Source organism: Lynx rufus, unplaced genomic scaffold, assembly GCF_022079265.1.
Source record: "Lynx rufus isolate CCGP_SWC_20201006 ecotype Redwood Valley unplaced genomic scaffold, mLynRuf1.p SCAF_5, whole genome shotgun sequence".
NCBI lineage: Eukaryota > Metazoa > Chordata > Mammalia > Carnivora > Felidae > Lynx > Lynx rufus.
The window spans coordinates 44,875,540-44,947,628 of NW_025814867.1; the positions used below are offsets into that span (position 1 = coordinate 44,875,540).

The following is a 72,089-nucleotide window of genomic DNA, read 5'->3' on the forward strand; positions in this document are numbered from 1 at the left end:
GGAGACACAGAATCGGAAACAGGCTCCAGGCTCTGAGCCATCAGCCCAGAGCCCGACGCGGGACTCGAACTCACGGACCGCGAGATCGTGACCTGGCTGAAGTCGGACGCTTAACCGACTGCGCCACCCAGGCGCCCCAACAGATTTTAATTTAAGTTTTAATTCATCTGAAATGGTTGGGTTTTCTCAATGCATAAGTTTTCCAAACATATTCTGGCCTGGTATGAGCACTATAATCCTTCATAATTACAGGCAGTGCCTGACTCGAGGCTTCTGACTTATGCATGGTCCTTGCATCACTGCTCCTCTGGACTTGGTGTGACCCCACCCTTCCTCACCACCCCTGCACCTGTCACTTCTTTCCTCCATCTGCTAGTGGTGGGAATGTACCTCCCTTCCTCCCTCACACTCCCCTTCCCTGAAGCTGACCCAATCCTTCTACCCCCTAACCACAGCAATATGGAGCTAGCCTGAACCCCTGCACCCCATCCCACTTCAACTGTAGATTCTGTCCCCATCCTTCCACTTTGGTCTTTGGACCGCACCCACTCACCCTTTCACTAACCCTGTTGATGTCCCACATATGGCCCCATCCTGCTATCCCAAAGGCCCTGCCCCTCCAACAATGTGCCCTTCGCCCTGACTATCCACAAGATAGTCCCTGACACAGGAACAAACAATCCCAACTATTAAAATCCCACCCCCATACATTGACCTTGTGAAGGTCCTGGCATCTGTCCCTCTTGCCCTTTAACTACTCCCCACTAATCTTCACTTCTTTTGTCAAGTCTCCCATCCATCAATTGTGACTCCTAACCTACCCTTTCATAGGTGTAGACACAGACTTACTAGAATGTTAATAAAGCTTAAACTTCAGAGGTTCTCTCACAGGTCTCTTCAAAGGTCCCATGTTTAATTTTGCATTCATAATGGTGCATTCTTCCTGAAGAAGGCCCCACACGTGTTAAGGTCTGAAGTTCAGGCCACAAAACCTGGATCTGCTCCTACTTAGGTGATAACCCCCTTATTATCTTGGAATCAGGGGAATGTTCCCCCTCCCATCTCCATGCTGCTTCTAGGAAATAATGTGCTTCTAGAACCACAAAATGAACTTTGAATGCCCTCAACCTTAGACACATTGTTAAACTTAGTGGTTAGTTTTAATTATAAGACTGGTGTTTTGTTTCAGCTCTTTTTTAGGTTAAATAAGTTTTTGCTGATTGGCTTTGGAAACCAACCACTGAACAAGTGACTTGTAAACAAACTTCTGGAATGTAAGCCATTGCTAAATTGTAGGCTTTAGGGACTTAAAATTAACAAAAGGCCATAAACTACGACATACGTGCACTATTTTATATGTGTGGAAACCCATGTATAAATACAGACATTTTGTCACATGAAAAAAATTAACCAGTGAAGTCCATCAAAAACATGTAGCAAAATTTGTAATATCAAGTGAGTCATGATGTATAATTACAACCAGTCATCTATATTTTCTGAGGCAGTTTCAATTTTAAATGTTTTGCTGTATGATCACCCTGTATGACTCTCTAGTTTGTCATTTTATACCCAGAAACTGGTATAGTACCTGGCACACAGTAGGTATTCAGGCAATGCATGAGAAATGAATGATTGTATAATACTGTTTCATAGGCTATGTGCCCTGCTTTGGTTTTAAAATTATGGTTACTGACTATAATGAACATATACAAACAATTTAACTTTTCTTTTTTTTTTTTTTACTATTTTCAAGTATACATTGGCAGTTCCATAAGTTTATTTAATATTCCCCATTTCAGGGGCACCTGGGTGGCTCAGTTGGTTAGGCGACCGACTTCGGCTCAGGTCATGATCTCGCAGTTTGTGGGTTCAAGTCCTGCATCGGGGTCTGTGCTGACAGCTCGGAGCCTGGAGCCTGCTTCGGATTCTGTGTCTCCCCCTCTCTCTGCCCCTCCCCTGCTCACGCTCTGTGTCTCTCTGTGTCTCAATAATAAATAAACATTAAAAAAACATTTTTTTTAATTCCAAATTTCACTTGCAAAATAAGATGGCTTGTATTTGAATGGAAGAAACAATATATACATTACTGTTTCTCTTCTCAGTGAATCTTTACCAAATGATTACACAACCTCTTGCAGAATATTGTGTTTATTTTCTTATTAATGTGGAGGAATGCTTTTATATCAATTTTGGCATGTAAATGGTTTTATTTTTAAAAAATCAGTATACTTACAGCATTCTAACCTCCCACATAGTCCTGCTAAATGCTACAAATATGTTACACACACTCCAATTTTTAGTCTAAGAACTCATTAACTTTCAGTGAGACTGTGGAGTCCCTCCAGCAAATAGATTAACAAGGTGAGTTTGATGAAGAAAAATTTTCATGTAAATTATCTTAATCCTTCTAAGAATTCAAAAGGATTAATTATAATTGAATGATGACCAGGAATGCCTTTTATTTCTGGATTCCTGGACCACACCAGTATTACAAATTGGTTGCAGCTTCTCCACGGCCTCTTTCCCCTCCCCTTCTATCCTTTTATCCCCACAAGAGAAGTTAATTGTCAACTGTTGGTATTTGAAGGACACATATGAGTGTAAAATGACAGGAAGATGTAAAAATTGTAGATTGAAAATAAATTCTTGGTTCTAGGAAAGTGTATAACTTTAGAGCTAGTTTTGGGATTGAACCATTTGTGTCTCCATCAGAATATCAGTCATTAAAGGGTCACCTGGGTGGCTCAGTCAGTTGAGCATCCGACTTCGGCTCAGGTCATGATCTCACAGTTCATGGGTTCGAGCCCCGCATTGGGCTCTGTGCCGACAGCTCAGAGCCTGGAGCCTTCTTCGGGTTCTGTGTCTCCCTCTCTCTCTGGTCCTCCCCCACTCATGGTCTGTCTCTCTCTCAAAAATAAATAAACATCAAAAAAAGAGAAAATATCAGTCATTAGAATAAAGATATGTTCTGATACCATTTGTCCTTTTTCTTCACTCCGCCTCCCATTAATCCAAGAGCACTCCAGAAGAAACAATTTTTTCCTGTTCTCTCTCTCTTTTTTTTTCTGCCACAAACATTTTTCATCCCAAATCATACAAGAGCACATCAAGAAATCTCTTGGTCCTGAACTGCAACATATACATGTGTCCACTTCCTACCCTGACTTTTAAGGTAATCCCTGCCACTTTATTCCTCATCTTTGACCAACAAGTGAGAAATACAGCCAACTCCCTTTACCACAGAGCATGACTCATGCCCTTCATGGCTGGGAATTTACCCAGAGCAGACATAGAATGTGATAAATCTTACAGATTTTTATTTTTATAAGTACATGAGTGGTCTCCACATAAGCAATGAAAGTTGCTCAGAGTCTGGAGTTTTCAGAATACCTGAAAGCCAGATTCCACTTAGTAGTTCTTTGAAGAAGAAAATTCCAGACATTTCAAAGGAGCAGATCATTCAGACAACTGGTGCTCCCTTTGCAAGCCAGCTTCCATCCTCCCCACCCACTCTTTCTAAAATCTCCCCATCAGAGGGTCATTAGAATGCTGTTTGAAATGGTGGTGGTTTTTCAAAAAATACCAGCTTCTCCCACTTCAAAGAACAAACAGCAGAGCCACGAGTTATTGTTTCTTCCTCAGGAGTTCTCCTGGACAGAAGTCTAAGGAGGTGCCTTCATTTTCCCCTACTCTGTCCAGGCAGAGAGGGGAGGATTTTTTCTCCTTCCTAGTTCTCTGAACTAGCCTGAAGATAATTCCTTGTGAGGAGCACTTAAGGCAGAATGTCAGAAGATCTCCTACCTCATTTTATGTTTGTAGAGGAGGAAAAGTGGGAATTCTGGGGGAGGAGAGAGCAGTGAATTTAGTGCTTAAAAAACACACAGCACAGGTAGTAAAATAGCTCATTTTCTTTCTCCCCCCAGGGGCCTGAGGCAGCCTCTTCAGGACCTTGGTGCCTAGGTACTGGAGGAGGGAGCGGTTCCATCTAGTTCCATGGAGATAGCCATGAAATGTTGCTCACTTACTTCCAGCAGTTTGGGGTCTTTAATTACCAGTCCATGCTCCTAGAATAGAACTCAGCAAGAGGCTGGGAACCAGAGCTCTAAATGCTAAATTCTTTCTGCCTAAGGCTTGCTAGGGTACCTGATGAATTCTTGACCTTGTTCATAAACCTTGTTTTTATCAAAGTCAAATGGAGCAGACTTAATACTATTGAATATTTGACTATATTAACTACCTTGCCTTTTAAAGCAACTTTCCACTTAGAGCAGGAGACTCCATTCTTTTTTTTTAAGTTTTTTAATTTATTTTGAGAGAGAGGTAGAGGGTGAGTGGGGGAGGGGCAGAGAGAGAGAGGGATAGAAAATCCCAAACAGGCTCTGTGCTGTCAGCACAGATCCCCACACGGGGCTGGAACTCATGAACCACAAGATCATGACCTGAGCTGAAATCAAGAGTCAGACGCTTAACTGACTGAGCCACCTAGGTGCCCCACCGTTCTTCATCCCTGCAAGAGACAACAACAATCTCTATAACCCAATCTAGGAAACCAGAAGCAAATGGTCAGTGGACTCAGAAAAGGTAGAGAGGGGCAAATGTTCACAGCAATGCTGTTTCATAATAGCAAAAAGGTGGAAAAAGCCTAACTGTCCATCAACTGATAAATGGATAAGTAAAATGTGGTATATCTATTCACAGGGAAATTATTCAACCATAAAGAGGGAATGAGATACTGATACATGTACAACACAAGTGAAACTTGAAAACATGCTAAGTGAAAGAAGCCAGTCACAAAAGTCTACATATTGTATAATTCCATTTATGTAAGATGTCCAGAGTAAGCAAATCCATTGAGATAGAAAGTAGATTAATGGTTTCTAGAGGCCGAAGGGGAGGGGATTGGAGAATGACTGCTGACAGGTACAGGTTTTCTTTTTGTAGTGATGAGAATGTTCTGGAATTAGATAGTAATGATTACATGCACAACTCTGCAAATATATTAAAAACCATTGAATTCACCCACTTCTATGGGTGAATCTTATGGTACAGAGATCATAGGTCAATAAAGAACAAAGGAAGAAAGGAAAGGAAAGGAAGAAGGAAAGGAAAAAGGAAAGAATGGGCTAGGGAAGGGGCGCCTGGGTGGCGCAGTCGGTTAAGCGTCTGACTTCAGCCAGGTCACGATCTCGCGGTCCGTGAGTTCGAGCCCCGCATCAGGCTCTGGGCTGATGGCTCAGAGCCTGGAGCCTGTTTCCGATTCTGTGTCTCCCTCTCTCTCTGCCCCTCCCCCGTTCATGCTCTGTCTCTCTCTGTCCCAAAATAAATAAACGTTGAAAAAAAAAAAATTAAAAAAAAAAAAAAAAAAAGAATGGGCTAGGGAAGAAGAAAGGAAGGGAAGCAGACTGGTTTGGGTAAATACTGAACTAAGTTTAATCTTACTCTCTCAACATCTCTTGCCTCAACAAGCCCCTCCCAGGAATCTTCTTCCTCTTCCTACTTTGTCAAATTTGCCCCCAGAAAATGAAGCTTTTACAGCCAGTCATGACCTCCAGCCTCCTTGTAATTCATGAAGCTGACCTCGGCCACATCCACTTGGCACATCCTCCTGTCCTAACACGAATGCTTGGCCTCCCTGCCTTGGGCCCTTTGCTTGCAAGATTCTGTCAAGTTGCCTCTGTATTGGTGGTTTTGCTCCTCTGCTCATCATGGTTACACAGCCCAAACCCTCTGCGAGTGTGCTGGGGGAAGCTAGCTCAGCAATGTGCACCCAACATCTCCAGCTATGTCCTCCTCAGCCTGGGGAAATTCAGAGTGGCTCCTGCTTAAACTTTGAAAGAATTCCTCCCCAAAACCAAGTGCTTAGTATCCATAATTCCACTTAATCTTCACAGCAACCCTATAAAGAAGTAATTATTAGCTCCACTTTTCAAGAAGAATAAACAGATTCAAAGTAGGTAAACGACCCAATCAAAGTCTTGTAGATTGGAGTTAGATTCAAACCCGAACTGTCGAGGCCAGCACTCTTTCTACTGTCTCAGATAAAAGTTCCCTCCCTTTGTTGAGCATCTATCATATGTCAAACGGTGTTCTAAACATATTAACAGTATTATTTCATTGAATCTCACAACCCCACAAAATAGGTACTAGCATCCCATATAATGGATGGAGAAACTGAGGTTCAGAGATTAATTCTTTGTTAGATAATATGTATTTGTCACTCACTGAATGCCTGGGAGATTAGGAAGATTTTTGCTTTCTCTGCGAAAAGTGAAAGATGCAAATAGTGCTGTCCTCTTTCTCCTTCCTCTTGCCTTTGAGCAGCTGTTATGAGACCATAAATGAAAGGCAAAAAAGGAAAAATCAGAAATATTTTCCCAGACATCATCAACCTGACAAATAATAAAGTACCTTTAAATCTCTTATTACGTAAGAATATTGAAATCCTATTTGTGTAATCCACTGTAGGTAGATTTTCTGTTACTCATAGCTAAGCACATTTCTAACTCATACAGGAAGGTCCTATTACTACCTTCTTACAGATAAAGAAACCGATGAAGGGGCACAGAGATGAAGTATTTTTCCAAAGCTCACAAATAGTAAATGACTGTGGCCTACTGATCATTTTCTCCCCTATGCTTCTCTTAATAACTTAATTTCCCCGGTTATAGCTGGGCACATGGATGTCCAGATGGTCCGGAAAATGGTCATTTCCCAGACTTCCTTATGGCCTTGTGGGTCATATGACTATGTTTTGGTTAATGGAATGTGAGTGGAAGGTAGGAATATGATTAACTTCCTGGTTGTGCCCTCCAATTCTTCTTTGCTTCTTCCCATTGGTGGTGATGGTGAGCCATTTTCAATCACATGGTCCAGGTTAACACCTTGAGATGGCAGAAGAAAAAGATAGAAGGAGCCTAGGTTCCTGAATGACCTCATGGATTAAAGTTGCCCTATACCCTGGGATTACTTATCAACTTGGGCTTTTAAGTGAGAGAGTAATACATTTCTATCTCATTTAAGCCATTGTGCTTTGGTGTCTCTTAAAGCACCATTATTAACCAATATCGTGGCCAACCAATTTGCAAATATTGATCCAATTCCAGATTTGGGTAATTTCCCCTACAGCTCCAAATATCTAAATCAGAGTTTGTGAACTCAAATGCCTACAGATGCTGGGTGGATAGCAAATTAATGAAGAAGGCTAGGCAGAAACTAGGGTGAACTGGAGAGCATATATGTGGTTACCAAGTTCTAGGTCCTTTTTTCCCTGCTAGACTATGTTTCTCAGCTTTTCTTATAATTATTTAGGGCCATGCAACTGAGGTCTGGCCAGCGTAATGTGGACAGCAGGAATGAATGCTGCATCCAGGCCTGGCCCACAAAAAAATTTCTCACTCAACAACGTACTCTTTCTTTTCCCTCACTTGAAGTGGAAAAGATGCCCTGGGAAGTCTTAGAAGCCAAGCAGTGAATATGGCAAGGCCACAGGATAGAAAAAGACTGGATTTCTGGGCTACCACTTGGAGAAGAGCAGCCTAAATTACATTAACATGTGAATTTTGACATGAGTAAGAAACAAAGTTTTCCCAAGTTGATTCATTATATGCTTGGGCCTACTGTTAGCACCGCATAGAATAGCTTATCCTCACTAATACACAAAGGCAGCCCCAGTAGGAAGGCAGGCCCAGTATTGTCAGATCCTTTATTTATTTTTTTTTTTAAGAAGACAGAATGTTAAAAAAAAAAAAAAAAACAACACAGAAGTATTTTTGTTTTGTTTTTCTTTTTTAAAGAAGACAGAAAGTTAAAACATCTCGTTTTCAGTGGTAACCAATACCGTGAAGGTCAGACATGACCAAGATCCAGATGGATCCCGAGGACTACAAGTTTCCCACCTCTGCCTCAGTGATATAATGTACCCTGACCCTGAGACTTCAGTCAGCTTCCTCTGTCGGTCCCAGGCTCCTGAGGTACAGATTCAATGGCCCAGCAAAATCCAGTTAATGTTCCAAGACTTGCCCCAATTTGTTACGCAGGCTTATTAAACTTTAAGCCAATGGTTTTTGGAGTATGGCTGGAAAAGCAGGAAATCACCTATTCTCTCATTTGATACAAGTAATATTTCCAAGCATTTGTCTGGAGCTCCAGTGTTTCTCTTTCATTCATATATTCTTAAAGTTGGACCTAATAATGGCTACATGTCCAACTACATTCATCAAAATGAAACTGCAATGAAACCTTGGTTTGCAAGCATAATTCATTCTGGAAACATGCTTGTAATCTAAAACACTTGTATATCAAAGTGAATTTCTTTCTTTTCTTTCTTTTTTTTTAACATTTATTAATTTTTGAGAGACAGAGAGAGACAGAGCATGATCAGGGGAGGGGCAGAGTGAGAAGGAGACACAGAATCCCAAGCAGGCTCCAGGCTTTGAGCTGTCAGCACAGACCCCGACGTGGGGCTCGAACCCACAAACTGCGAGATCATGACCTGAGCCAAAGTAGGATGCTTAATAGACTGAGTCACCCAGGTGCCCCATCAAAGCGAATTTCAAGAACCATTGACCCAGTTGTGATCAATCATGTGATGTTCAGCGTCACATAGTACTCATATAGCAAGACATCACTTGTTTGTCGAGTTAAAATTTATTAGAAATTTTTGCTCATCTTGCGGCACACTCGCAGAACAAGCTACTCACAATCCAAGGTTTTACTGAATTTATAAACTTTTCTCTTTCTGGCCACCTGCCAAAATTCTTTCCAACTCAAGGCCCAACTCAAAGATTATATCCTCTATGGGGTCTTTTCCATCCAGCTGGAGGAGGATGTTCCCCTTCTAAGTAGTGATCTCCTAAGGAGAACAGAAAATTTTCCTCTTCATAGGATCCGTTCCTGGGATGACTTCTAGCTCATAATATGTGCTCAATACAAGGACTCGTTGTATGTACTGGTGTTTTGTGATTGTTGTTGCATATATTATTATTGTTTTGTTTCACTTGGTGTGTGCCTAAATCCATGGTTCATCATAATTGTGCCTTCCATTCTGTGGCAAGATGTTGTCAGGAAGCAGTGCAACTGAGGGCATTGTCTGCAATAATTGAATGCAGAAATGTCAAGTATCTTAGCTATTTAGAGGAGTAGACTCTGGAGCCAGACTCTGGAGACTGGGTTCCTATCCCATTTACTACCCATACAACTTTGGGCAAATTACTTAACTTCTCTGCTTCTTGGTTTCCTCAACTGTAAAATGGGGGTAATAACAATAGTACTATTGTTATTGGTCTGCTAGGGCTGCTATAATAAAGTACCACAAATTGGGTGGCTTATGTGATCTCACAGCTCTGGAGGCTGGAAGTCTCAGATCAAGGTGTCAGCAGGGTGGGTTTCTCCTAAGGGTTGCGAGGGAGAGGTCTATTCTAAGCATCTCTCCTTAGGTGATGACTGTCTTCTCCCTGTGCCTTCTCTCTATACATGTATGTCTCTGTGTCCAAATTTCCCCTTTTTCAAAGGACATCAGTCATTTGAGATTGGGACTCACCCTGATGACTTTAGTTTAACTTGATCACCTTTGTAAAGACTCTATCTCCAAATAAGGTCACATTTGCAAGATTGGGGCTCAGGACTCCCACATGTCTTTTTGGGAGAGAACACAATTCAACCCATAACTGTATTACACAATCAGACTGTTGTGAACATGAAATGAATTCGTATGTGTAAAACATTGAAGAACAGTGTCTGTTACACTGCAAGCTTTTAAAAATATTGGATGGTATTATTATACTTCTTAAAATCTTGTTACACCAAGGTGACCCTTAAACATAAGTCATTGGAAATTATACTGTTTTGGTAGAGTTGTTTGGGGCAATGGTTGGAGAAAAGTGATGGCGGTTTCAGTCCTTGCTCTCAGCATATAGCAAAATAAAGGAAGTGTCAGTTCCTGACCCTGATAATACAGTAGAAGGTCTGGCAAGAAACAGCAAGTTATTGCACTCACCACAAGCTTGAAAATGACTCAGTTTGAGGGGTATGTCATACACTAAGAGGCACACCACAATGAGAATTTGTCCTCTGATTTATTATTAGGAATTGTTAATTCATGGTTAACAATAATCACTAAATCAAGAGTACAACAAAAGATTACAGCTTGAATTTTGCAATTCTGGAATTTGACCTCTTTTAAATACAGAGATTGGTTTCAAAGTCTTAGATATTTTAGAGTTAAGATGTTTAAGTCGCTGAGGCCAGTTGATGGTTGTGTGACTCAAACCCTAAAATAGAGCCCAACAAGCCATTCGAGTCACAAAAATTTATAAACATAAGTATTTCCTAATAATGCCCAGGGATGCAAATCCCTGATTTGTAAGAATCCCTACAAAAAGCAAAGATTCTCTCTAGTGGATATTATTTATCCTTGCTTAACAAAAGGGGAATACAAAATGCCAGTTCTCAATGTTTTGCTCTCATTCTCTTGAGAATATTTCAAAATTTTTAGTCCAACTCCTGAATCATTCATGAATGCAATTCTGTGGTGATATGGTTTATGCATTCCTTTCAGTCCTGACAGCATTTTAAATTCTGGCCTCTCAGTAAAAGCTTCAGCACAGGTCCCATTGCATTTGTTGGTGTCACAAATGAATGGGTCATCAGTAGGAAGAAGTCAGTGTCCTCTCAAAAGCCCCCTTCAAAGCAGAGGCTGCTTGGGTAGCATGTGTGATCTGAATATTACCTGCTTACATGGCAGTCAGTGATGCAAGGACCACCCAATCACGTGCGTAGCTGATTTCTGAATTATTACACCAGGTCAGGAAACCTAGCTCATAAGTATGTACCATGGCAACCCTCAAAGTTCAGATACACCATTTCAATTATATTAATCTGCAAATCCAGACTATTTCCCCAAAGTCATGCTTCCATCATTTGTGAGCTTTGAGAAGGGTGGGAGGGTATACCTGAGGCATCTTTTCTCTGCTCCCATCTCCTTCTCTATATATTCCCAACATTGTCCTCCCCCCCACCCTCCCCCACTCCCCCCACCCTCCCCCACTCCCCCCCCACACACACCCCATCTCTCTCTTCTTTAGCACCTATTTGGTTAAGGTACATTGAACTAAGTCAGTTGCAAGATTCAGTCTTTTCAGCTGAAGTATAGCCATCAGCCCTGGGGTAAAAATAGCTTTTTTATTTTATTTTGTTTTATTTGGATTTTTTTCTGCTACGTTTAAGCGGGTAAATGAAGATTCAGAAGAAAGCCTTATGCATACTTTAAAAATAAATTATTTTCTTATTATGGAAGTAATCGTGTTCGTTGTAAAAACTTTAGAAATATTGATATGTATTTTTTTAATTTTGTGTGTGTGTACACATTTAGTTTTATTTCAAGGAAGCAACTTGTAAACATTTAACATTTAAAACTGAGCATCATCTTTCCTTGCCCGTGAAACAAAAAGAAAACTTTAAAGTAAGCAGAAACAAAATTATGATAGAAAATCTCAATTCCAAATAAGATTCTACAGGTTCTGCTGATTCTCCCATTGACTGGCAGGGCTCAAGTCCTCATAAGGAGAGAATTTTATTTTAAAAGTGTCATCTTGAACTGCAAGGATCGCCATTAAACATCACAATTAAATGCGTCAAAGAAGAAGCCTTGTTGTCAAAGTGCCCACTTAATCCATCCAAACATCTGAAACCCACCCTTGGCTGACCTTCTATAACCTCAGTTTCTAAAGTTGTTGTTTTTTTTTTAACAAGAGAAAGTAGACAGATACATGTTGGTAAATGCTAACTGTCCATATTTCCACAAAGACACAGTGTAATCTCTGAGCCAGTATAAGAGAAAGGAGGGAAAAAACTAGAATTCTATGCACTACTACACAAGAGTGTAGCACTCTCCAGCTTCCAGCAGAGCTGAGGGAGCAAAGAGTTTTTCTTTTTTCCCCAAAGAGCACAGCAGTATTGAGCTCATAAAGTTTTTGCTAAGACAGGAAGGGATAAAAATGAATTTGGAACAGAAATGGGTAGAGATTTTTTTTTTCCCACTGTATTCTGTGCTAGGTATTTCACTGCTCCACCCTGTCACCAAGTAAGTTGAGCACCACGTATAAAGGGAAACAAAAGAGACTTCAACAAACAGGGTGAATGAGCACAAGAGGAGGGAAAAAAGACTGCAACTTGCTCCCAGGGACTGGAGAAAATAAAAAAAGAAAGGTTCGAATCTATCAGTGTTCCATTAGTCATGTTCTCCTTCTTCCCCCTCATCATCATCATCATCTTCTTCTTCTTCTTCCCCTTCTTCATCATCCATGTTGGGAACCAAGTAGTACTGTGATGGATTTGGCCAAATATCATCTTTGATGACCTCTCCTAACTCATCTTCACCTGCATCAGAATGGTCAGGAAACCAGGTGAAGAAACTCTCTGGTTCCTCATGCTGTCTCTTCCTGCTGGCTTCATTCTGCACTTGACTTGAACGTGTGGTCACATCCTTTCCAGATTTCCATTTGATTTCAGTGGACTTTGAAGATGAATTACCACTCTCATTCAGACAAAATTCTTTGGATGGAACTTTCTTTTCAAAGTAAGGGTTTTCCTCAAAATAAAAATCTATTTTGTAACCTGATTTAATACCCTCAAATTCTGTCACTTCAACTCTTGTCGAAAAATGCAGCACCTCTTCATCCTCCTCCCCAAACAGTGCAGACACTTGCGCGTGGTTGACAAATATTTTAACTAAAACTTTGGGATTTGGGGCATCAACTGGACCTCTGCTTAAAGGACGGTTGATGGAGTTTGTTGTATTTCTGTCCTACTTTCAAAATCTCCTCACTGGCTTGTTCGTTAAGTCTATTTCATTTTGTACTTCATCAATATGTTCAGTTGCTTCTTGCTGTTCTTTTTCTCCCTTCAGAAAGTGCTGAGGAGTTGACGCCTCAAAAAAGTTTTTTTTGTTTGAGGTGGGAGCGAAGACTGGTGTCGGGGGGCCTACTGTGACAAAAGTCCAGGAAACAAGAGCAGACGCGCATCTGGAAGAAGCTTTGATTACTCCAGATACAAATTTATTGTATTGTATTGTATTTTTTAAGTTTTATCTACTTAAGTAATCTCTACACCTAACATGGGGCTCAAACTCATGACCCCAAGATCAAGAGTTGCATGCTCTTCTAACTGACCCAGCGAGGTGCCCCAGATACGTATTTTTTTTAGCAAGGAAAGATAACATCCCACATCCTGAAGCCCAGAAATAAGCATGGCTGACTAACATTTTGATGCAGTTTGTCAACTTGCATATACTTTTAAATCTCTGAATTACCGTAGTCAGATCACCCAGCTAGTCTGTCTAGAAGAAAGGCAGATTCTGAGAGGAATAAATAGCAGGTTGATGACCTCCCCCATCCTCCCACACACACACATACACACACACACACACACACACACACACACACACACACACTCCCCACTCCATGTCTAGGAGCACTCTGAGGGACCATATCAATCAGTTTTCAAACTCTTGCAAAAGTTTCTGTCCTGGTTGCTAAGTCTCCCCATTTGTCTCCAGTCAAACATTATTCCAATGTTGACCACTTGGCCTCAGATCATCAACTGACAGGTAGAATATAAATATACAGTAAAAAGGAAAAGACCTCCCAAATTTTTGAAAGGAGAAAAACAACTTTCACTAAGGCTAACTGGCTGGGCTAGTTCAGTGAGGAAGCACATACTCTGAACATGTGGACTCCATATTTTGAAAACTCAGCTCATGCTGAAGAAATTTACATCTACCAGGAGGAAAAATAATGTCTCTTGGTAGATTTTACAAATGCCTGCAGTTGAAAATGTATGTCCATGGACATGTCCAGACTCATTTTACATATAAAATATATACAAACTTGCACATCTTAAGAACATTTGCTAGAAAAGAATATTTTAACTATAAGTAGTATCCTCAAGAGAATATTAAAAAAAAATAATTAAGGTTGTAATTCAAGAAATAAATACAATAAAAAAGGTAGGGCCCAAGAATAAAAAAGAGTTCTTAGAAATTAAAAATATGGTAGGTTAAGCAGAAATTTTAAAAACAGATTGAAAAATAAAAATCAAAGAAATCTCAAAGAAAGTAGAAAATACAGGTAGATTGAAAATGTGAAAGAAAGGCTAAATTGTAAAGTATAAATCCAAGTGGTGAATGTTCAATGACTAGAAGCTCCAGAGAGAACAGATGAGATGACAGGAAACTATAAACAAAAAAATAATAAAAAAGAATTTCTCAGCTGAAAGACACGAGTCTCTAGACTGAAGACAGAAGGAAAAAAAAATGCTATAATGCCAGACACAGTGAATGAAAAATGAACCCCGCTCAGTCACAAAATGGTGAAATTTCAGAATATCAAAGATTTTTTAAAAGGTGTTATTTAAATTCCAGTTAGTTAGGGGCTCCTGGGTGGCTCAGTCGGTTGAGCATCCGACTTCAGCTCAGGTCATGATCTCGCGGTCCATGAGTTCGAGCCCCGCGTCGGGCTCTGTGCTGACAGCTCAGAGCCTGGAACATGCTTCGGATTCTGTGTCTCCCTCTCTCTCTGCCCCTCCCCTGCTCATGCTCTGTCTCTCTCTCTGTCAAAAATAAATAAACATTAAAAAAGAATTTAAAAAATAATAAAAATAAAAAAATAATAAATTCCAGTTAGTTAACATACAGTGTAACATTAGTTTCAGGTGTGCAATAGTGACTCCACACTTACGTGCAATAACTAGTGCTCACTGCAGCAAGTGCACTCCTTAATCCCCATTACCTATTTAACCATCCCCCACCCAACTCCCCTCTGGTAACCATCATTTTGTTCTCTATAGTTAAGAGTCTGCTTCTTGGGATTGCCATTCTCCCTCTCTCTCTTTCCCTATGCTGGTTTGTTTTGTTTCTTAAATTCCACATATGAGTGAAATCATATGGTATTTGTTTTTCTCTGACTTATTTCATTTAGCATAATACTCTGTAGCTCCATCCGCATCATTGCAAATGGCAAGATTTCATTCTTTTTTATGGCTGAGTAATATTCCATTCTGTGTGTGTGTGTGTGTGTGTGTGTGTGTGTGGACACTTGGGTTGTTTCCATAGTTTGGTTATTGTAGATAATGCTGCTATAAACATAGGGGTGCATGTATCCCTTTGAATTAGTATTTTTGTATCCTTTGGTAAATACCTCCTAGTGTAATTGCTGGGTCATAGGGTAGTTCTATTTTTAGCTTTTTAAGGAACCTCCATACTGCTTTCCAGAGTGGCTGCACCAATTTGCATTTTCACCAAGACAGTCCATGCTCATGAATCAGAAGAACAAATACTGTTAAAACAGCTCTACTACCCAAAGCAATGTACACATGTAATGCAATCCCTATCATAATATCAAAGGTCTCTTAAAATCCAAAAATTTTCAGAGAGGAAAAGTAAATTGTCTTCCTTTCTAAAAAATCAGATTGGCATTAAACTTCTCTTTAGCAATACCAAATGCTACAAGACAATGGAACTCTGCCTTCAAAGTTCTGAGAGAAAATTATTTTATTCAATACTCAAATTATTAATTAAATTTGAGAGTAGAATAAAGACATTGTAAGTCAAGGAAGTACTCAGTAAGTTTACCTCCAATATTCCCATTCTATGGAAATGACTCAAGGATGTGTTCCAGAAAAATAGGGGAGTAAACTAAAAATTTGTGGAGCTCAAGAAACAATTAAGCCAGTCAGGAGAAAATGGAAGGAAGACCTAGGGTGACAACTTTTCACCAAATGTAGAACCCAAAAATCCAGTTTAGAGCTGGTAGAACAAGGTCTCCAAAAGGTAGGTGTCTGGAAAGAAAATGTATATGAGAAAGAATTCAGATTTGATAGTATCGTGAAGAAGTTGGAATATCAAGTTGTAAAAAATGCAGCAATGCAGGATATGGGTGAGGCAAAAGAGACAATTAGAAATCCCAAGAAACACACAAGACTATGTAAAAAAGATATGTAACTATAGTACAGTACGTGGCTGATCTGTTAACAATCTTCATATAGAAAAAGGTTGTAAATCCTGTTGACCAATTTGCAGCTCTTGGAATCAACGCACACACCAGGAAAAAGGAACACTTAGGTCTGGTGGTAGAACAAGATGCATGTTCCCTTTCTTGACAATAGAAGTTAAAACTAAGCATTTGGGGGGCACCTGGGTGGCTCAGTGGGTAAAGTGTCTGACTGTTGGTTTCGGCTCAGGTCATGATCTCACAGTTTGTGAGTTCAAGCTCCACATTGGGCTCTGCACTGACAGCGCAGAGCCTGCTTGGGATTCTCTCCTTCTGCCCCCCCCCTCCACTTGTGCTCTCTCTAAATAAATAAATATTTTTAAAATGTTTCCAAAAGAATTAAGCATTTAAATGTGGTAGAAAGGAATACAGAGATGAAGGAAAGGATAAAGACGTTCATATGTTCACCTCACAAAGTGAAGCATCAAGAAATATTGTCAGTAGTTGATGGAATTAAAAATAAGGATGTCACTATATAAAACTATATTTTTATACAGTTACAAAGGCAACTAACAAAGGATCTAAAAATGGTGACGTAATCGTACTGAAGTGGAGGAGAGGAAGGCCGAGTTTGGAAGATGGAAGATAAGTGAACTCAATCCATGTCTATCATCAAAGAAATCAACAGAGATTGTCTAAAATTGTTAAAGAGGAAAAGAAAAACAATCCGCTGAAGAGTGTGTAATAGTCTGACAACCATAGCACAAAGGCCAGGACAGGAGAAACAGAGCTGTGGTGAAGATTCTTATACCATACGTGTAATGGCATATCATCACCTAAAGGAAGATTATGATAAATGAAAGAGGTACAAAATATTTCTGCTTCCAGCCAAATGGAGTAAGACGGATGAGATTTACCATCCTGCTTGAAACAACTAAATCATCAGACAAAATATATGAAAAAATGGCACCCAATGTACTGGACTTTAGGCAATAAAGGACAACGATCATTGAAAGAGAAAAGAGAGAATATAATGTATGTCTACGCAAACACTTGTGCACAAATATTCATAGCAACTCTATTGGTAATAGCCCCAAAGTGGAAACAGCCCCACTGTCCACCAAAAGATGAATGGAAAAAGAAATTGTGTTACATTCATACAATGGGATGTGCCACATAGCAGTAAAAAAGAATAAACGACAGATACACATAACTACACGGACGAGTCTCTAATTATGCTGAGTAAAGGAAACCGCCCCTCCAGTTGTACTTACCGTAAGATCGCGTTTATGTAAGATTATAGAAAGAGGAAACTAATCCATGTGACAGACAGCAGATCAAGGACTGTAGAGAGAGATAGGAGGGATGATTTGAAAGAGGCATGAAGCAAGTTTCAGGGGTGATAGGTATGTTCACTCTCTTGATTGTGGTGATAGTTTCATGGTGTACACAAATGTCAAAAATTTTCAAATTGTTCACTTTGAATATAAGTGGTTTATTTTATGTCAATTATACCTCCATGGTCGGGCTCTGTGCTGACAGCTCAGAGCCTGGAGCCTGTTTCGGATTCTGTGTCTCCCTCTTTCTCTGACCCTCCCCTGTTCATGCTCTCTCTCTGTCTCAAAAATAAATAAATGCTAAAAAAAATTTTTAAAAAATTATACCTCCATGGTTAAAAAAGAAAAGATATTGCATAAACATATTACAGCAATAAACAATAATACATGACATATATTTATACATATAACATATAACACATAACAAGTACATAAAAATATATAACAAATAATAGCAAAATAAATAATATACAGTATGTCATAAACATACTCTTTTTAAATATTTAGTTATTTTGAGAGAGAGAGAGGGAGAGAGAGATCCCAAGCAGGCTCCACGCTGTCAGTGCCGAGCCCGACGTGGGGCTCGATCTCATGAACTGTGAGCCAAAATTGAGTCAGATGCTTAACTGACTGAGCCACCCAGGTGCCCCTGTCATAAATATATTCTTTTACAGATATGCTAACTACCAAAAGAGCTAAAAAGAAAAACTGTTAAAAGTGGTTCCCCATGTGAGCGATTAGGGAAAGGCGTTATTCAAGAGGAGGATGGGGAACTGTTGCTTCTTAGTATAAGCCCTTCCAGATTAGTTCATTTTTAACAATGTACATATGTGTCATTTCAGATGCACAGAGAAGCAGATGCTAGGACGGGATTTGACATGCCAGAGGTTTACTGAGGGGAAGCCTATGAAGGACAGAGGGAGACAGACAGAGTAGGAATAGACAAAGAGAGGGTCAGACCATGATCAGGTCCGCTGCCTGTGAAGGGAGAGGGGGAAGTAAAGATTGGATAGGAAGAGCCTCAGAACCTGGCACAGTTCTGAGAAAGCCTCAACAGGCTGATGGGGGAAGGTCTGCACAAAAGTTGCCCATGAGAGGAATCCTGTATCAGGCAGGGTGGACCGGCACTGGTACCCAGGTACCTCAGCAGTGTTCCATCAATGGCCCAGAAGGGTGGGGCTCCGTGTGAGTGCTATAGGCTCCAAAGATGTGGCACCTGGGTTTGCCATTCTGCCAGGCACCCACAGCAGGTTTTCTTAAGGGGACATCTGAACAATGTATCTCTGTGGCTGCCACAGCAGGCATTGAATTGATTTTTATGTTGTTCAAAAAGTTTTTTTAAGAGAAGAATAAGTTGGGGCGCCCCGGTGGCTCAGTCGGTTGGGCCTCTGACTTCGGTTCAGGTCATGATCTCACAGTTCTTGAGTCCGAGCCCCACATCAGGCTCTGTGCTGACAGCTCAGAGCCTGGAGCTTGCTTCGGATTCTGTGTCTCCCTCTAATCAACAGGTGAAATGAATAAACATCCAAGTAGCACAGTCTTTTTCTTTTTTTTTTTTTCCAGCAATTCTATACATTATTCGGTGCTCATCGTAATAAGGGTACTCTTTTTTTTTTTTTTTTAATTTATTTTGAGAGAGGGAGAAGAGCAGAGAGAGAATTCTAAGCGGGCTCTGTAGCACAAAGCTCGAGGCGGGACCCCAACTCACAAACCGTGAGGTCAAGATCTGAGTGGAAATCAAGAGTTGTACCCTTAACCAACTGAGCCACCTGGGTACTCTTACTGTCCGTCACCTATTTCACTTAGCCTCCTACACCACCCCTTCTGGTAACCACCCATCTATTCTCTATAGTTAAGAGTTTGGGTTTTTGTTTGTCCCTTTTTTCTTTGTGTTGTTTGTTTCTTTGTTTGTTTGTTGCACAGTATTTTATAAAGTGCATCACCCACCTGGTTGGTACTGTGTATTTTGCATTCCTTTTTTGTTTAAAGGCATTGCATGGAGTAAGTTAAATTTATTTGTTTTTTTCTTAATTGAAGGGTTACAGTGAAAAACTGGAGAGGCAGCCATTTTCTTCAAAAAATATGCATAGAGTCAAGGAATAGGAGTCAACAAAGGAAGAGAGTCAAAGAATGGAGTCAACAAAGAGGAGGGTTGCTTGAGGACCTATAGATTCTGATGAAACAATCTTGGAATTACATACAGCCATTTAGAACAGACTGGGCTCATCAGAAGCCCTCTAATTCTGTAACTCTCAAAGCTCAAAAATTCCCAATGACTTCACAAATAAGACTAACAAATAATAAATTCTGCTTACAGTACAAGTAATTGGAAAAAAAAAAACAAAGCTGCCATTTAGAGACCAAGTCGTATCTCCAATATTCTAGGTCCTGAATCATGATTTTTCCATGCCTAGTCAAAAAAAAAAAAAAAAAAGAAGAAGAAGAAGAAGAAGAAGACAAAACATTTATAAAAACAAAATGCTCCCAAACACTTAATCCCACCCTGCATAAAGGCAAGTGTATACGTTCTGCAGGGCAGGGGCACAGAGGAAAGAGACGGCCGTCTTCACAATTGTGACTGAAGTTTCTCACTTTTGTTAACTTTGTGTAAATACATAACCACGTGAGGGGCACTTGGGTGGCTCAGTCGGTTGGGTGGCTGATTAGAGCTCAGATCATGATCTCGAAGTTTGTGAGTTCGAGACCCACGTCAGGCTCTGTCCTGAGCGCTCAGAGCCTGGAGCCTGCTTCCGATTCTGTGTCTCCTTCTCTCTCTGCCCCTTCGCTGCTTGCTCTCAGTCTCTCTCTCTCTCTCTCTCTCTCTCTCTCTCAAAAATAATAAACAATAAAAAAAATTTTTTTTTATAATACACGACCATGTGAACACATTGCTAGCACCCCTCCCAGGGCCTTGGAAAGGGCCCTGCTGCTGATGCTTTCATCAGCATTTAGTAAATTCACATTTCTACACAGCCCTATTTGAAGAGGAACAGAAAAATAAAGGAGTGTAGATTCTCTTAACAAGTTTGTGGATATAAATACGGGTTGCTGGGCAGGGAGTGGCCCTTTACACACATGTTAGTACTGAAAATAAAAAGAATGTGTGCAGAGGCGACTGGTCGTTGGTATAAATCATTTCCCATGTGTCTGGCACCCCCAGACACTGATCACTCCCTGCCAGGCCCTGGCTCCAAACCCACGACACCCTCACGGGGCCTTCTGCACACTTAGGGCACAGTCACATCTGATTTCCCTGGGAACCTGTCACTCAGAGCAGGGAGCTGAATGACAAGAATGAGCAAGGCACATTATTGGGTTTTGTTATTAAAGAAAATGAACTTGGCTTGTTGAAAGCATGGTATACAGCGTATGGTCACAACTTCTTTTTAAACGAGAAAGAAAATGAAAGGAAGTACGTGCAAATATTAATAATAGTTCTCTTTGGGTGTCAAAAGTATGGGTAATTTTTATTAACTTTCCCTCCACATTTTCTTTAATAAGCATGTATTGTCTTATTTAGGAAAAATAAACTTTAAAAAGCATTTACAAAGAAAGGTATTAACTTTAGACATGTATGCATATACAATATGTGTATTAATACATGAGATATGCAAGGAACTAAGGAGATTTATTCATTTATTTTAAAAGATAAAACCTTTATTTTATGTTGATCTATTTTTGAGAGAGAAAGAGGCAGAGCATGAGTGGGGGAGAGACAGAGAAAGAGGGAGACACAGAATCCGAAGCAGGCTGCAGGCTCTGAGTTGTCAGCACAGAGCCCGACGCAGGGCTCAAACTCACGAACCCCAAGATCATGACCTGAACGAGTCAAAAGCTTAACCCAATGAGCCAGGAACCCCGGGAACTGAGGAGATTTAAAGCTTCCGAGGACTCCTGGTAAGAATATTTCACGTGGTAGATATTCCGAGTGTGATCGGAGGATCAGAAAAGCAACGAATCCCCGGTTTGAAATGACCCTTGTATTCATTATCTCTGGCTGCATAACAAATTACTCCAAAACTTAGCAGCTTAACCCGGGAAACATTCATTATTTCACACAGTTCCTATGGGTTAGGAATCTGGGTATGACTTAACCGAATGGTTCTGGCTCAGGGTCCCTGTCGAGGTTGCAGTCAAGCTGTCTGGCAGGGGCTGCAGTCATCTGAAGGCTTATGCAGCACTGGAGGATCTGCTTCCAAGATGGCTCATTCATATGGCTGCTGGCAGGAGGCCTCAGTACCTTGCCACATGATGATTCACAGGGCTGCCTGACTGTCCTCACAACCCAACAGCTGGTGCCTCCCAGAGGGAATGATCAAAGAGACAAAGAGAAAGATTGGGAGGCAGGAGCTAGAATGTCTTCTACGATTTAGCCCAGGAAAGGACATACCATCACTTCTGCCACAATCTTTTGTTGCACGGACCAGTCGTGATGCCGCGGATTGTAGGAAGTGACTACAGCGGGGCATAAATTTCTGGAGGCAGGGATCAGGAGGGGCCTTCAATGTTCCATCCCCATGGCATCCTTGAGAAACTAAAATTTGCCACACAAAAGAGTGGCAAAATAGAGAAATTTTTCTAGAGCAATATTGAGCTTGTTAGTCAAAATAATTTAAGCCTATAAAGGAAATAGGTATTTGAATTCTATTTTATATTCTGACTGATCAGAAATGGCTCTTCTGAAAACTTACTATATTACTGGTTATGAGTATAATGTGGCTTTTTAAAATGTCAATTGGTTTCACTTCTTGGAAAGTTACAGAAGTTTCTTCCTCCTGTCTTCAGAGAAGATTGGGTAGGACAAAGTAGGGATTTTTCTTTCCTTTTACAAACTTTACATTTTGGTTGCGTGGCTGTCAATATTTTTGTAGGCAAAAACAAACAAATACCCTTCAGTGGTTGTTTTCAGACCAGCTAGATGTCTAACTGATAAAAATTAATTCATCTCCCCCCTGCAGGTCAAATCTGTAATACTGTCCCCAGATTCCAACATAAGGAAAAAGCGGTTCATGAAATCAACTTAGAAGCCATATTGTTAAAAACAGTAGCCAGAATGGAAGGTCTCTCTGACTTGGGATTTTGTTTTCAAATGAGTTTATTAAGGTGAAAAAGCATAATTAATAACATCAAAATTTAACCTACTTTAAATTTTTTTTTCAACGTTTATTTATTTTTTGGAGACAGAGAGAGACAGAGCATGAACGGGGGAGGGGCAGAGAGAGAGGGAGACACAGAATCGGAAACAGGCTCCAGGCTCCGAGCCATCAGCCCAGAGCCTGACGCGGGGCTCGAACTCACGGACCGCGAGATCGTGACCTGGCTGAAGTCGGACGCTTAACCGACTGCGCCACCCAGGCGCCCCTAACCTACTTTAATACATTTAACCAATGGCTTTAATAATAAGAGTAAACTTAGGTGAAATGAGAAATGTCTTCAAATTTGCGATGTAAGATAATAGAAATATGGGACAGTGCGTCACGTCCTCAGAGCTATTCCTAACCAGAAAGAGAATAGGAGTTAGTATTTGCCATTACTGCAGACTCTTCAAGACCAGGAATTCTCCTGTCTTCAAATCCCAAGTGCCCAGTAGAATGCTAGGCATAAGGAGAAGGTCAGGAAGTATTTGCTGAATGAAGAAGGAAGGGAAAAGCAATAAATGTTTGAGGGAAATGATACACTACAAAAGTCATTCTCATCCTAATTTCCACTCTTCCCTTTGCCCACTCTGTTCCCAACTTGCCCTGACTTCAAAGAGAGTAGTTCCCAGGAAGAGAGCTGAACTCAGCCTCAGCATCTATAAAATCACCAGATCCCCAATGGCTCCTGATTTGTCATTCCACCAAGTCCAGTTAATTCCCTCTTCACGCTGATATTTTACATTCTAGTCCATAAAACTAAAAGAAATGAACACCCCCCCCCCAACTTCTTGTTTGGGGCATCTATTTTCAACACCATCCCACAAATTTCTCTGAATCTACTCTCTCCCCCCAGTATAATGATGGAAATGGAACATAGGACTCTATAGCCGATGGATTCTAACTCCTGTCTTTTTATCCAGCTGGAAAGCTACTTACTAGTTCTTTGTCTTCTTTTAGTAACAGCTTTTCTCCTAGGAATCTGCACTCTTGCTGTTAAAATTCCCAGCAAGTTCAAAGGCACTCTCATCCCCTCAAGATCTGCCAGTTAACTCACTGTTGCTACTCGGTACTGCCTTTGATAATTTAGCCCTTCCCAGAGTCAGGTTTTTCTCTATCTCAGGATAATATAAGGCTTTATCAAGCTGTCAAAACCCTGGATTTTGGCATAGCTTCCAAAAGGGTGTTGAAATATTCCCGAAGGATGAACCCTCTTGAACTAAGGAATCACTGAGGGGAAAGGAATGCAGGCAGGTCTGACAGGATCTGCAGCTTTCCCCTGATTTATTGTACCTTGCTTTATAGGAACTAAAGGCTCCTTCTGGTGAGTTCAGTACAGATGAGACACTCTCCGTGGATGGCGGATTTCACCACATGCTATTGGGTCATGCTTATCAAAACTCAGGTGTGCTCATCACTGACTCAGTAACCTCATTATTCACTTGGTTTCAAACTGTTTATTCCAGCACGCACTGTACCCCTCAAATATTTTTTCTTTGAGGGCTGAGATTTTATCAGGCACCATTATGGTTTCTGATAAGCTATTCAAAGTTTAAAGTACATATATATATTTTTTTTAAGTCAGAGGCCTGCATCTCCAAGTACAGGGTGGTCCAGGATAAATCAGACCCATGAAAAATATAAGGACTATGGTTGGTCTTTTTGTAATTGTTGTTCGAAAAGTAATTGTCCCAAATTACAAAAAGGAGAAAAAAGAAAGAAGAAGAATATAAGGAATAATTCTAGGATAGTCTTTTGGTATGTTTCCTTTTAGTCTTTTTTAAAAAAACATAACAGGTTAAGTGAAAAAAGTTAAGAATTTTATCACAAGATTTTGTCCCCATTATGCTACGGAGTCTGCTGCTTCATAACTATGGCTTTTAAAGGTGGCTTTGGGGGCGCCTGGGTGGCTCAATCAGTTAAGTGTCTGACTTCAACTGGGGTCATGATCTCACAGCTCGTGGGTCCGGGTCCCGCGTTGGGCTCTGTGCTGATGACTCAGAGCGTGGAGCCTACTTCAGATTCTGTGTCTTCCACTGTCTCTGTACCTCCCCTGCTCACACACTCTCTCTCTCTTCTTCAAAAGTAAATAAACATTAAAAAAATTTTTTGTTAAGATGGCTTTGACAGAGACAGGTTTTAGTGAACAAAATTAGGCTGGGAATTAAAAAAAAAAAAAAGGGAAAACAGAAGTCATCATATATTTTTCATTATATTATTTTTCATCATTATATTTCATCTTTGAATTATTTCTTATATGTATTTTAGAGTTTTGCCGTTCCAAACATTATCAATAATACATTATATATGTTTAAGGGAAACCTTGAACTTGTTTTAAGGTTTATTTACTCTACCAGGGATCAGTGACACTTTTCATCTCTGTTTCTTAAAAATTAAAGAATCCAGTCACATCAAAGAAGAGGAATTTCCAGAATTGAGTTCCATAAGAAACCAGTTGATATGAATGTGTTCCCCGAGGTATAAAAATGTTTTGCCAGTCCCAATACAGAGTGAGAAGATCTTAGGAGAATCTAACAAATGACACAATGCAGATTGCCTATCCCAAGTCCTCAGTCCTCAAAATTTAAATGCAGCATTCCACTTGCTCCTTTTTAAAGTTTAATAAGAAGAATAAGGTAATGTGTTGGAGGATTTTGGAAACTGAGTGAAGATGAAAGGAGCAGTGTCTTATGTTTGTGTTTCTTTTACATTTGATATCTTCCCATATTAGACAGGGAAAGAAAATATGCAAGAATACAAAGGGCAGTGTTTTTAATAAAACCTTGGCTGCTTTTCTCTAAGAACTAATGCAAACAATTTTATCTCTTTAGGGGTCATTTTCAAAGCAAAGGGAAGAAATAAATTGTCAGGATCCCATAAGGTACTTGGAAAATACACTCTTTTTGTGCTTTAACTCAGCTAGGGAAAAGAAACTGAGCAAAAAGCAAGATTTCACTCAGGTCTACTTCGGCCTCATGTGGAAGGAAGGAAGGAAGAAGGAAGGAATAGAGGTGTGTGTGTGGGGGAGGGGAACCCTCTCATACTCCATACCCTGTATCATAGCACTTATTAAAAAGAGAATTTAATATCTGTTCTTTAACTATACAAATTTGAGGGGCGCCTGGGTGGCTCAGTCGGTTATGAGTCGGACTTCAGCTCAGGTCACAATCTCGCGGTCCGTGAGTTCGAGCCCCGCGTCGGGTTCTGGGCTGATGGCTCAGAGCCTGGAGCCTGCTTCCGATTCTGTGTCTCCCTCTCTCTCTGCCCCTCCCTCATTCGTGCTCTCTCTCTCTCTGTCTCAAAAATAAATAAACATTAAAAAAAATAAAAAAAATATACAAATTTGAGTTTTCTAGCAAGGGAAGAGAATTATATTTCTATTTTTCTGACATGATATGAAAACCTAAGTTAGCACAGAGACCCTGCTGTCAAGCTGGGGCCACCTGGGCTCCCCAGGAAGGAAATCCTTGGGAAGGATTGTATTCTATGGACCTACCTTTGACAATTCAGCTGTGCTTCATTCCTAGATGCATTTCTGCCTCATGTGTTAAAACAACCAGCAAAATGTGTCGTTCCTCAGGTGGGCACATTTGGAAGGACTAGAGGAGAACGAATGTACTTGGGCCACTTTCTATCTTAGAACAGCTACGAGGTGAGCTGCCACAGAAACAGAAACAGGGCACATCTGACAGGTTCTGGGTTTCCTTTTGAAAACAGGATATAGACCAGGCTTTCTGAAAGAGCCACTGAAGTTTGCAAAATGCTCTCTGCCCCTGGCTGATTGAGTGAAACAGAGCCAACTCTTAGTTTGGATTGGAAATCATGTGAAACTTATTTATGCCCTTTTTTATTTTCTCTCTTTAACTCTCTGTCCATCATCGAGCAGAGTCTGAGCATCTGAGCCGAGAATCTGTGTCTGGAGCTGGTTTACATTCATACTGGAAATAAAACTCAATATGGGGTGAGAATCCAGGCTAACTAAAGTCAACTCTTTTTGAACAAAATAACCACTCTATGTCCCTCCTCAAAGCCTACAAGCTCCTGAGTAGTTCCCATAAATCCAGGTCCATTCAAAGGGTCTGCTCCTGGCTTTCCACCAGTAGCTTGCATCCACATGCATCAGATTCGACTGTCTCTTAAATCTGCAAAACGTTATCTGCCTCACGGTGCACAGACTACTGTCCCGAACTGTATTCAATCCAGATGGGCGGCTTTGCCACTTCCTGACTTCCATCCTATTACAAGTATGAATGTTTTGAAACCAGGCAACCAAGAGACTGATATCCCAACTGAATGCGAAGCATATAATATTTGGGGAAAGCTTTCTGGTGGTATCCCAGAAAATGAGGCTATTATGGCCCCCATTAACCACTGGATGTCTGAAATTTTCAACCTCCCAACATGTGGATCAGATCACATTTGTGGGAGGACATACCATGGGCATGCCCAGGGTCACACACAGTTCTCAGGGAACCAGCTTGACCTCCACATCTTTCCGTATCACTCACAAAAGAAAGTCAGAATATTAATTTGATATTAATATTAGTTTGAATAAATGATTATCACAGGAATAAGCCATAACCTTTTAAAAAAATAATTTGCAAGCACTGGTGACAACAATTTATTGCAACAGCTGATCGGATCCATTAGCATTTCAGCCGTAGTCTACTCAGATCGCTACCATTCCCATAAACATCAGAGCACTTCTCAATCATATGGTGGCAATTGGTTTATGTATCCACCTCTTCCTCGGGGGGCAGGGCCGAGTCTTGGCCATCACTTTATATAAACCAGTGCTCAGGCTATCGCAAGGATTCAATAACAGTTAGGAAAAGCAAGGGAGGGGCGCCTGGGTGGCTCAGTCAATTAAGTGTCTGACGTCAGCTCAGGTCAGGATCTTACGGTTCGTGAACTCGAGCCCCACGTTGGGCTCTGTGCATACAGCTTAGAGTCTGGAGCCTGCTTCAGATTCTGTGTCTCCCCCTCTCTCTGCCCCTCCCGTGCTCACGCTCTGTCTCTCTGTCTCTCAAAAATGAATAAACCTTTAAAAAAATTAAAAAAAAAAAAGAAAGAAAAGCAAGGGAAAGTTACATTTATGCCTTGAATATCTCTAGAAGGATCCCCAGGAAACTGGTGTCGGGAGTTGTCCTTAAGCAGAAAATCTGGAGGACTGTGGTGTGAACTTGCTTTTCACTATATTATTTTGTATTCATTAGACTTTTTACTCTGTGTTTTATATGTGAGTGTGTTAGGATAGATATTTACTGGCTGAATAAACAAATAGATGAATGAACAAGCTACATCCAGGAGCACAAGGTTGACGCCCGAATATTTTTGGCTATACTGACTTAATGGCAGTGTTTTCCTGACCCTGAGTTTCGAATCCTTTTAGTGACTCATATTCAGTTGTGTGCCAGGTCAAGAGAGTGCTGACACTCCAACTGACTCAGTGTGTCCAGACATTTTTAGCCTCGGAAGAGACAAAGAACTGTCACAAAGGCTAGACTTTATTGGTTTGGTTTTGATGCATTCAGCAGAAATGGAAATGCTCACTGCTTTTCTCAAGATTAGACGTTGCGTCTTATCTGGAAAGAGCGACTATGATTACTTCTTTAAGATAAAGCTCTAATCCAAGCTCAAGGAAAACTGGAATTCTTTAGGAAAGAAACAAACAAACAAACAAACCACATTTGGTTCATGTCCTCAGCTTTGTGTCTCCTTTGAGCCCCAGAGAGGCATATTAATACTGTGAATCTGAGAACAGTGGCTTTGGGGTCAGGCAGAACTTTCCTAACTGCCCCAGGCCTCACAATGCTCGGTTGTATATAAATTGGGAACAATGGTATCTATCTCACAAGGCTGCCATTAGGCCTACATTAGCTAATGTATTTAAAATCCCTGAAACATAGGGCTCAAAAGTAGTAGTTATTATTTTTATCCTAAAATAGTCTCATGGCCCCGTTCATCCTTTAAGTTGGCTGGGGATCGACACCAGTCTTTGCTTTGAGACAAGCTTTGAGGCTTACCTCTGATGTGCAACCACACTTTGAGTTTACGAATGTGTTGCTCCCTCCTGTAATGAGTATATTCTGGGTGTGCTGTTTTTGGCGTGTCACTTCTTTTGCCTACAGTGTAAAGATTAGCAATAAGTTTGCTACTTCCAACATTCACCACGTCCTCTGCTTATCATAATCCCTGATCAGTCTTCTTCGATAACATCACTTTTTATCCAACCGGGTCCAGATTATATAGTTTGAGGGCCACCCCGGTGCTGTTGGAGATTTGTCAGCCCTGTCCTTTAAAGGGTGTTGGAAGGACATCGGTGCTGCAATCAAACATTGTGACAGTCTTGCCATGCCAAAAGAATTTGAGATGAGTTTGGGTTTTTGTCCTTGTTGTTGTGGTGGTTGTTGTTGTTTGGAGTTGGGGGATGAGGGAGGCAGAGGCCAGAATTTTCTGAAACCACAATCCTCAAATTCCTGAATGTTCAGCGAGTTCGCCATGAGGTTTAAGGGCCCTGCTAACTCATCTGGCTACTGCTGTTGTCTGGGCCTTAGATGACTGGCTGGGGTCGCCGGTGGGGGGGCGGGCGTGGGGGGCCTGCCTTTCCCAGCATGGAAGTGTGCAGCTCTCCCCGCACTCCCTGCCCCAACAATGCCAAGAGCCAGAAACAAGGGGCGGGAGTGTTAGCAGGCCCCGCTTGAGTGGCAGCTGAGAGAGCCTTCATTGTGCCTGGCGCACCGAGAGCAGATTGTTATTCTGCAGGCATGCGTTAGAGCCTGGGCAGAAGGCGCCATGCTCTTGCCCCAGTGGTGTCTTGCTGCTGCTGGGAAGGAGAGGGGGCTGCCGTCGTGCAGAACTTCTGTGGGCCACGTTCCAAGAATTGTCCCTAGAGAGCCCATCACAAGGGGAAAACATTTGTTTCCTGAATTTATAACTCTCTTCCATTCCATGAGTTTATTATTTCCCTCCACCTTTCCCACCTCCTCTGCTGCAAAATGACATCATTCCGTTAACCCCACTCAATTACGATTATATTCTCACTACTTCAGGGTATCGTCACTTGAACACGTATACTTTGCATAAAGCTTTATCATATAAAGAGCCAAGTTAGAAATGATTCTCGTCTTCTGTTTCATTGTCATTGAAGTAACACCCTCTGGGAGGTTAGCTGCTGTCGATTTAGCCCAGTTACCAAAAGAATGAGGAGTCTGTTTCTACAAAGATTTTTCTGGGCTAGAGGGTTCTGAGGCATCGATCTATGAAATGACTCCCTCTTTGCTCCAGGTATTGAAGACTCAGCTCTCTGCGCTTACTCATTGGCGTGAACTCATAAAGGACCACTGCTAAAAAGTCTCCCAGATTCATCAGCCAAAGAGATGTGCTAGAATTAGTGTCTTACGATTCTGGCGGTGGGATGTTTTGCAGCAATCAGAGACAGCACGGTATGACTACATCCGGGCAAATTGAATGCAGGAAGTGGTGACCAAACATATGCAGAGATCATCTGGGGAAAATTTTGTAAAGGACCCAGTAAACACATATCATCTCTTCTGCTTCACCCTTCCTCCTCCCCCCAACCCTCACCTTCCAGAAGTAGAATTCATCAGCTTTGAAAGAATGAGAAATGTCAAATGCAGAAGGATTGTCTAGGGTGGAGTCTGCTGTGTTTTCCATTCCGCTTCTCCTCCCCCTCACCCCGCTACCATTCTGAGCCTGGAATATCAAAGGCACCAAAGATATTGAAACTCTTCCCCCACTGACTCAGCCTCACCACTATGGGTGGGGATGGCAGGGAAGTGTGCATGAATTTCTCTAAGCCATTTTTCTGGTTCAAGCAAAAGGCAGAGGAAATGAAGGAATCTGTCTGATGCATGAAGCAGACTCTGATTCTCTTCTAAGACATGTGCCCACAAGTAGGCTATCATTATTTGAGTGTGTGTATAATTAAAAACCTCTTAGCACTCTAGGCATATTTCCTGTCACAAGGACTGAGAACTGATCAGGCTTACCACTGTTGGCAGTGAAGGTAAAGAGGGCACCATGTGAACATACTTCCTTGTATGTGTAGGTATACATTGGCAAAAATGAACATCCTTCAGCCATTCTTTTTTTTTTTAATGTTTATTTATTTATTTATTTTCAGAGAGAGAGAGAAAGAGGGAGTGGGGAGGACAGAAAGAGAGGGAAAGAGAGAGAATCCCAAGCAGTCTCCACATTCTCAGTGCAGGACCTGACGTGGGGCTCAGTCTCATGAACCATGAGATCATGACCTGAGCCAAAATCAAGAGTCAACTAACTGAGCTCAACCAACTGAGCTATCCAGATGCCCTATCCCTCAACCATCTTCAACTATCTTGAAAGAGAGTACATTTTATTCATGTAATTTTTAGAAGAAGCAAAATCCAGGCATGTAGTAAACCTTTCACTCATGCATTCACAATAAATATTTTTGGAATACATAAAAGCAGATATGCATTGTCAAGAGAATGGATGAGTGGGTGGATAGTTTCTAGAACTCCCTAAATCTACTTCTATACACATTTTAAAAATAAATTTATTTATTTATTTATTTATTTATTTATTTATTTATTTATTTTTCTTAGAGAGCATGAGGGTGGGAGAGGGACAGAAGGAGGAGAGAGAGAATCTCAAGCAGTCTCCATGCTCAGCACGGAACCCAACGTGGGACTCAATTCCATGACTCTGGGATCATGACGTGAGCCGAAATCAAGAGTCAGAAGTTCGATAGACCGAGCTACCCAGGCACTCCCACATTTTATTTATTTTTATTTTTATTTTTATTTAAAAAAAAATTTCTTTTAACGTTTATTTATTTTTGAGACAGAGAGAGACAGAGCATGAACGGGGGAGGGTCAGAGACAGGGAGACACAGAATCTGAAACAGGCTCCACGCTCTGAGCTGTCAGCACAGAGCCCGACACAGGGCTCGAACTCACGGACCATGAGATCATGACCCGAGCCGAAGTCGGCCGCTCAACCGACTGAGCCACCCAGGCGCCCCTATTTTTATTTTTTTAAATAAGCTCTACACCCAATAGGTGACTTGAACTCACGCCCCCGAGATCAAGTGTTGTGTGCTCTACTGACTGAGCCAGCCAGGTGCCCCTCTAAATCTACTCCTAAAGTCATGTACTGTATTTAAAAAACAAAACAAAACTCATGTGTATGTACTTTAGTGGCCCAATATTTTAGAGTAACACTGAAAGTTAGTCTCAATCAAAGGGAATGTAATCACGAGTCTGTAGTAAATTTTTCTTTTTTTCCCTATTATTCAATATAAGGAAATTTAACATGAAGACTGGGGAAAACTATTTGCTTCATGTAGCTTTTGCTTAGGAAGCCTGATGTCTGTTCTTCATGGCCTTCCCTCCAAAATAAGTTGGATAAAGGTGTACTCTTTTGAGAGGAGGCACTCACCAGAGCTGTGATGCCTGAGCTTGTAAAAAGGAAGCTATATCGCAGGTAGAAGTGATGGAACAATGTTGGTAGAGGCACAACACAGATCCAAAGGCATTTCCTTCTTCTGCCAGACTACAATCCAAATCTAGACCAACATGCTTTTGGTTTGGAAAGTCTTTTCAAAATATCAAAAATACTTCCAAGAAATCTGGTTTTAAAAACAAGTGAACTTAATCAAAGCTAAGATTTGCTTATATGCTTCCAAAGTAAGGCATAATAACAATTCCTTCCCTGGAAGGAAATAGACCATTTATGTTACCTAGTTGTTAATGTCAAACTATGTTAATCTGAAAGCAATGACACTTACGGTCGTGTAATGTTCACTGAGCATTCAGTATCTTACCAGTTGGCAACAGCATTTTAAAATCATGGTCCCTAGGGGCGCCTGGGTGGCTCAGTCAGTTGAGTGTCCAAATTTGGCTTAGGTCATGATCTTGTGGTTCATGGGTTTGAACCCCGCGTTGGGCTCTGTGCTGACAGCTTGGATCCTGGAACCTGTTTCAGATTCTGTGTCTCCCTCTCTCTCTGCCCCTCCCCTGCTCGCGCTCTGTCTCTCTCTCTGTCTCTCTCTCTCTCTCTCAAAAATAAACATTAGGAAAAAATTTAAAATCATGGTCCCTAACTTGATGGAGTTCACCTCATCAGGAAGAAAAAATTTGTTTGCTGGCTAAATGTGTGATTAATTATAATGATTCACAGTTTCTATTCTGAGCCCTGCCATTCTACCCTGGGTAGCCCCGGGCAAATTGTTTAAATTTCCCCATCCTTCAGTTTTCTCATCGGTAAAATAGAACTAAGAATACCCATCTTCCTCAGCTATTCAGTGAGAATTAATTACTGTTTGAGATCCTCAGATGAAAGACTCTCTGAGCTATTACACAAACAATAAAACTGCTTTTATACACAGCTGGGCATGACTCACATGAGAAGAGACAAATTCTTGTAAGATCTACATCCTGTCAAGACCAGAATATATATCTGCCCTTCAATGGTATAAGTCTTAGACTGTGTCCAACAGAAATATAACGTTAGCCACATATATAATTTTAAGTTTTCTAGTTGCCAAATTAAAAAAAAAAATAGGGGCGCCTGGGTGGCTCAGTTGGTTAAGCATCTGACTCTTGATTTCAGCTCAGGTCATGATCTCACGGTTTGTGAGACTGAGCTCTGTGTTGGGCTTGGGCTTTATCCTGACAGCATGAACCTGCTTGAGATTCTCTCTCTCCCTGTCTCTGCCCCTCCTCCACTTTCTCTCTTTCTCTCAAAATAAATAAACAAATTATAAAAAGTAAAAAGAAACAGGTAAAAATAATTTTAATAATATACTTGATTTAGCCCAGTATACCCCAAATATCATTTTAACCTGTAATAAGCAAGTATTAATGAGTTCTCTTATGTTCTTTTTTTTACAAGGAAGAAATTAAAATCTGGTATATGTTTTACACTCACAGAATATTCCAATTTGGACTAGCCAGGTGTCCAGTGCTCCTTACCCACAAAAGGGCTAGTGGTGCCTGTATCAAGAGTTCAAGGCTAAGAATTCCCTCAACTCCAGGCTACAAATGTCATCCATTGATCTATGTGCCTCTGGTTTCTCTTAGGTGGATAGGTCGGCACAAATATACTCTACTCTCATCTTCTATACTGTTTGGCTTCAGAGAGGACACTGCTAGAAAGTCCCTGCTTCCAGGAGCACTCAAGAGATTAGCAAGATGGTAATGGAAGATGCTCCAGGAAAAAAAAAAAAAAAAAAAAATATATATATATATATATATATATATATATATATACACATATATATATTCCCACTTCTCTCTTCCTCACAGAGGAGCAGAGGAGTGTCTTGACACATTTGGGGCAAGTTCCCTGTATTTCCTACCATGATTGCCAGCACACATTTGGCATCCCACACAGAATACACAGAATCACAGCATCACCCCCAAGACTTGGCTTAAGAACATTCAGTCAACTTTAAATGATTCCCAGTAAAGTTGATGAGAGTTTGAAATGCAGTAAACAAAATCTATTTTGTTTTGTTTTGTTTTGTTTTTTTCATTTCTTTGGAGGGAAACTGTCGTTGGATTGTTTGTTCGGTTGGTTGGTTGTTCTTCTTGAAACAGAAAAACATGAAACTATTAGAGGCGTGAACCATTGTTGATTTTAACCCTTAAATTCATTTGCTTTAGAAAAATCCTAACTCAAAAACTATAATGATTTTTCAAATCAATTTGAAATAGATAAGCCACAGTGTAATCTTATACAATGGTTTGCATAGTGCAAAATGCTCATGAAAAATATGCCTCATGTTGGACACATTGGCCATTTCATTCTTCCCATTGATCTTTGGGAAACTGTCTTTTCTTGGTAATCTCTTAATTTCATGCTGAGACCATCCTGTTTCCACCTAAACTCCAGTCTTGATTTACCCCAGGTTTCTGCCTCATACCCTGCACTAAGCACCTTCTCTGTGACCCTCTTCACATAAAGTGTGGCATGATCTTGAGTCTTTCCAAGCTGACCTCAGGGTCATCAAATGTTTACCAAACATCTACCTGGGTGAAACACTGCCCTGCAGGAAATGCTACCATAAGTACGATGAAGGGCCTGCCCTCCAGCTGCCTCTATCTGGAAGATGTACATTATTAATGTGAAAGAAGGGCCAACCCACAGGAGAAAACAGCAAACGCTGCATACAAGCGTATTTTAGGTAGTTGAGGGGTTAGGACTTCAATATGTGAATTGGGAGGGGGGCATAAATATTCAGTCCTTAACAAAGGGTCTCAGGGTAAAGACACCCTACCCAATTGGGTTGATGAGCAAAGATGAAAGTTGAACCTGAGATAGCCATTAAGGTGCCCTCCCTTCTGGATACTAGCAGAAGCCATGCATCAAGGACCAAATCGATGAACAATCATTTATATGTCAGTGCAGCTCTTTCTTGATAAGTCTATTATGTTGCACTTGGCTCCTGTAGCCTTTACTTCTTCCTGAGCTCCAGCCTGCATATCTATCTGCCTTCTGGACATCTCCACCTTTATGACCCACAAGTATCTAAAACTCAACATCTCCAAAACAGAATTCATGATATTCTGATATTCTACCACCCAGCTTGTCCTTGCACCTGCCTTCCCAAACCTTTTTGGTACCAACATCTTCCACTCAGTCATTCAAGCTACAGATCTCCTCTTTCCTCACCCCTGAATTTAATGGACTAAAAGCCCTGTCAAATACAACTCCTTGTCTTTCTTATCCCCATCCCTCCTCACAATCTCCACTTCATATACCCCAGTTCAGACCATCATTATCTTTCTTTTGAACTACTGAAAGATAATAATAACAATTTTTTACATCTACTGCTACTACTACAACAACTACAACTACTAGTGGGAGTAGTAGTTAGCATGTATTGAGAGCTCTCTATATGGCAGTCCCTGCCCTAAGCACTTTATAGGTATCGTTCCCTTTAATCTTCACAGCTATTATAATTTGCATTTTACAGATGAGAAAACCAGGTCAACAGAGGGGCTAAGGAACATGCCCAAAGACACAGGTGCTAAGTGGTAGAAACAGGTGCTGAATCCTGGCAGTGTGAATCCAGAACTTGCCTTCATCATGACCCTGAAGTATTCTGCCTTCTCAGCAGTGTAGTCCCTCCTTCTGGACTCCTCCCTTCCAATTCTCCCTCTACTTTTGCCATAATGATCTGTCTAAAATGCAGTCTGATGTTCTCATTTCCTGGCTTCGAATTCTTCAACTTTAGCCTTCATTTCCTACAGGGTAAAACTCCATGGGGCCCAAGACCACAAAACCCTCCAGACCATGGCTCTGCCTTTCTCTCTAGTTTTGAATACTTTACTTACCCTCTTACTCTTTTTACTCTAGTGCTTCTAAATACTGTTCTCAGAACATGCCATTCCTTTCCATGCCTCCAACGTGACACATGTGTTCTTCCTTCTTCACAGAACATTTTTCTTCAGTAAGGCACCACATTCCTTCCCATTCAAACTTCTGTGAATTCTTTATATCCCAGCTTGAATGGAGCTCCCCTCAAGGAAGCAAACCAATTAGTGAAAAGTCGTTTGCTGAACGTGAATTCCTGAATGCTTACTTTGTCAAGGGACCAATTTATCAAAACTTTAAAAACTTTAAACTACTTAGAAAGTTTATAACACTTATCTTGGATGAGAGGGTTTCTACAGCCTTTTTAAGAGTTCTGTGAGGTTACAAGTTGACCATGTTAATTAACTGATCCCAGAATCCTGACCTACAGATTTTTCCTCTTTTCCTTCTGTGGCTTCTGTACCCATGTCTACACTTGAATGATGTACTTATCACCACATGGAGTAATCATTTCACATGTCTGAGATCTCTAGGATATTGTGAGCTCCGTAACAGTCTGGCTGTGTATTTTTACCTCTTGTCCCTATGTTAAGTGGAGTGTGAAGTATGGTAAAGTTTGAATAAATATATTAAGCTGAATTTTAACTTGTCAATAAATGAGCACTTTTATGTTCTACTCCATTTCATCCATAAGGAAAATTTAAATTAAATTAAATTAAACAGACAAAACAAAATATGCATTCTAGAAAGTAGAAGTCATAGAATATATATATTCAGGCCTGCTCCTAACATTTTGGGGGCCCACCTAGGAATACAAATGGAGTATCACATACCTACCATAAACAAAATATTTTGAAGTTACAAAAGTAATCTAAGAAACTATTCAATTAAATATATTCTATCTTTTTACCTTGAAAAATATCTTCATAATTATCTGGAAACTAGAATGAAATTTAGAATTTTCAATGGTAGTATGGAGATATCCAATCCCAGACCTTGGCCCTTAGTCCGTGGCCCCTGGCCTATAGTCTACCCCTCTTTCTAACCCAGCTTAGTTCCACACTGTGAAATGCCACGCACACAACACACACACTCACTCACACTTACATGGACATCTAGCCACCTAAGATAGCTGCCCCTTGGCTGCCTTTTGATTGCACAATGGTGCAGCCCACTCTCTTAGGAGGCAAGGCCCTGGAGGAGGCTGAGTGCTTTGGGGCAAGGAATTCCCAGTACCATGTTAACTAGAATCCCTTTGGCTTACAGCCATTAAATATTATATTGGAAATGAAAAAGTATGGATGGTATATTAAATTTTAGAAGCAGGTTTTGAACTTTTTAAGACATCTATATGATAATCTATTCTTATGAAAAATTATATGCATGCATAAAGGTGCATAGAAAAAATCCTACATCAAATTATATGTAAAAAATTATACATCAAATTTATTATGACTGTTACTATCTCCAGGTGGTGGGAGCAGGTGTGATTTTTTTTTTTTTACTTACCTGTATTTTATATGTTTCCACTATGAACATTAATCACTTATGTTATTTTTAAATAAAATTTAAAATCAAAAACATTTTTTAAAGTACTTATACTAGGATAATTTCTACATGGCTAAGTGAAACATGATATTTGTTAAAACCTCAGAAACTTAGTACTTCCTATCCAGGAATAGTAGAGGATTTATAAAATATACCAAAAAACTCACTGGCTAGTGAAGAAAATGCATGAAGCTATTGAGACCTCCATATTTACAGACATGTGCTCATGAGGCTATGAATGTATACATTTATACTGAGTCATATAAAAATACTCAAAAGTATACAGTGCATATGTATTCATCCTGATGCCTGGAATTCTGTGGACAGAGAAGTGCTCTGTTCTCCATAGAGCCTGTCACTAGCTCACTGTCTGAATGTGGGCAAGCCACTGTGGGCCCAGAATGGTGTAGTCAGGGTATGAAACTAATCATTAGCAAGATACTCACTGAGTCTTACAAATGACCGTCTCTCTGACTGATGTTACTGACTAACATGGAATGGAGGGATATTATTTATTCACATTCCAGGTAATTCTAAGGACTGTGTGTGGGGTGGGGAGCAGGGTGATGTGGGTACACACACCATACCCCACATGCATATGCAAATTGCAAATGGAGCTTGGATGCTTATATGCATGGCGTTTCAATAACCTTAGATGTTGTTGGGGTTTTTTTCCATGGAGAGTAACCTTCTGCCTCGAGATGGAATCAGAATAATCATCATATAAGTTTTCAACAATCTCGGTGAATAACAAAACTGACCCAAATATTCCCTCAGTGTTCAAGCTATAAATTAATTCTAAACTAAGCTTCTCTGAACTCATTTTTAAGAGTTAGTTTTAAATTAGCATTTCATGCCATTTGTAATAAATAAGTGTTACATATAAACAAAAATATGACAACATTTCTATTTTGGGGGGATTCTATCTATTCCATAAATATTCACTCCAGGATAAGTGTCTGGGGGTGAAAAAAGTCCATTCCCAAAGAACTGCTTATTTTCTCCATATTCTGAAAAATTAATGTTTGAAAACAAGAAAGTATTATACATTCTGAAGGTTTATGCATTCCATTATCAATTTTGTTTCTCACGATACTAAAATAGAAATATAATTGCCTTCATAAGCTACACAAATAGCAAGTGAGAAATCAAAGAAACATTCCATGGTGAAAGACAATTAAAAATATTGAATGCATTGCCATAACATGCCGCATTCACACTCAAACTCTTGTATTTATCCGTTGTATTTACTTGTCTAGTCAATTGTCTAATAATTATAAGGATACATTTGAAAATCTGAGCATCTTAGCAATAGAACACATACATCCTTGGAATCAATCTTAAATTTGGTCGTTAAATTGACAAGATAGCCTCAGAAGCTTATACCTAATCTGTGGCAGAATGGGCTAGCCTTGCAAATTCACCACAATTTATAACATTGTCACCCTGGGGAAAAGCATTCCAAAACATGGCTCAGAAATCATTTAACCATACTTTCCTGCACTTTTGGACACAAGAAGAAGACAATGCAGTGCCTAGGGGAATGCTCTGACACTCCAGGGTTAGAGATGATCTGTCTCTGTAGATTGTTTTTGTTTGTTTGTTTGTTTAATTAACTGTGCTTTGTTTTTCTAATTATAAAAGGAATGTATGCCTGTTGCTATTAAAATTAACAATGCAGAAGGTAAAATTTAAGAAGTCAACATCACCCATGATTCTATTATTCAACAATACCCACTGTCGACAGTTTGGTACATTGTCTTTTTATGCCTTTTTATAAGGGTTGGTAACTTGCATTTAAAAAAATTTATCATAGGGGCACCTGGGTGGCTCAGCCGGTTGAGCGTCCGACTTCAGCTCAGGTCATGATCTCACGGTTCGTGGGTTCAAGCCCCGTGTCAGGCTCTGTGCTGACTGCTTGCTCAGAGCCTGGAGGCTGCTTCAGATTCTGTGTCTCCTTCTCTCTCTGCCCCTCCTCTCCTCGTGCTCTGTCTCACTCTGCCTCTCAAAAATAAATAAATGTAAAAAAAAAATTAAAAAAATTTATCATAGGGGCGCCCGGTGGCTCAGCTCAGTAAGGTAAGCATCCAACTCTTGATCTTGGCTCAGGTCATGATCCCAGGGTCATGGGATCAAACCCCACATCGGGCTCGGTACTGAGTGTGGAGCCCACTTAAGATTCTCTCTCTCTCTCTCTCTCTCTCCCTCTTCCCCTTCTCCCCTGCTCACGTTGTCTCTAAAATAGAAAAAATAAAATTAAAATTAAACAATAATTTTTTTTTAGCTTATCATACATAGTATTCTGCCAATAAACACACAAAAAGATGTTCAACACCATTAGCCCTTAGGGAAATGCAAACCAAACTCCCGGTGAAATATCATTTCACACCTACTAGAATGGTTATCATCAGAAAGACAGATAATAACAAGTACGAATGAGGGTGCGGAGAAGTTAGGACCCTTACACATTGCTGGTGGGAATGGAAAGTGGTAGCCTGGCAATTCCTCAAAAGGTTGAAATACAGTTGCCATGTGACCCAGAAATTCCATTCCTAAATTATACCCAGGAAAAAGGAAAAACAGATGTCCACACAAAACTTGTATACAAATGTTCATAGCAGCATTATTCATAATAGCCAAAAGGTGGAAACAACCCGAATGTCCATCAACTGATAAATGGATAAGGAAATGTGATATACCAGGTAGTGGAATATTATTTGGTAATATAAAGAGATGAAGTACTGGGGGGCCCAGGTGGCTCAGTCGGTTAAGCGTCCGACTTCGGCTCAGGTCATGATCTCACAACTCGTGAGTTCAGGCCCCGCATGGGGCTCTGTGCTGACAGCTCAGAGCCTGCAGCCTGGTTTGGGTTCTGTGTCTCCCCTCTCTCTGCTCCTCCCCCACTAGCACTCTGTCTCTCTCTCTCAAAAATAAATAAAAGTTAAAAAAAGAGAGAGAGATGAAGTACTGATATATGCTATAACATGAATAGCTATTTAAAAATCACCCTAGTGGGAGGTGTCTGGGTGGCTCAGTGGGTTAAGCTTTGAACTTCTGCTGAGGTCATGATCTTGTGGTTTGTGGGCTCAAGCCCCACATCAGACTCTGTGCTGACAGCTCAGAGCCTGGAGCCTACTTTGGATTCTGTGTGTGTGTCTCTCTCTCTGTCCCTCCCCCACTCACACTCTGTCTCTGTCTTTCTCTTTCTCTCAAAAATAAATAAACATTAAAAAAAAAAATCATGCTAGGGGCACCTGGCTGCCTCAGTTGAAAGAGCATGCAACTCTTGATCTCGGGGTTGTGGGTTCAAGCCCCACGTTGGGTGTAGAGATAACTTAAAAATAAAATCTTAAAAAAAAAAATCACCCTAAGAAGCCAGACACAAAAGACTCATATTGTGATTACATTATTACAGAACATCCAGAATAAGCAAAGCTATAGAGAAAGAACATCCAGAGATTAGTGATTATTAGGGCTGGGGGGGAGGAAGAATGAGGAATGAAACTTAGGTGCAGAGGGTTTCTTTTCGGGGTGATGATGATAATCTAAAAATTAGCAGCAATTTACAACTCTGTGTACTAAAAACCATTGAATTGTGCATTTTGAAAGGGTGAATTTTATGCTATGTGAATTATGTATCAATAAAGTGTTATTAAAATACATATATTAGCTGTGCAACCTTAGGTTATTTAAGCTGACTCTTAATTTCTTTTTTCTATAGGGTACTGTGAGGTTCTATTAACATATATATCTAACATATGTTTAATATAGAAATATAATCACTATTAGATATACAATCACTGATATATAGGTACATACATGTACACAATCATGAATATATAATATATAATAAATATATATTTCATATTTTTATTGTATATGTAGATACATATGTATATACTTATATATATATTTAAATCCATCACTTAACATCGCACCTGGCACAGAACAAACTTTCTGATAATGAGAGCTATTAAATCCTTTATGCTACAGCAAACCTCCTGTAGGTTTTTTTGGACATTAAACAATATTTATTTTACAGCCTAATATTTTTCAAGGTAGTTTGAGAGAACTACTAGAGCAGTTAAACAGGATTCTTAAATATCAGTAATAATAATCTTTGTCAGTTTTAGTTGTTACAGAGCAAACCTCCTTTTTAATGTCTTTTTTATGTCTTTTCTCGGTATAAAATAACTAGCCATTCTCCTCCATATAATTTCCTCATCTTATATTTGAAAATCCTAATTATTAATCTACTCTTCTGGTCAGCTCTCTTCTTGATAAATAAACTCAGATTCATAACACTTATCTGACTGGTGATTTTACATTTATCTGCTTGGTTTTATTAATTTGTGTACTAAACCATTCTAAGAAGGCAAGAACCATGCCTGTTTTTGTTCAACCCTGAATCACCAGTGCTAGTGAAGGCCAGACACATAGTTAGAGCTCAAGATATAATTGTTTAATGAATGAATGAATGAATGAATGAATAGATATGATATCTGCTCAGTGCCTTCCTGTAAACAGGTGGTTCGCAATGAGGGATGGGGTGTGGAGAGAAGGCGGGTTGTCATACAGGATACAGGTTGTCATGCCTGAATCACCTGCGGTGATTTTTTTTAAGTTCCCTGACACCTCCTCTCCCCAGGGCGTATCAGACCAGAGCTAAGAGCGTGCTACGTCTGAGGCAGGAAGGCCTACTTCACCCAAAATACACCTCATACAACTAGTCACTGGTGACAGAAATATCACCAAAGGACACAAAACCTTCCATTCATAATCAGAGATAAAGGTTAAGGTTCAAATACCTTCCACCAGTGTGATACCCTGACTAGACCAAGAGTCAACAAAGCTGGCCTGTAGACCTGCTTTGGCTTCGGATGTGAGTATATGACAGGAAGGAAGGAGCATGAGTATGCAGGCAGCTGAGAGTCCGACGAAGGTGTGGAGAAGTGAGGCACAAGCAGGAACACAAAGGCTTCATCTTCTTCATAACTTTGGCGGCATCAAGCCTGCTTTCTCTTGGGCCCATCTGTTTTCTGCTCTCAAGGTAAAAAGCTCTTAAGTCCCACTGCCCAGGATGAAGCCCTGCCTCGGCAGTCAGGATCTGACCACTGGCCCACACAGTGATGCTTCCACATATGAGATGGGAAGATAGCTTCTTGCCTACCGCGTGCTACCTTCATTCTTATTTCCCAACAAGTGTTCTTTTTTTTTTTTTTTTTTAACAGAGCCCTAATGGCTAGTTCACACGAACTGGATCACCTTTGATCCAGTCTGATTCCCAGGATCCTCGACTGTATTCCAACTCTATTTTTAACTTTTTAAACTGTAAAATATGACCCATATAGTGCATAGAATACAAATGAATAGTTTCACGGGTTATTATACAGTCAACCTCTACGTGACTAATACACAGTTTACATTATACATATATCCAATATTACAATAATTTTATTGCATGTAAGTGAAGCCACCATAGGAATAATTTTTAGGAAAAACAAAAAGAAATGATATGTTGTAAACACTTCCGAAAGACCCTACCCACGGTCCCTTTCCAGTCACAACCCCTACATTCCTCTCTAAAGGAACCATTCTTCTGACTTTCATGACATTCACTTTTCTTGCTTTGCTTAATGGACTTAACACCTAAGTACGCATCTCTAAAAAAATTGTTTGATTTTGTCTGCTTTTGAACTTTCCATAAATGCAGTATATAATTCTTTCCCCTGGATCCCATCCACTCAACATTGTTCTTAAGATTCATCCACATTATTGCTTGTAGCTGCAGTTGGTTAATTTTTATTTAGACACAGTATTCTAGTGAATGAATGTCCCACAATTTGTTTACACATTCTACTGTTGATGGATACTTGGATTGTTTCCAGTTTCAGGATATTATGAGTAAAACTGCTCTGAGCATTCATGTACGTGTCTCTTGATGTACATGTGTGCCTATTTCTGCTGCGTGTATATCTAGGAGTAGGATTCTGATAACTTATCTGGAAACATGCGTATCTTCACCTTCATTAGATAATGTCAAACTATTTTCTGAAATGACCACCAATTTACAACCTGACCAGCAGTGTTTGAGAATTCTCTATACGTTGTATTATCAGACTTTTTAACCTTAGCTTATCAAGTGAGAAGTAGGATCTCATCATCATTTTGATTTTTTTAATTTTTTGATTTTTAATTTTATTTTATTAAAAAAAATTTTTTTAACGTGTATTTATTATTGAGAGACAGAGAGACACAGAGCATGAGCAGGGGAGGGGCCGAGAGATGGAGAGACACAGAATCTGAAGCAGGCTCCAGGCTCTGAGCTGTCAGCACAGAGCCCGACACGGGGCTCAGACTCACTAACTGCGAGAACATGACGTGAGCTGAAGTTGGACGCTTAACCGACTGAGCCACCCAGGCGCCCCTAATTTTTTATTTTAAGTGACCTCCATGCCCAATGTGGGGCTTGAACTTATGACCCAGAGCTCAAGAGTCACATGCTCAACCTGCTCTACCAACTGAGCCAACCAGGCACCCCCTCCTCATCATTTTAGTATGCCTTCCTACCCCCCTCCCTCTTTGGGGAACACTTTCTTTCCTAGCATTTGCTCTTCCTTAACATTTTGCTCACGAGTTCTTTTCTACCTGCCAGCATGAATTCATTATTTATTCCAGTGGAGCAAACTATACCAAAAATTAGTGGCTTAAAACAATAAATATTTATTATCTTGCACTCTCATTAGTGTAGGTCAGGAATCTAGGAGTGCCTTAGCTGGGTGGTTGTGGCTCAGGGTTTCTCATGAAGTTACAGTCAAGGTGTTCACCAGGGCTGCAGTCTGAAAGCTTCCCTGGGGGCAGAGGATTCACTTCTAGGGTGGCTCACTCCTGTGCCTTGCAAGTTCATGCTGGCCTCCACAGGGCTGCTTCCATGTCTTCACGCATGGCAGCCGACTCCTCCCAAAGTGAGGGATCTTAGAGAGGGGCAAAGAGGAAATCACAGTGCCCTTTCTGACCTGGTCTTTGAAGTCACTTCTGACATATTCTATTCATTAGGAGAGAGGCACTAAATATAGCCTGAAAAAAAAGGAGAGAAGAATTAGGCTTCCTTTCTTGAAAAATGGGGTATCAAATAACTTGTGTACATGTTTTAAAACGATCGCACAACACAATTCGAAATCTCTTGAGTGTCACCATCTGGCAAGCACCAAATATAATCGTGATTACGGGCATTAATGGATGTCAAAATTCCTGGGCAAAAGTTTGATTTAAAAAAACAAAACAGAAAATGTGCATAACCACAAAGTATCTTCTCACAAGATACTCGCTAATTACAAAGAGAATCATAACTTTACAGTGGAAAAACTTAGCAACGCGACCTTGACCAAGTTATCAAAATTAACATCACAATAATGAGACATATCATGTGACTTCCAATATGATGCACTGAGGACACATAACATCATTTCTGTGGTATTCTTGCCAAAAATGCATAACTTGAATTTAATCACGGGGAAATATCAGATAAGCTAAACCCAAGTTTACGAACATTCTACAAAATAACTGGGTAGTACTCTTCAGTAATATCAAGGTCATGCAAGACAAAGACAGGTCGAGAAATTGTTCCAGATTAAAGGAGATTAAGGAGACTAGAGAGATATAAAAACGAAATGTGATCTTGGACCAGAAAAAAGCACATTAATCAGACAACTGGTGAAATTTGAGTAAGTTTAGTAGACTGGTTTAAAGTGTTATAGTAATGTCCTGGTTTTAATAATTGTACTGTGGTTATTTACATAAGCTGTTAACATTTGAGGAAGTGGGGGAACAGTATATTGGAATTCCTTGTCCTAGTTTTATAACCTTTTGGTAAATCTGAAATTTCAAAATGAAAACAAAAAACTAAAAAATTATTGTAAAAACATAATTATCTTAATTAAAGGATCAATAAAAAAATATATGAGTGATATAGTCACATCAGAAGCTCACTAGTCTCTAACAGAGGTAGCTGCTGAGAAGAATTGCAACCGTTTTCTATATGGCCTCCATTTCTCCCCTCTCCTAGTCCTACCTGGCCTTTCTGGTGAAACCCACACTAGCTGTCTGTCTAAAACATATATCTGATCATGTCATTCTGCTGAAACCCTGTCAAGGGCTTCTCACATCTAAGGAGAAATCCATTTTTCCTAGCAAGGAATCCCCACATGAATCCTTGGCCATAACTATATAGAACACATTCCCTAAGACATGCAATGGATCTTTGCATTTGCTATTCCCTCTTCTTTGCTGGAAAAATCCTGGTGTTTTCTTGTAGATTAATCTCCAAATGTCTGTTTTTCTGTCTTTTGGGGGACCCTTTTCTCTCCAAATAGAGTTCATTGTTGTCTCCTGCCTCCTATGGCATTTTGTAAGGGATCTCCCTTGTCGCATCTGTTGTACTATGTTGTACGTAAGTGCTGAGACATCTGTTGTTGTTCTTGGTACTCTGAGTACCCTTAGCTTCTAGAGGGTCAAATCAACCTCTATTCATTCCCAGCATCTAACACAGTAACGAACAAATGGTAGACATATTAGTCATTTATCGCAATGTGAAAAAAACAAATCAAAATTAAATAAATACAAACTTAAAGCAATAAATAAAATAAATAAATAAAAGCCACTTAAAGCAATAAATATGTATTATCTAGCATAGTTTCTGAAGGTCAGAAGCCCAAGAGCAGCTTAGAAGGAAGTATTCTGTCTCAGGGTCTTATAAGATTCAAATCAAGGTGTCAGGCAGGGCTGCAGTCATCCAATGGCTTGATTGGGGCTGGTGAATCTGTTTCCAAGAGGGCTTGCTCACATAGCTATTGACAAAAGGCCTCAGTTCTGGTCCAGCTGTTTGCAGAGGGCCTCAGTGCTTCACCACAAGGGCCTCTTCATAGGTCACGGACTCTCCTCATGATGTGGCAGCTGGCTTTCTCCAGAGCAAGTGGTCCAAGAGAGAAAGCATGGCAGAAGCTACAATTTTTTTTTTCAATACACTATCTCAGAAGTGACATACCAACACTTTTGCTGTGGTCTATTGGTCACACAGAGAGCTACCCTGGTAAATGTGGAACAGCATCAGACAGACCACGCATACCAGGAGGCAGGGATCATTGGGAGCCATTTTAGAGGCTGATAGACACAGTAGGCACAAGTATTCAATGTCTAAAAGGAAAGAAGGAAGGAAGGAAGGAAGGAAGGAAGGAAGGAAGGAAGGAAGGAAGGAAGGGATTTACCTCTTCTGGACCATATCCCAAAGCACTTAGTGATTAAAGAACCAAAATGAACTTATTTATCTTAAGGCAGTCTTTGCTATAATAAAGTCACCTCCAGACACTGATTAGGAACATGAAAAGTACTTGAGAGAGGTTCCCGATGCATTAGTCACCCTTCTCTAATTGAAGGACCTTATAATTTTTCAGGAATATGGACTTAGATCAGGGGAGACAGGATACTTGACCTGAGGTCACTAATAAGGTCAGGTGACCCAGCAGTAGGCTCCCTGTCCACTGAGAATTATCAGGGTGAGTTTTAGATGAACACACCTTCTGGGTTCAGAACACTGAGTCTTCTCCTATCTTCATTAAAGGGAGATTCATTTGTTCAGGGGATGGCCAGCTCATAGCACATCAAAATGTTGAGCTTTTCCCTTTTCTAATTTTGGGATGAGACATGCTTTTCCATTACATCCTGCTCTCTGGTGGAAAAGCAGAACAAATATCTGGCCATCCCTGTAGATTTTTATTGAAAAGTCTCATATTACTTAATAGCCATGTACCTTAGAGAAGGATTTACAGCCTTAAACCTTCGCGTCGTCCTTCTGCCTCACACTACTTCCCTACATGGACTGTCCTTTCCTTAACTCCTAAAACCAACCTATTCTTATTCTACCAGTTCTTCTAGTTCCAGCTGAGTATCTGCACCTTCAAGAAGTTTCTCTAGATCATTCCTTCCAGAGAGTTCACTTCCTTATTAGACCAACCCTATCTTATAATTGTTTCACTCTTATAGCATCTGAGTTTGTTCTTTAAGTATTTAGGTACATGCAGGATATATCATACATATTTTAATCTCTACTTCCCCAAAATAAATATTCTTCTTTTTTCAAAGTAAATATTCTTTAGATGAATGGATACATTTGATTTTCTTCCGTAGAATAACATTTAAAAAGAACTCTTTACCCTTGAACACTTGAGGGTAAATACTTCTGTAATATTCACACCATTTTTCAATCTTTTGTTCTTTAGTCTGTTTCTTTTTGCCTTTGTTGTGATTTTAGGTTTTTTAAATTATTACACTCTTGAAGGTAGGACACCAATACTGTATAAATAATAAGTTACATGCGTCCCTTGTTGATACACTTCCCCTTTAACAAAATTAAATTCACTAATCACATTCATTTCTAAAGCCTTTTGAAAATGTGTGTCATGCTTATGGGTGGCCACATTCCACAGAAGTGAATATGTGCTACAAAAGGAAAGGAGGCTTGGGGGTGGGGAGGAAACCCTTACAAGGCAAGAGAACTGAGCATGTGCAAAGTTCTGAACTAACCAAAGGAGGGCAGAGAAGTGCAGTTTTGGAAATAGGAGAACGAAAAGAGAAAAGGAATTTAAGGGAGAGAGGGGAGTCTGACCACATTCAGATTACCCAGAATCCACAAATGGGGAGAGGGCACGTAGGGAAGGATGCCTCTTCATCAGAACACTGCTGATTCTCAGGGCCTTTCTGGCTTCTCTTTAGCAGGCCCCATCCTCTGGAGATGCCCACACCAAGATACTACTCCTCACGCTCAGTGAGTCCTGAGATTCCAGCCCTTTATCTGGCATGTTTGTCTCCCTGCATCAGAATTGAAGACGGTAGTGTGGGATGGTGGAATCCAATGGACTTGGAAGAATTCTGGCTCTGCTACTTAGAAGCTGGCAGGTTACCCAATGTCTTATAGCCTCAGTTTTCTCATCCATAAATCGGGGTTAATAATACCTACAGCGCAGGTGTTATTGCGGATCACAGGAATCACAGGATTGTTGTAAGACTACACATTAGTAGGTATTCAATAAATAGTAACTATGGAAAGCAGTCTTGCATGGTGGCTAACAGCATGGAGTCTGGATCTGTACTGTCTGGGTTTGAATCCTCTTTGCATTAGCTACTCTCTGTGTAACTTACTTTCTCTGCGATTCACTTTCCTCGTCTGTCAATGGGGGATGATAGTAGTTTAGCCTGTATCTCAGAGTTATAGCACAGTGCCTGGCACCTAAAAGGCATTCAGCAGGTAGAAGTAGCAGTAATTATTGTTGTTGTCAAAAAGATGCAGCGGAGGGCAACAGTTAAGACTGTGTGCTCTAGTGCTGAACTACCCGGGGTTCAGATCCTTGTTCGACTCTTTAACAATTGGATGATCCCAGAGTCTCCATTCCCTCATCTGTAAATTGGGCATAATAATAGTATCTACTTCATAAGATGAAATAAATTCTTATATGTAAAGTGTTTAGTGCTGATGCATAGTATACAATAAATGCTAGCCGTCAGCATTATAAAGTCCAAGCAGCCATAGCTCTCGTTTTATGTGGGTCATTTTAAAGCTTGATATTTAATGAAATGAACTTAAAGTTTATGTGTTCTGTGCTGACTAACCCGAACTACCAGTTCCCTTGGAAATAAGCCAGGCTATTAACCATAAAAGGTTTTCAACAGGGTCCCAGCTGACCATCTTTTCGGGGTCTGTGTGTGTAGGAGATGGCAAGCTGCATTCTTAAAACCATTCTCTCCAAAGAGAAGACCGTAAGGTTCTCAGAAAAATTAAATGCCCTCATTACCCGAGAGTGCCATTGTCTCAACTCTCCCACCCTTTACCTTAATGACTGGCACTGTGAAGTCCCACATAAAGGGAAGAGACCTCATAATTAGGCATGTTGGAGAATCATACCATGTGCTACAGACTGTGGTTTTCAATGACAAACCAAAAGCCAGCCACTTCAACTCGCATTTTTACTTTCCTCTCCAGCTGTACTGCAGGAACAGCACAAGTCGTTCGTTCAGATACCGGAAAGGCTGACAGTCCAGGAAACTTTTTTTTCATTTCTTCAGCCAGTAATCTTGCAGCATGGTGATGTCACCCAACAATTATGCAATATGACTTAACTGTTGGATAGGTGACAGAAATTCCACTGACACCAAGATCACAATGAAACTGCTTAGCTGCTAAATTAGTCATATTGTACATTACCGATAAGTCACTTTTAAACTGATTAACTGCCAGTTCAAACAGCACTATTGTCTAGTTAGGAAGGCAGGGCCCTATCACTCATAGTTTAAATGATCACATCCAGTTATTCCAGTGTCTGAATAATGCAAATGGTTATTGAACTTCATAACACCACAAGCCACTTGAAAAGGGACACAGTGTGAAAAGGACACACTTTCTATCTTCTATTTTTAAGGGGCAATTTGTATAATATTTTCTTGACTGTATCCTCAAATTAGTCGTTCCAATGTCTTGATGATTTTCCAAGTCCAAATAGCATGAGAATAGGATCCTGTTCCTCAGTGAAGACAGGGATTATTTAGCATTGTTTTTTCTTTCTTCCACAAGTTGGCCTCTGTCCTACAATTCAACTACACTGTGAAAGGGGGCTTTTTACTGACCATAAGCCACGAGGTGGATCTCACTTACTCCATAGTATCAGTTATTAAAATAATGCCTAAATTTTCCTATTTAAAAAGTAATACACGTGTGTTAGAAAAAAATTAGGAAATATTGAAAAGTACAAAAAAGAAGGAAAGCCCCCACAATCTCATCTTTCCCCAAAACGATCATAACTAAAACTTTGTACATTTCTCCAGATTTCAAAAAAGAATGAATGTAGCAACCTAACAAACCTCTTGTCTGGCAGTGTGATGGATTGCTGGGCATAGAAAGATAAATAAGATTCCAACTCTCTCCCCTAAGAAGCGCACGGCTTAATCAAAAAGAATGAAATCTTGCCATTTGCAACGACGCGGATGGAACTGGAGGGTATTATGCTAAGTAAAATTAGTCAGAGAAAGACAAAAATCATATGACTTCACTCATATGAGGACTTTAAGAGACAAAACAGATGAACATAAGGGAAGGGAAACAAAAATAATATAAAAACAGGGAGGGGGACAAAACAGAAGAGACTCATAAATATGGAGACCAAACTGAGGGTTACTGGAGGGGTTGTGGAGGGGGGATGGGCTAAATGGGTAAGGGGCACTAAGGAATCTACTCCTGAAATCATTGTTGCACTATATGCTAACTAATTTGGATGTAAATTTTAAAAAACAAAAAATAGAATTAAAAAAAAAAAGCACACGGCTTAATGTAATGGGGTATTTGGACACAAAAGAGGCATTTAGCACCAGCTGGAGAGAACAGAATGTGGAGTGGAGGAGATGGAACGGATTATCAGAGCAGATTAGAAAAATCCTGGAGCAGGGCTACTCAACGTGCGGTTCACAAGGTGACACCAGCTCTTACAAGCTACCTACAGAAACAGAGAGAAAGCATTTAAAACTTTTGGGACATTTTGACAGAGTGATTGTATGTCTTTTGAATCTAAAACTACCTTTTTAGGGGCACCTGGGTGGCTCAGTCTGTTAAATGCCCACTTCGGCTCTGAGTTCGAGCCCCATGTCAGGCTCTGTGCTGACAGCTCAGAGACTGGAGCCTGTTTCAGATTCTGTGTGTGTGTGTCTCTCTCTCTGCCCCTCCGCTGTTCACACTCTTGTCTCTCTCTCTGTCTTAAAAATAAAGATATAAAATAAAATAAAATGAAATAAAATAAAATAAAACTAACTTTTAAAATTGGACTTGTATTTTGTGTGTCTTTTTAATTTCACTTTTGTTATATTTATTTTATTGTATTTTCCAAAAAAATCAGTCCAAAGTGGACTCAAAATTAAAAATTAAAAGCTCCTCTGTCACTATAAATAGTTTGAAAACCATTGTCCTCAGGGACACAATAGCTTAGCTAAGTATAGGGTAACCAACCGTCCTGGTTTGCACTAAAACTGGCAAAGTCCCAGGCAAACCAGGATGAGCTGGCCACCTTACAAGTGTTTAATTGTAAGAACACTTTGCACTTAATTGCAAGAAACACTTAATTGCAAGAAAAAGTTAGTTCATGAGAGAATAGATCACATGAAGGGGAAATAATCATCAAGAAAAAAGGAAGAAAATTTCTCTGAGCTGAAGAGAGGTTTTAGTCTTTAGGCCAAGAGTTCATTAATGGCAAGGTAAGATTATTGAAAAGAGAGTCACGGCTAGCTACATCCCGATGCACTCTAAATTCCAAGGATCAAGAGAAAACTATGAAATGACACACACACGACAAAATGAACAAAATAAATTATTAAGGTGGTAAAATACAACGTTTATAATACTACATTCCTTTAATGAAAAGATATTTGTGGGGCGCCTGGGTGGCTCAGTCGGTTAAGTATCCGACTTTGGCTCAGGCCATGATCTCATGGTTTGTGAGTTTGAGCCCCGCGTCGGGCTCTGTGCTGACAGCTCAGAGCCTGGAACCTGCTTCAGATTCTGTGTCGCCCTCTGTCTCTGCCCCTCCCCTGCCTATGCTCTGTCTCTCAAAAATAAATAAATGTTAAAATTTTTTTTTTAAAGTTACTTGCTTTAGCTAAGTTAAGCGAGAAAACAAGGAAGAACGGTCCTTTGTATACAAATATAAAATGAGGGTAATAAGGTGGAAATAGAAAACAATACTATGAGAAAGGAAAATGCCAACATGTTAAAGTTATTAACATAATGTATTTGATTTGGCATCAAATTTGTCTCTAAGCTTCCTGGTTGGGGATGGAGAGGTTAGGACTCACAATCATTCACCTTGCTGTTATTATGATGAAGGAAGAATTATTTATCAGGCTGTCTGCAAGACATCATTTCCTGGCACTGCGATCTAAAACAAATTCTCTGAAGGAGTTTAACAGTGGGGGCATCAAGTGGTATGATAGACGCTGTCCTCAATAGCATTTCTATAGCAAATGTAGGAGTGTGTTGCATATTTGTGTTTCTTACAGGGATCCTCATTCAGGTCAGTGAAGGGTTTCAAGATATAAAAATACATTACAGCCTAAACGCCTTATTTGATCCAAGCATAGAACTGAGTACCCTAGAGGAGAAGACAAATACTATGTCATAGTGTCTCTGAATATTTTTTCTTTCAGCCAAACTAATGTGATAACATAATTTGACGTCTCATGACATCAGAAAAGAAGGTCCTCTGGTAATTTTGTTGTTGGTTAAGGGGATATAGAAATTCCAGTTTCAAAAGAAATACAGTTAGACTTTGTGTACCTAGCCCTTTTAGTACTCTGATGTTAATATTAATTAATTATTAATTAAATGGACATCAAATATGTGTGAGGTTAAGCTACTCTGCTTCACATAATAAATGTTATTTTAGATATAAATAGTATTAACACATAGTGGTCTTCTCCTCTGGCACTCTCAATAAATTTAATAAATATTGCAACACTCTCATTAATGTAAATGGATTTGTCAAAATATTGTTCTTTTTTAAAATATTTTTTATTTATTTTTGAGAGAGAGAGAGAGAGCGTACACAAGCAGAGGAGGAGCAGAGAGAGAAGGGAACAGAGGATCTGAAGCGAGCTCCACACTGACAGCAGTGAGCCTGATGCGGGGCTTGATCATGACCTGAGCTGAAGTCAGACGCTCAACGGACTGAGACACCCAGGCACCCCTGTCAAAATATTGTTCAAATACCCAGTCTTAATAATTTCAAGGTAGAAAGACTTCTTTCATATGCCATCTGTTTGAGCAAAAATCAGTTTGCAAATCAAGTATGTACATTATGATCATTTTTATAGATAATGTTATTTATAAAGATAATATTATTATTGTTTTGTTTAACTGCACATAGGGGTAGGAGTAAGAGATGTCTCTATATCATCCCTAAAGCACATCACCCAAGTGATCGTCCTACACCAGCATCTACCTCTTGCATTATACTTGCCCTTTAATGACTTACACGATGATTGCAAAGCTTGGATAGTTTGAGAAAGCATGCAATGGGGGTTAAAGACAATTCCCAACTTGGCCTCATTAGCAGCTATGTGACTTTGGGCATATCTTTACACTTCCCGGTTCTCCGAATCCTCATCTTCAAGAACAAGACTGGGTTGTTGTGAGCATAAAATGAAGTCACTGATACTTAATTAATAAAGCTCCTGTAACAAAATAGGTGCTCAATAAATAGTATACGCCGATTTACTTGCCCCATCCCTAAAAGGATTTATCCTGTTTCTACAGACACCATTTCTCTTCCCTGCAGTGTCTTCCCTTAAACCTGATTGCAGTCCAATAAAAGTTTTGGAAAAATAAGCCACAGTCTCTCTTCCCATGTTCACTAGTTAGGAGTAGCAAACGGAAGGAGCAGGAAGATCTGCCACGTTATGTGTGTTGTCTTGCTTAAGGAAGGCTCTGTGTTTTCCCAAACACTAAAACATCTGTGAAGTCTCAAGTTTCTACCTTATTATTAACGCATTTGCCTCTGGAGAACTATCTCACATTATATCAGCATGCATCCTAAAACAATTTCTTTCTTCCTGTTTTCATCTTCACAGATTCCTAGTTGTGACACAGGAGTACAGTTGGTTATGTCATTATCATAGGTCACATTTTCAGAACTTCATGTCATAGCATTTGGGACCCTAGGAATGAAAATTACATTTTTCTATCACTTCATCTACATGTCAAAATGTCTCCAGTCTTTATTTTTTTTTATATCAATGGGTTTATAATCAGTCTCTCTAACATATGTTAAGCATGCTTTACTTAAATGACCCTTACTCGATATGGAGAAAATGAGGTAAGGATAATGAAATGGATATCTCTAATTATCAGGCCCTAGTTGGGAAAATGTGACTAGGTTTATCCTTCTTGGTTTTTTTTTAATTTGTTTTGATGTATATTTATTTTTGAGAGACAGAGAGATAGCACGAGTGGGGGAGGGGCAGAGAGAGTGGGAGACATAGAATCTGAAGCAGGCTCCAGGCTCTGAGCTGTCAGCACAGAGCCTGACGTGGGACTCAAACGCACGAGCCATGAGATAATGACCTGAGCTGAAGTCAGATGCTTAACCAACAGAGCCACCCAGGGGCCCCTATCCTTCTAAAAAGAACCGAATCCCATGAAATTTATATTGCAAACAAACAAAAAAAAAACAAAACAAAACAAAAAGAAAAAACAAAACATTCCAGTGCAGGAATGTTTTTGGTCCATGACAACGTGTTCTCATTATAACTTTGCCTCCGTATTTCAGACAGAGGGAGTTAAGCAATTGTAGGGAGGCCTGAGAGACTCAGGAATGGGGCCTGCCTTCCTAATGATCTATTGCAGTTGTATTGCACATCGATTGCACAACAAAGGTTTCTATTTTCCTACTTTTTTTTTCTTTATCATGTGCCAATTATGCCTTTTTTTCCTTCACTCTCTTAAAACCTCACCCTTTCTCATCTTTTATGCTTTTGTTTCCGTGACATAAAAACCTCTAAGAAGGCAAATTGCTTATTGTATACCTCAAAGCCCCAACTACGTATGATATAATTAGCCTCGTAAACATGACCTGCATCTCTTCCCCTGAAAGCTTTCCTGGCAATTTATCTACTTAAACTTGGGTTTTCTACGAACACATTTCCTAGGAAATGTCCCCAGATGGCATGTGATCTTTCCATTTTAGACAAGCTGCCTTGCTCAGGTGTCACCCAACTGACCTGCTTTTCTCCACCTTTATTCTCAACACAATGTTGTCTCAACAGACTATCCACTAAGTCCTGGTTTTTCTTCACTGAATTCCATTCTCGGCCCTATCCAGATACCACACTTGCCACACGCACTCGTTGCTAGCATACCCTTTATTCCCTCATGATTCTCACAGGGCCTCTGGGTGACCTTGAAACTCCATAAGCGTTTCCCCAGTGTTCTCCTCCGATACTTCAACTGTATGGAGCTTGACTTCAGGTTTGCCACCACCTCACTTCCTTTTTTCATTTCCAGTTGGCTGGGAGCCAGCCCTCTGCCTTCTACCCCTTGCTCACCTTGCAAGCTACCTATTCAGGCCATCTTTTTCTTCACATTTCTCTTATTGTTCAAAAGAGTAAGCCCAACCCAAAGCAGTGAAGATGAATAATGGGAAGAGATCAATGGAGGCTCTGGGATGCTCTAAGATCATAGATCATAAAGCAGAGGGACCCTTGGTGCCATCCAGTCCAATTCTGCCATTTTACAGATGACAGTCCTGGGACCTCAAAGTCTAATATCGTGGACCATTCAAACGAATCAGTACCAGAGAATCACTACCAGGAAGGGCATTTCCAAGTGATTAAAATCATTAACTTTGGAATCATATATACCTGGGTTCAAATCCAAAGCTATGTGGCCTTGTACAATTCATTTAAGCCCTCTAATCCATAGTATCCTTACTATTAAAATGGCGAGGATAACACCTATCTTACTGGATTATGAAGCTGGATGTATGATAATTATTGTTTATTAACTAGAACCCAGCTCTGTTGACTTTTAGTCTAATGCTATTTACAAGATAATGCTGTTATTGTGGCTCTCGTGCCAATCTTCCAAGATTCTATTTTTAATCTTCACTGATGATGGTGCGACTTTGAGCAATTTATTTACAAAACTGTGCTTCAGTTGATTAATCCATAATATAAAGCTAATAATAACACCTAGCGTACAGGTGCTTGTGAGGATGAAATAGATAATCCCTTGTAAACATAGCATTTTACACAGGGTCTGGCATGTAGAAAACAACAAGACATCGAAGTGTTCTGTCCCAAATGCCCAGAGCGAATTCATGAAGGATCAGCATAATCACCTGCCGCATACCCGCAGCAACAGATTCAGGGTTACGTACTTGGCTCTCTTTGGCCTGCACGACACATATTCATTCATTCGCGCTGGGCCTCAAACAATAGGTAAGACCAAAGCATGTGGAGATGGAAGAAAAGTCATTTTCCATCAAAACTACTGTGAACAAAGGAGAGAAAGGGCAAATGTGTTGCGGGTCTCTCACACGTGAATTACTTGCTTGGTTTCAAAGGTTTCAGACTCGCTTTCCCACCTATAGTCTCAGGTCCTCCTGTGCATCCTCCCTGCTGCTGCCAGAAATAAAATATTAATTTGAACATGATTACAATCCTTCCAATTTTCCTGCTCCCATCAGATTCAGGATAAAGTCCTAGCTCCTTAGCACAGTCTTTCAGTCCTGCCACCACCTCTTCCCACCGGCCTTGCCAACCTCAATTCCGCCACTCTGCCAACTGCCCTCCCTGAACCACTGGCCCATATCTATGAAATGAAGTTAGTAGATTCAATGGATTTAGCTGGTGAACAACTTGGAATTCCAGAACAAGAGTATAGCTGTGCAGTAAAGATGCCTTCTGGTGAATTTGCACATATATGCCGAGATCTCAGTCATATTGGAGACGCTGTTGTAATTTCCTGTGCAAAAGATGGAGTGAAGTTTTCTGCAAGTGGAGAATGAGGACATGGAAATATTAAGTTGTCACAAACAAGTAATGTGGATACAGAGGCCGAAGATGTTACCATAGAGATGGATGAGCCTGTTCAGCTAACTTTTGCACTGAGATACCTGAACTTCTTTACAAAAGCCACACCACTCTCTCCTACAGTAACACTCAGTATGTCTACAGATGTACCCCCTTGTAGAGTATAAAATTGCTGATATGGGACATTTAAAGAACTATCGGGCTCCCATGGAGCCATCTTCTTCGAGGATGAATAAGGGTCTTAGGCATTCTTAAAATCCAAGAAAATAAAATTAAGCTCTTTGGGAACTACTTCTGAGATGCCAGCATGTACTTAAGTCTCTCCTGTCATCAAATTTGTATCTCTCCGTACATATTTTCTTGTAAATGACCTATTTTTTCCTCCATTCTTTACAATTTGTTTAAATAATAAAGTCCAAAGTCAAATCTAGTCTTGTTAACCCAGAAATATCTCTGCCTTAATCTACAAACACTCATGATTTTCATAACAAAAGGGTTTGACTATAAATGCAGTCTTAATTTTTTTCAATTTAATTAAAAGGTATTTGAATTTCAAACATTAAAAAAAAAAAAAAAAAAAGCAAGAGAGATAAAGTCCCTGATGTCTCAGAGTTCATGGTCCAGTGGGGTAAATCAGTTAACATAAAGTTAAGTATACAAATAAATATTTCTATACAGGGACAAGAGCTATGAAGATCATAAAGTGGCATAATATGCTAAAAAGTGGCAAGGGAGGAGAAAGACAACATAAAATAAAGTGGCCTAATCATGGCATTTGAGTTGAAAACTGATGAGGGGCCAGTCATACCAAGGGCAAGATTGTTCCAGGCTGAGACAAGAGTAAGAGCTCAGGGTGCTTGTTGAAGGAAGGAAAAGACGCTTTGGGATCAAGTTCAAGGATGTAAAGGAGACTCAAGCTCCTCCTGCATAGGAACCAGGATTATACTAACTTTTCAGGCCAGGAATATAAGGCAGAGAAAGCACCAAAATGATCAGGTTCACTTTAGACTGGGGCCTTTGGGGGTTGGAGGAGTGGTCAGGAGCTAAGATGAACTGGTGAGTAAAGTAGGTTTCTACAAACCAACATTTCCTGAAGAATATTCCAGAAATGGTGGACAAGACCCCGAAGTCACCCTCAAGTCTCAGTTTGGGAAATACTCTCACACTGCTCCCCCACCTCCTACCCTACAACCAACCACCTGGGTGCTCATAATGTACATTAGCATATTAAAGGCTCTGAATAACTCAGCATTTTGAAAACCTGGTTAACGTTAATTTCCCAAGTTAATTTGACCATTGCCATTGTATGTGTTTTATTTTGTTTTGTTTTGTTTGAACGCAGCAAGGCCTAAATCCTGAGAAGCAGTACTTCAGGAAGCTCTGGTCTAAAATCAGTCTCCACAACCCACAAGGCTTGCTACAGGAATTTATAGCTGCCAATTCTATTTTGTTCCGTGGAAGCATTTAATAAATAAGGAGTTGGGATTTTTTTGAATAGATACAATAGTTTGGTTTGCAAGTGTAAAAGTAAAGAGTGCAAGAGTCTCAATAAATCTAATTTCACCAACGTATTCACCTTAAAATAATTGCGACAGAATTAAAAATGGTTGATATGTGTAATGATAAATATATGTGAATATAAACTAAGTTCTATGAAAAACAAGAAGTCTATTAGTAAAGGTTAAAATTCAATTCTAATGCATTTTTATGCATTGCAGACTAGTCAGATTTTGTAAATTAAAATTAATAAGTTTTGCTCAACCAAGTGCAAAAAAATTAAGTTAACATCACAAATCCAACTTGCCTATTTTGATTACAACCATTTTAAATGGCAGAGCTATTAAGCACACTTTAAGATTAATTTTTAAAAATCAAATACATTAGACTTCATAAAATAGATACTTAATAGAGAAAAACCCATGTCAAAGGCTAATTAATACCACTGACACTCTCTCAGTAACTAAAAGTAAGACTAATAGCAAGTTCCTCCAATACTATTTTATATTATAATATATTTAAAGTCCATTAGAAAATTGACATTATGTTTCCTGCTTAAGTCTATTCTAATAAACTATTCAAAATGGTTGTTCTAACCATATGAGAATGTTAAATTACAATCACAGAGTTCACATATATATCATCAGAATATACAGAACCCACTTCCTAGCTAAGTTTTTTTAATTTTTTTTTATTTTTTAGAGAGAGAGAGATTGAGAGAGAGAGTGAGTGAGCACATGAGTGGGAAAGGAGCAGAGGTAGAGATGGGAGACAGAGAGAGAGAGAGAGAGAGAGAGAGAGAGAGAGAGAATCTTAAGTTCCACGTTCAGCGTGGAGCCTGGTGCAGGGCTTGATCTCATGACCGTGAGATTATGACCTGAGCTGAAATCAGGAGTCAGAAGCCTGAGCAAAAATCAAGAGTTGGAGACTCAACTGACTGAGCCACCCAGGTGCCCCACTAAGTTTTAATTATAGCCATCTTTGTCAAATAACTCTTCACAAGTTTCCATTTTTCTAATACGTTTACAATTATGAGTCATGTCAAATGGAATGAAGATCTCAAAATAAGTTACTGAGGAAACGAATGCTAATAGTGTAATAACAAAAAATGGTAGTGGTACAATGTATTCTCAAACCAAGTTTCCTCTGGTAAATATCAAATAATTTGTTATACTTCCAAACTGGTCATCAAAATATAAAACGGTACCTTAATTATTCAGTTAATTTTTGTACAGCTAATAAAATAAGAACAATATCATTGTTAACTAGAACTAACCTAAGCCCCCCAAATTATTGCTTTATATAAGCCTTTAGTCAAAATTCACACTTAACTGACCGAGCCACCAGGCACCCCCAAAATTCACTTTTTAAAGTCTACCTTTTGTTTGCCTTGTAAAAATCAATTCAAAATTATAACGAAGAATTTTTATCACATTTTGACAAATCTGTGGCTGTTTTTAGCATCTCAGTATTCATTCTTTATAGAAGAAAGTGCTTTAGCACTTTCATTGAGGTCATTTTTCTATTTTTTGGAAGTCATGCAGGCCTAATATTAAGGAAGAATGTATACAAGAAAATACTCAATTAAAATGCTTTCTCAACTAGTTAAATGATACATCCACATCCATGTGATGGAATATCACAGATTCATGTAAAAGTCACATTGTATGGGGAGAAGTCTTTTTAATAAATGATAGTGGGTCAATTAGGTAGATATATGAAAAAAATTTTGATCATCTACAACAAGCAATATGTAAAAATCCACTTTTATTATATTGTAGAGCTAAATGTGAAAGGTGAAATATATGACTTTTAAGGGTGCCTGGGGAGCTCAGTTAGTTGAGCATCTGACTCTTGGTTTCAGATCAGGTCATGATTTCACAGTTTGTGGGTTTGAGCCCCTCATTGGGCTCTGTGCTTACAGTGTGGGCCCTGAGCCCTGCTTGGGATTCTCTCTCCCTCTCTCTATACCCCTCCTCCCCACTTGTGTGTATATGCTCTCTCTCTCTCTCTGTTTCTCAAAATAAATAAATAAAATTTATATATATATATATATATATATATATATATATATACATGACTTCTAGGAAAAACATAAGAGAGTATCTTCATGACCTTAACAATAGGCCAAATTTCTCAAACAGGACACAGAAAACACTAACCATAAAAAAAATATTGATAAGTTGGACTACATTAAAACTAAGAACTTCCATTCCATTGAAAGTCACCATTAAGAGGCAAGCCATAGGGGTGCCTAGGTGGCTCAGTCAGTTAAGCATCTGACTCTTGATATTGGCTCAGGTTGTGATCTTGTGGTCATGGAATCAAGGTTCCACCCCTCCCCTAAATCAGACTCTGAACTGAGCGTAGAGCCTGTTAGAATTCTCTCTCTCCTTCCTTTGCCCTGTCTTTTGCTCATGCATGCGCTCTCTCTCTCTCTCTCTCTGTCGCAAAGTAAATAAATAAACGTAAAAGGAAAAAAAGAGGCAAGCCATAGGGACAAGCCATAGGCAAGTCACTTTGTACTACATACCTGACAGAGGAATTTTTCAAAGATGTAATGAACTCCTACAGGTCAATATGAAAAAGCAGACAACTCAGGAGAAAAATAGACAAAAGACTTGAAGAAATCTTCAATATTTCACAAGACAGGATAGACAAATGACTATAACAAATATGTGAAATGAAATGAAAATTAAAACCACAACGAGATATCACTACCCACCCAACCAAATGGCCAAAATTGCCCTAGATTTCTTTTTTTCTTCTCTTTTTTTAAAATTTTTTTGATGTTTATTTTTGAGCAGAGAGAGAGAGAGAGAGAGAGAGAACGTGCATGCACAAGTGGGGGAGGGGTAGAGAGAGAGGGAGACAGAATCTGAAGTAGGCTCCAGGCTCTGAGCTGTCAGCACAGAGCCCAACGCTGGGCCTGAACTCACAAACTGTGAGATCATGACCTGAGCTGAAGTTGGACGCTTAACTGACTGAGCACCCAGGCATCCCTGTCCTGGATTTCTTTAAGTGAACATATCATCACAGTAATAAAAAAGACAAGTGTATCTATATGTTCCCATAGAGTTTATACAGAAAGGATAAATATATAGATAGGCCTTATCTATACAAGTTAAAGAAGAGTTTCAACCAATTACCTTTGATGGCTTGGCTTTTTTAAACTGAAAGTACCAAGTGTTACCAAAAATCAAAAAACAAATGGAACCTTTAAACATACGTTACCAATGAGAGTTTAAAATTGGCACAGCCACTTTGGAACTGTTTGGCATCATCTGGTAATGCTAAACATATGCCTAACATACAACCCAATATTCCATTTTCTAGGAGAGAAAGGAGTGTCAATGTATACCAGAAAATATGTCCAAAGATGTTCATTCTCATCATTGTATTGCATTGTGTGCAAAACACCACGACATATTTGACCATTCTATCTTTGATGGGCATTTGTGTTGTCTGCCCCTCCTGAGCTATTATGAATAGTGCTGCTCTGAACATAATGATGAGAGGAGCTAAACAAAAACAAAAAAGAAAAAAAATACTGTAGTTTTATAAATATTTTATAATAGACCATCCATTCTGTAAATATACCATTTATATAAAGTTCAAAGTGAAGGTTGGGGAAGAATCCGCTTTAGAAGTTGGGATGAAGTGGGGCGCCCGGGTGGCTCAGTCAGTTAAGCGGCCAACTTCAGCTCAGGTCATGATCTCGTGGTTCATGAGTTCGAGCCCCACGTCGGGCTCTGTACTGACAGCTCAGAGCCTGGAGCCTACTTCGGATTCTGTGTCTCCCTCTCTGTCCCTCCCTCGCTGAAGCTCTGTCTCTCTCTGTCTCAAAAGTAAATAAACATTAAAAAAAAATTCAAAAAAGAAAAGAAAAGAAGTTGGGATGGAGCACTGTGCCTGGAAAGGGGCATGAGGGAGGCTTTGGGGGAGCTGTTGTGTCCTGTTTCTGGGGTGCCTGTTGGGCTCTGTTGGTTAAATAGGGGTGTTCACTTTGTCAACATTCATCAAGCTACTCGCAATTTGTGCATTTTCAGTTTCATGTTATCCTGCAATAAAATCTATAAAAATTCTGTTGCATACATAGGCATGTGTCTAGTACGGGGTTAAATAAAAAGGAAAACGCAGACTAGAATGAACACCATGGTCCCCATTGGGGGAGAAATGGATGTATGTACAGCAGGTTGACTGGAAACACACCAAATACTAAAGGCCACTCACTCTGAGCTGTGGGCCTTCTATTTTTCTTTTTTTGTAGTTTTTCTGGATTTCCCGGATTTCCTTATCTGACCAGATTAGATGAAAAGGATAAATGTTACCTACGTTCTCCCGCCAGGATTTATACAAAAAGAATAAACTAATCTTATCAACACTTAGGCTTTGTCTATACAGGCCAAAGAAAGAGTTGGAAGCAATTACCTCCAATGGCCTGGAAAGCTGACTCAAAACATCAGCCTGATATGAAATACCTATTATAGGAAATATTATTGAGGAGCTATGAGGTAAACTTGGAAAATACGGTCAACAAATGATTCTCTCTTCAATGTCAGGAGCTTCTTGCCTTGGGAAATATCGGAAAAATTGCTTCATTTCGCCTCTAAAATCCTAGCATACCAATAACTTACCTACCATTTGGACATTTTAAATACCTCATCAGAAGTCTAGTGAAATGTATTTTATTTTTTTAATTTTTTTAATGTTTATTTATTTTTGAGCCACAGAGAGAGACAGAACACGAGTGGGGGAGGGGCAGAGACAGAGGGAGACACAGAATCCGAAGCAGCCTCCAGACTTTGAGTTGTCAGCACAGAGTCCAACACGGGGCCGAAATCACAAACCGCGAGATCATGACCTGAGCCAAAGTCGGATGCTCAACCGACTGAGCCACCCAGGCGCCCCTACTGAAATGTATGTTAATTAAATAAGGCACAGCATAATGCAGCTTTCTTCTAACCCAAGAAACCAATGAGTAAAAGTTTTCTCCTCCTCTCCCTACCGGCTGTGTCTTCTCCCCCGTCCCTCCCTCTTTCCCCTACTCTTCCTAGGACTGCCTTGCCTGCCATGGTGCCTTCTCTTTGTCCCCCCTTCTCCTATTTCATCTCAGTCCTAGGCTGCAAGTGGGACTGGAAGGTTAGTTAGGTCCAAAGCTTAGTTCTCCTAGTGTCCTTGAAACGCAAGCTGAAATGGAGGCTCCACTGTAAAATCGGAAGTGCAAAGAGAGAAGAGAAAGTGAACAATTCTCAGCTTCTTCTCCCTTCTCCCAGCTCTGACCCCTCCCCCTCAGTTCCCCAACCCAGGCCCAGCTGTAGGTCAAGACGAATGCAGCTGCCAACACTGCGATGCCAGCTTGTTCACACTGAACACCACTTTTCACGTGGTAGGTCACAGAGCAGTAGGGGAAAGGGAAGTGGTGATGCAATATCTAATAGCCATGCTAGGGGTGGGGGGACCAGAGAGCTGTTAGGGAGAAACAAGATCCGGACAGTGGAATGGAGCTCATATCCAAGTAACTGAAAGTTGCTCTTGTCACCTATCATCACAGAATGTGCAAAGCAGGTGCTGTGCACATTACCGAAGAACAAGAAATGATTGCTCAAGTGAGACTACATACATCCAAGTTATTTGAAAACCCTGAACTTCTCCAAATATCAGGGCTGAGTTGCAATTATGAAGATAAATGCTTTAGGGACTTTCAGAGCAACTCATATTTAAAAAGAGCACAAAAACTCGGGAAGATTAATAGGCATCCTAGAAATTCCCCCAACAGAAACTCTGAAGTGCGCATCAAGACTTTCCATTTCATGGGGACAAAGGAGGGGGGTGGTTTCCACTGGGCCCAGCAGAAGGGAGCAGAAAGGTCACATCCACCCAATCAACAAATATCTGAAATCCCCTCAGGCAGGATTGTGATATGAGGCCAGAGGACAGGACACAGGACAGGACGCAGAACACAACAGGATGAGACTTCAGGCCAGAGCCAGAAGATCAAGAATCCGTCCACAAACGAAGCAGGGGAAGCTGCTTTTCTCGCACTGCGCACACCAGGCCCCCAAGAGCAGAAGCACAGAAGAGAAGGATTGTGCTTCGGCCAGCCTGCTTGGCAAAACTAGGTGGTGGGCTGAGAAAATGGCCTGGGGCAACTGACTAGGTTTGACTATTTGAAGTCTGAGGAGGGGTGGGAGTGGGCCAGAAACTAAAATGATTTGATAGAAAAAGCATGAGGTCAAATGAAAGGGACAAGATAGAAGAGGGGATACTCACTGTAGGAAAGTGATGGTCAGCAGGTTGAGAGACATGGGGGCGGGGAGGTGGGGGAGTGGGGAAAGAAAGAGGGTAAGATTAGAGATGGAGGAGGAAAACAGCCCCAGAAGGAGTGGAATTCACTGCAGAACACAATTGCAGGCCCCAATCTGAAACTGTGCAGGCCCAAGAGTTGTGGTTTGGGACGCTCTTACTATTGGGCTGAGGATTTGCTTTTTAAATAAATGAACCATAAATGATCCATACAGGTTTTGTAAACTTTTTATTATAAAAAATTAAACATACAAAAAAGTAAGGAGAGGGGCGCCTTTTGGCTCAAGTCATGATCTCACGGTTTGTGGGTTTGAGCCCCACATCAGGCTCACGCACTCTCTCTCTCTCTCTCAAAAAAAAAAAAAAAAAAGACAAAAAACAAAAACAAAAGCCAAACAAACAAAAACAATTTCTTAATATCAGGGGCTATTTTGAAGTCATTTCTATGATAAAACCTCTCCTTCTGTTGCTATACCCAAACTTGCTTGTGCATTTTAGAAAAGCTTAGAAGGCCTAAGGAAAACTTTACTAAAAGAAGGAAGGGGTCAGGTGTGGAGTAGAGGAAAACATGTAAGATTCCACACACAACTCTGAAAGACTCTGCATCGGGGTGCCTGCCTGGCTCAGTTGGTGAAGCATGTGGCTCTAGATCTCAAGGCTGTAAATTCATGCCTCTATACTCATGGGTATAGGGATTATATAAAAGAAAAATCTTAAAAAATAAATCAATAAATGACTCTTCAGCAATCAGTAGACACAAAAACATCCTGATGACACCAAAGAATTAGGAGACCTAAGTGATGGGGAAAAAGACATTTTCTCTTCTGCCTACCTCAAAGGTTGTGAACCTTTTTGATGGTGAATCTTCATCTGAAAAAAAAAGAAAAAAAGGTATATTGTGCTAATATAGTATGTGTGCCCTAAAATATTTTAAAAACAGCTGTTGTTAAGAGGATAAGATTTAAAAATAGAGGTAGACGATTTCATTTTTCCCCACACCCTAATAAATCATCATGGTCCCCTCCCTTGGAGACGCCTACTCTCAGTTGTCACAGTTATCCCCAGAGCAGTCTTTAAGTGGGCATAGGGAGTCAAGGTTGGCAGGTTAAAAATGAGCCTAGGGGTACAAAGAATGTAGAGGTCAGTGGCCTCGGCTTTGCTGTACGTTAGAGTCAGTGTGGGAGGTTTTACAAAATGTGAACACCCAGGTCCCAGCCTATACCAATCAAATCAGTAATTCTGGAGGTGGAGTCTGTGAATTTTTATTTTTATTTTTATTTTTATTTTTATTTTTATTTTTATTTTTATTTTTTTAATTTCCCAAGTGGTTCTAATATGTAGATAGGTTAAAAAAAAAAAAACCGTGGTATAGGTATTCAAAAAAAACCCAAACAATTGCTTAACTTCAGGAGATTAGTTCTGACTTAAAAGCATTCTATTCTACTACTCTCCCATCTAAGAGGGGGAAAATGTTTCACTCTCCAATAAAGAAAGGGTGAAGGGAAGTGGAAAGAAAAGCACAATGAAACTTTAAAGCAAAAACCATACCTAATAGGGGTGCCTGGGTGGCTCAGTCAGTTAAACAACTGACTCTTTTGATTTTGGCTCAGGTCGTGATCTCATGGTTCATGGGTTTGAGCCTTGGTAGGGCTCTGCAGGGAGCGCTGAGCGTGCTTGGGATTCTCTCTCCCTCTCTCTCTGTCCCTCACCCACTTGCACACGTATGCACATGCTCTCTCTCTCTCAAAATAAATAAATAAACTTTAAAAAAAGTACCTAATAAAATAATAGTAAGGTTCTCTCAGAAAAGGGTGGTTTTTATTTCCATATCCCAGGTTCTAATTTATGACATCTTAAACTGCTCCAATTTTGACAGACCCTATTTTCATTTAATCAAAAACCCTTATCCTATTAGATTATTCAAATTATCTAATGACTATTTCATATTGCAATCATGGTTATTTCATATGTCAAAATAATTAATTCTGGCTACTTAAATCTTTTGTTTAATCAAGTTTATCTCTCACTTAGGGGGAACAAACTGACTGACCTGAAAAAAATAAAAAGACATTTTTCTATCTCTGAGGAACTGACTTCATCAAATTATCCTGGAGGGAAAAGCAAGTACAAAAAATGTGAACTACAGGCAGCTGGAAAGCACAATGCTGCACAATGAATGACACATCAAATCCTGCAGGGAAATATGCACCACAATACATTATTTCCTGTGGCTTCCTGCCTGAGGAACACTGAAGAACAGTAAAAATTCTTCTAGAAATTATTTCCTCAGCTGTCTTATTGATGGATTTAGCATAGATATTTGGTCAGAATATTAAGTCGTTGTCAAATCGAAACATGTATATTGACAAATGTTAACATAGCTAATCACAAGTGCCACTCGGTTTCTTAAAATGAAGGTCAAGAGAAATTTGAACTGGATTCCATTTTGTCACAAGCCTGGAATGCTAAAATGCTGTGGCAGAGCCATCAATTCATTCATCTAAGTCAAAAAGCCTATAAAATCACAGTCATCTTTGCCCACATCCTTAAATTTCACTATTCTACCAATTCCACAAAAGTTATATTGACATTATCGCTTGTGCTAGAAGCAAAGTTAATTGTCTTCTGCAGGGTACTTACAGAAAATGAAACGAGCGATCTAAGTTTATTTTATGATGTTTAAAGAGACTAAAATGAGCTTGTTCCACAAATAGCCTTCATAATAAATTCTGGGAAGTCACAAGGAGACTGTGATGGCAGCACATATCTATTATAGATGGCATTGCACATTAGACGGTCACAGGAAATAGTTAAACTGGAGATGGGTTGTCAACAACACATTCCAAGTCAGGACAGATAGTGATACCAATAATTAATATCTTTTTATGATTTTACACAGTACTTGACATTTTTCAATGACTTCTGATGACTTATCATTCCCTGCTTGACATACTTATTGCCATAGTTCTGGAACTCCATATCTCTCACCAGAATGACTCCTAACTAGTCTCTCACCCACTCCAGCTCAACCTCCCAGTCACCAGCGTTCTCTTGACAGTACATCTTAGCCTGTCACTCCTGTTACCTACTTTCTGTTTCTCACTTCCCAACTTCCCGTATTTATTCCTTACCCTAGCCACATGGAGCCTCATGCCATTCCCCAAATACATTCTTTGGTTCTAGATTCTATTCCTTGACTACACACCATTCCTTTCCTTTTTTTTTTTTTTTTTTTTTTTTTTTTTTTTTCACAAACGTCCTCAATTTCCCTTTGCCTGACTGGCAAATTCTTGACTTGGCTTCTGACCAAGCCAAAACTTTACCTCATCTGTGGAAGCCTTTCTGGAAAACCCCAGGGCTGGTCTTATTGGCTTTTATGCCATCTTAACCTGTGTACACACTCTTATTGTCATCTTAGCGTCACCGTCTATTTCCAAATCTAGGTTCTTCTCCCTCCACCATCATCCCTAAATAGAAAATGAGCTCCTCCCTTGGGGCACCTGGGTAGCTCCATCAGTTAAACATCTGACTTGATTTCGGCTGAGGTCATGATCTCACAGATTGTGAGTTCAAGCCCCACGTTTGGGCTCTGCACTGACTGTGTGGAGCCCACTTGGGATTCTCTCTCTCCCCCTCTCTCTGTCCCTCCCCTGCTTGTTCTCTCTCTCTCTTTCTCTCAAATAAATACTTTAAAAAAAGAAAAGAAAATGAGCTCCTCCCAACCAGTCACTCTGTCACAGTCATTTAGTATCCCCAGAGTCCAGCAGCTGCTCAATTCAAGGAACTGATTCAATTGCTGAATGATTGAAAGGATTTTTGTTCCAATTCGAGGTAGATAAAATGGAATAATACAAAGTAGGAACTCAGTGCTCTTTCATCTAGATCAACAGTGAGAAATCTGCCTAATTGTGAGCGAATTCTGGAAAAAGAAAAATGGTTACTGGTTGGGTTTTTTAAAAATATATAAGATGAAAATATTTTTTTCAGATGACAGAAACTTAATGTGGAAAATATGCACTGAACTGTCAATATCTGTGCAGATTTGAGAGGCAGCAACATAGAGATTTTTTTAAGCTTATTTATTTATTTCCCAAGAACTGGAGATCATGACCTGAGCCAAAATCAAGAAGCCGATGCTTAACCGACTGAGCCACCCAAGGCTCCCCCCGAGATTTTTTTTTTTTAATCTTTCATCTGGAAATCTATTTTGGGCAGAACTACAAAGTTGGGTGAGTGGCAGTTTGCTCTTCATCAACCAGGATCATTTATTTATTCTTGACATCTGGATTATGGAGTACCATAGGACCACATGGTCCTTGTTCTTAGGAAGACTTCTTCAAAAGCTGGGGCGCCTGGGTGGCTCAGTCAGTTAAGCAACTGACTTCAGCTCAGGTCATGATCTCAGTCGGTTAAGCATCCCACTTCAGCTCAGATCATGATCTCATGGTTTGTGAGTTCGAGCCCCGCATCGGGCTCTGTGCTGACAGCTCAGAGCCTGGAGCCTGCTTCGGATTCTGTGTCTCCATCTCTCTCTGCCCTGCCATTCTCTCTCTCCGCCTCTCTCTGCCCACTCGCTCATGTGTGCACTCTCTGTCTCTCTCTGTCTCAAAATAAATAAACATTAAAAAATTAAAAAAACAAAAACAAAGGCGCTTTTTTTTTTTTTTTTGGTCATCCTCTCCCTGCAAGGAGTCTCTTTGGCTCTTCTTAAATGGATTTTTCTCCACCTTCCCATCCTTTTGCCTTTGTGAGCCAGGCACTAGAGTTAATACTTAGCAAGCCCCCCCCCACCATGCCCCCCCCCAAAATTGCTCTTTAGCAGCCCCACATAAATAATACCCTAGGGGAGATACCTGGATCCATGAATAGTTGTTTATAAACTATGATTCACAGGGTCTCAAGGGGTTATGCAGCAATTTGGGAGACTGGTTGGATGGGCATGTTTTGACTATTTCATCATCTATAGGCCTTGAGCATTTTTGGAGTCCTCTCATGTAGTAGCATGAGAGCAAGACCACATGTAACACCTAAACACTCAAAGTGTATCTACAAGACATCAAAATAGCTATCTAATTTGAGCAAATCAATTATCTTTAAAGCATATCCATCCAGGACGGGAGAACTGGTTGTTTTGCCTCGTGTAAAAGGTAAAAACAAGCATATATTTAAATATATATTTAAATTTTTCTACCTGATTGTTTTAGGTTAAATAGACACCGTCATAATGGGATTCAAATGATTACTTCCCTGCACCCGTGAGATTACTATCTCAGAGGTAAGGAAATTGACATTTTTCGAGCACCTGCCAAGGGCTTTATAATTTCATCTTAATACTTCAACACGGCAATGAGGTAGGTTATCACATAGCCCCATTTTACAGGTGAGGAAATTATGGTGCAGAAAGGTCAGGTAACTTTTCTGAGGTCATAAGAATAGCATATGATTAAGCTGGAGTTTGACCTCAGGTCTGTGTATCTACAAAGCCAGCGCTCTGTCCCTCACACCCCACTGCTGCCAGAGGCCTACAGAGTTATAAGGAACCCAGAAGATCAGCCAGGGAAATGCACTCAGGCCTTACTCCATAACTGCATATAAACAAGACATGCCAGGGGCGCCTGGGTGGCGCAGTCGGTTGGGCGTCCGACTTCAGCCAGGTCACGATCTCGCGGTCCGGGAGTTCGAGCCCCGCGTCGGGCTCTGGGCTGACGGCTCAGAGCCTGGAGCCTGTTTCCGACTCTGTGTCTCCCTCTCTCTCTGCCCCTCCCCCATTCATGCTCTGTCTCTCTCTGTCCCAAAAATAAATAAACGTTGAAAAAAAAATTAAAAAAAAAAAAAAAAGAAAACCAAGTTCCGTGTTTATTTTGAAGCCTTATTCACGTTCACACTAGTATCACTATTTCAAAGCTACTTCTTATGACTCATTCTCTCCTGGCCTCATGTGTTGCAGTAACATAATGAAATATGTACCAGTTCATCAGACAGTCAATATTTTATAGGGGAGCATCAACACATACAGGAGCCAAGTTTTATATTAAGGCAGTGGACCCCTCATATTGCCTGTCAAATGACCTTGTTAAAAATGACCCATTACAGGGGCACCTGGGTGGCGCAGTCGGTTGGGCGTCCGACTTCAGCCAGGTCACGATCTCGCGGTCCGTGAGTTCGAGCCCCGCGTCCGGCTCTGGGCTGACGGCTCAGAGCCTGGAGCCTGTTTCCGACTCTGTGTCTCCCTCTCTCTCTGCCCCTCCCCCGTTCATGCTCTGTCTCTCTCTGTCTCAAAAATAAATAAACGTTGAAAAAAAAAAAAATTTAAACAAGACATGCCAGACTGTTGAGTGTGGACTGTTAGTGCCACACAAATCCGGGAAAGGAAATGCCTCATCGGTTTAGAAACTCCTATAGAACCTTCACCAGACATAGCATCAAGCAGTATCTTGACTTCACAAATACCGCAAGCAGTTAGCTATCACTCTGAGAAAAGATCAATTTCTGCATGTTTGGATATTATTAGGTGTCCTCTTATATATATTTTTAGGTAGTTAAATAATTTGATTTTTTAGTTTTAAAGCCATACATGCGCATAGTTTAAACGATGGAATTTATATGGTCTATCGTGAAAAATAACCGTCCTCATGCCTCACTTTTCTCCCCACTCCAAAGGCAACTATAGCCAACATTTTTAGCTATTTTGTTTTGTTTGTCTCATTAATTGGTTGGTTGATGTTTTTGGTGTTAACTTCCACAATTGTACGTGTATTTGTTTACATTGTTAATTTAATTTTATTTTTTAATGTTTATGTACTTATTTTAAGAGAGAAACAGTGCAGACTAGGAGTGGCAGAGGAGAGAGAGAGAGAGAGAGAGAGAGAATCCCAATCAGGCTCTGTGCTGTCAGTGCAGAGTCTGACATGGGGCTTGATCTCACAAACTGCAAGATCGTGACCTGAGGGGAAACCAAGAGTCAGAAGCTTAACCGACGGAGCCACCCAAGTGCCCCTGATTTTTAAAGTATAGGCCTTCCCCACAACTCCTCACTATGGAAGATAAGGACATAGCCTTCCTTCATTGCCCTCTGCCTCCCCATCACATACATCTCCCCTTCTCACCTCTTCATGCACTCAATATCATTAGATCACAATTTTGGTTGTTAAAAATTTTCCTTTAATGTATATTCATTTTTTTTTTAATTTTTTTTTTCAACGTTTATTTATTTTTGGGACAGAGAGAGAGACAGAGCATGAACGGGGGAGGGGCAGAGAGAGAGGGAGACACAGAATGGGAAACAGGCTCCAGGCTCTGAGCCATCAGCCCAGAGCCTGACGCGGGGCTCGAACTCACGGACC

General features: G+C 40.1%; 1 pseudogene; it reads right to left on the reverse strand.

Moving 5' to 3' along the window:
• Nucleotides 1-12,226: 12,226 nt before the first annotated feature.
• LOC124527148 (protein SET-like) lies at nt 12,227-49,166 on the reverse strand (annotated as a pseudogene).
• Between the last annotated feature and the right edge of the window lie 22,923 nt (nt 49,167-72,089).